General features: G+C 42.6%; 3 protein-coding genes across 6 annotated transcripts; 2 read left to right on the top strand and 1 right to left on the bottom strand.

The window, feature by feature from the left end:
• Positions 1–12,361: 12,361 nt before the first annotated feature.
• On the top strand, positions 12,362–42,570 carry atp10a (ATPase phospholipid transporting 10A). The gene is made up of 21 exons (XM_041040399.1): positions 12,362–12,993; positions 16,438–16,642; positions 17,667–17,752; positions 19,710–19,816; positions 19,911–20,042; positions 20,251–20,381; positions 21,499–21,751; positions 21,880–22,097; positions 22,179–22,373; positions 24,569–25,127; positions 28,787–28,890; positions 29,315–29,441; positions 29,579–29,763; positions 30,480–30,834; positions 33,275–33,351; positions 34,927–35,052; positions 35,192–35,392; positions 36,187–36,267; positions 36,385–36,489; positions 38,790–38,977; positions 39,159–42,570. The coding sequence occupies exons 1-21, from the start codon at positions 12,569–12,571 to the stop codon at positions 39,820–39,822; spliced, it is 4,524 nt and encodes a 1,507-aa protein (XP_040896333.1). The 5' UTR covers positions 12,362–12,568; the 3' UTR covers positions 39,823–42,570.
• A 5,963-nt stretch (positions 42,571–48,533) lies between these two features.
• ube3a (ubiquitin protein ligase E3A) lies at positions 48,534–56,996 on the top strand. 4 transcript variants are annotated; one of them, XM_041040788.1, is made up of 12 exons: positions 48,534–48,693; positions 49,414–49,492; positions 49,605–49,651; positions 49,865–50,163; positions 50,249–51,453; positions 51,557–51,701; positions 52,280–52,485; positions 52,713–52,877; positions 53,587–53,742; positions 53,819–53,892; positions 54,244–54,387; positions 55,002–56,996. In XM_041040788.1, coding segments are annotated over exons 3-12 (2,517 nt in total). In that variant the 5' UTR covers positions 48,534–48,693; positions 49,414–49,492; positions 49,605–49,649; the 3' UTR covers positions 55,123–56,996. The 4 variants fall into 4 exon arrangements, with proteins under 4 accessions (XP_040896722.1, XP_040896724.1, XP_040896723.1 ...); XM_041040790.1 differs by having other exon boundaries at positions 48,534–48,762; positions 50,061–50,163; XM_041040789.1 differs by having other exon boundaries at positions 48,534–48,762; positions 50,058–50,163.
• Positions 56,997–57,895: 899 nt separating this feature from the next.
• On the bottom strand, positions 57,896–64,740 carry cnga3a (cyclic nucleotide gated channel subunit alpha 3a). Its single transcript, XM_041040466.1, has 9 exons — positions 64,605–64,740; positions 62,517–62,641; positions 62,236–62,325; positions 61,496–61,669; positions 61,027–61,086; positions 60,279–60,479; positions 60,043–60,144; positions 59,849–59,955; positions 57,896–59,746 (listed from the first exon to the last, which is right to left on the bottom strand). Exons 2-9 carry the CDS (start codon positions 62,615–62,617, stop codon positions 58,350–58,352), a joined length of 2,232 nt encoding a protein of 743 aa, XP_040896400.1. The 5' UTR covers positions 62,618–62,641; positions 64,605–64,740; the 3' UTR covers positions 57,896–58,349.
• Positions 64,741–65,189: the final 449 nt, after the last annotated feature.

Genomic DNA, 65,189 nt, shown 5'->3' with positions numbered 1-65,189 from the left:
CCTGGATTCATCAATATAGAAGTATGGAGTATTTATTTCAGGATGTCAACCAATCAGCCACAGATACAGGGCTTTATAGACAGGACTTCTCCATACCAGTTCAATACAAGTAACTAGGTAAAGTAAAGAACTTAGAGAGTTTGCTTGTGTGAAACAATGTAGTAAAAATATGTACAGCACACTAATATAGAAGGCCCAGCATAGTTCAAGTGTGCGATCTACCTTGTCTCGTGGTCTAATTTTTGTCTGATGACTATGACTCAGAGGTCAGACGCCACCTGCACCCTGCTATGACATCAAACACTTAGCTGGGGCTTGTTCTGCCCACAGCCACATGCATGTAATCCTGGGATGACCTGGGATGGGATCCCCTACCTCTGCTTTTTCTGATTTGGAAGAGTAAACGCCACTCAGAACATCACAGATTTGTTGTCCAGTCCAAACAGTGCTCCACCCTACCTGTGTCAGCACTGAAAAAGTCAGCCAGCCAAGCAAAGTCATCCCTGTACAACACCCACCCTTAACCCCGCATGTAATGAAGCATACTGTAGATCATTGCAATATCTCTAAATAATATTAGCTCTATGATGCTCCACTTCCTTGGCATATCCCGTTGTAGCTGGCAGGACGCCCAGAAACCCTTTAAATTAATGAGATAACAGTACATATGCTGTGTTCACCTGATTTCTCTGAGCCTGCACTGATACTGCAAGCTCACACTCCTCCTGCAGCACCAGGAGAAGAGACCTCAGGGTTTCCTGTGCAGAAATCTAAGAAGAAAGTTTACATGTCAGGTATCGGGTACAGGGAAGGAGAAGGATAATATATATATATTTTTTAAAAGTGTTTTCAGTCATTTTTTTTAGAAACTGAGTATTATCTCATTTATGCAATCACAGAGGAACGAGTCTGTCTTTTTTGGGCAGTATTCCTGGCCATGTAATAAACAATGGCAATGATATGGACTGTGTGATTGGTGCGAGTTAAAGTTTAAAGATGCTGTGATGTGAAGGGAGTTGCTCATGGTCATGAATCCACAGAAAACTTTGCCCCGGTGGAGATCCCCTCAGTTACAGAGGGTTTCGCTGCTTTTCATAATGATAAGTCATTTTTCTCACATAGCTTCATGTTAGGATATCACAAGCATAAAAAGGTTGGAAATTACTGCTGTAGAGTCACCTCCCATATCAACCTCCATGTATTTACGCAGGTCCTGCTCCTTTCTGGAAGGACGTTAATGCCACCAGAGCTCAGAAAGTGCCAGATCAGCTGAATTTTAAAAGACAAAACTCTTTATTGAAATTACCACTTGTTTATGACAAATTACTGTAAGCAGAGAGGTCTGCTGCTGGCAGAGCTTCCTGTCTCCGTCCTCCTCCTCTGAGACGCGTCCAAGTCAAACCCAGTCCTTACAGAGGTCACTGTATCAGAGGCACAAAGCTTCCTCTGAGGCTGCACAAACAGCAGAGCCACAGGGTTGTTGTAAGAGGTGTGAGGGAGCTCTAAGACAGGTCTCTTATGGGGAAATAGAGTTCGCTGTGGATGCTGTTTTTCCACTTTTTTCCTATGCTGAATCGCTTGTACTGTGACTCCTCACACGAAGGACTTACAATACAGAGCTGCATCCCCCCGAGGCAAACTCCTGGCCTCTGTGTCCCCCCAGTAAAGAGAATGTCAGCAGACTGGACACTGTTGTCTGAATGATTGTATTCACAATTCAGCCCCTGGCAACCCTGTCCAGGAATGTTGAGATTTACGCTCATGGATCTGAATATTTTACTCGTGCAGCTGAAGATAAAACATTTTATTCAAGCTAATGAAATACGCCGGAATATTTTATGCATTTGTTGAACATGATTACGCTCTGGTGAACTTGCAAATTGATCTGTATCCTGCCACTACATGTGAGCCTGGCTCCTGGTACACGTTTAGTAACAAGGATTACTAGATACCCCGAGGGTCAGGACTCTCCTCAGTGTGACACTTTGTCCTCAATGTCCTTATTCATCCAGCCATGCTTTGGTTTGTGCAGGCTCTCCACATTACATGACACAACACGGCACAGAGAATAGACTGCATTTAGTAACCCATGGCTCATTTTTCTACTAATTATGTAAAAAATAATAAAATATTGTCTTTTCCTTTGCTACCTCACCTAATGTGAAATAACTTGATAGAAGTAAGGCGAGAAATAGATGAAAGGCGAGCACAGGAAGGGGTGGAAGAGTGGAAAGAGGAAGATTAATGCAGGATATGCCCTTTGGTTCATAAATGAGACATTAATTGACTTTGCACCAATAAATGTCCTGTAAAATGAGTTTTATTATAATTATTCTATGTTATAGGGCTCAGTATGTGCACTTCTGAACAGTATCCTGGATATATGGTTGGCTTTTGTACTTACACTGATTGCTATGCAGGGAACATTCCTGCAAAGTTCAAGAGAAGCTGTTTTAGCATCGTCCACAGGTTAAAAGTATCTGATCTTGTCTCTCATCATGCTTCTGGACCAAAATGTTTTATTTTTTTTATTTATTGGCAGTGCCCAGTGTGGTTACCATCTTTGTTTAGTACATTTGTTTGTTCTTTGTTGTTTATTCTAATGTACGTTGCAGCTTCTTAGTTCATTTCAGGTCTAGCTGCCTCCTGTATCGCGTACTGACGGGTCATTATGTCTTCAGACACCATGTACTCTGGTAGCAGCCGGGGGTTGTGCCTCATCACCCTCATCTAATGAAATCATCCAGCCAAAGGAAGAAAATGTTTGTCCTTTTTAAAATCAAAGACCTGTGAACTGTGGAATTCTTACAGGAGACAGTGCACGTGGTGTGGAACAGCTAACAGTACGGCTCTGGCTTCTCTGCTCTTTACCACCATCATTCAGTGAAGCTCTGATAACAGTGATCCCAGAGGACAGGGAAGCTACAGGCTGCAGAAGCTATAGGCTTATGACCTATGACCCTGTGACTCTTATGGAAGAGTAAACAAAATGATTCCTCTTCTCATTCACCATCATATTCATCATTATTTAATAATCTCTGCGTCCAGTGTTCCCTGAGGGGGAGACGTCTCCCCCCTCTCTGTGACAGCCAGCTTCTCACCCCCTCCCTTTGAGTGGAGGTATTCAGGAAAACTATAAACACTTCTAATTTCCAACATGTTTCACTGTAACTTATAGGAACTAACAGTCACGTATACCCCAGCCCTGAGAGCTTATGGTGTCTTTGAAAGACTACAGGGGTGTAAGTGCTAAATTACAATGTTGTGCACGAGGCCAGTGATTTATGGCCTCGATGGCCTGTCATAGCTGCTGCCCCTGACCAGAAGCATGGATTTTCCACTCATTACACTGACATTCAAAATGGAAAGCTTCCATCATCTATATGACTTATAGGGAGATTCTGCAATTTTATGTTAGATTAACCATAATGACATATAAAATGTCATTAAGTAAGACTGGTATTAAGGCCAAAGACTGATGACCAGAAAGACAATGTAATTACTCACTTTAGTCTGAAAACGCAGATACTGATGTGGAACACGCCGCAAGAACGGGAACCTCAGGTTCCACTCTTCTGCTTCTGTACAGCACAGCTACAACCAGTTTGGCGAATGTCTCTCTCTCCCTGGTTTTGTCAAGTCTACTCGTCAATAGTCAGCTGCTTTAAATGGAGTCAGAAAATTCACTTTGTTTGAGCTAAATGTTTTAAAATTTGGTAAAACAGCCAGCTCATCATTATAAGATCAAATGCTGACTGATGTTGGTGGACCTTCTCTGTGGCGATGGAGCACTCCTGTTCTGGTTGGATGTCTCTTGCTGTCTTGAAACAGAAAGTCTCGACACTGTCTGAATTCCTCTGTCCTGCTTACCTTCCCCAATGGCTCAGCAGCAGCAGCAGGAATTTCAAAATAATTTTTAATGATCTGTGTGTATTAACTCTTCCTTAGGTCTGTAGGATCAATGCCTACCCAAGAACAAACTGCTGTTAATTTGGAATTAAATATTGATTCAAATCACAAAGCCATGAGAGTGAACCACGCTCCTGCTTTTTTTCTTTTGAAAACAGGAATTTACCTCAGAGTAACGATTCAGTTCATCACAGTTTTACTCGTAACGTGTCGCATCGGGCGTCTAACTGCTGCTCACTGTGTGCTTCTTAGCCACATTAGCATTAGCAGAGTGCGGCTGTGACAGTGTCGCTCCGATGGTCCACCACTTTAGTCCAGACTCAAACATCTTGTCTGATGATCATGGTCCCCAGAAGGTGAAACGTCTCATTAACTATTGGATGGCCTGCGTTCATGCAGTCTAAACATCAGCACGTTAGCATCATAAAGTGATCAGTCCCCCCAGCTCTGTGCCTCTCGTATTCTAACCTTTTCTGTTTGCTGTCCTAATAATATATGTTCTCATAGCTGTGTGTCTCTTACAGTAATAAACAGAAGATGAGGCTTGTTTTAGAAAACTCACGTTTGAGAATGACAGGAGGCATCATCCATTCGCTGCTTTAATTTCCGTCCCTGACTGGCAGGTATCCACCCCTCCGTCACTGATTATCACTGATTAAAGGGTCATATTGTGGTTGTAAATTCCATTGTGCTGTAATTAAAAGTGCTTTACCCTCTGGCACAATGTGCCAGTTGTTTGTGCAAGATCTCTCTGCCTCTCTGTGATTTCCCCAGGCCCCACCAGCTGCACATTTCTGCAGACACAGCAAAAATGTCTCCATTTTGCAGGAAAATTCATCAAATCAATTATTGAGTTAATTACTTTGATTTATTTGGGCCTCTGCACAGCAAACCTCTGAGTGCATTACACAGTCAGCTAAATCCTTTGATAACCAAATCATGGATGCAGAGCAGAGAGTGACGAGTGCCATGGATCCACAGTAATAACAAAACAGAAGTGCTGAGAATAATTATCCAGAACGGCAGTGAAAACAAGACAGAGAATCTGTGGTCATGTCAGCAGCTCTGTGGGGCTCCACGTGAGTTACCTCCACTTTTAAACGTTAACACCAGCAAACCTGCAATTTTTAAGTTATTACATCAGTAATTTTAGTAACTGGAATAGGAATTAGTAAGTTGTAATAGTTTGTTGTTCCATCCTCAGTCAGTCTCTCCCACATTTTTATCTTGCTTAATTCTTTCTTGGGAAATTGTTCCCAGCTCTGTTGCCCTGTTTGTGTCACATCAGCCCACGTTCCCCCCGATGCAGGATTCAAAATGAGGATACTCAGCCGCAGCTAAGGGAGGGACTAATTTTAAAGTCATCTTCATCAAAACGGCAACATGTTTCTTTAATTAAGCAGACCAGTATCCACTCCACGAACTCTCAGGAGAAATGTTCATTCAATGAGCTTTCTCATTAAACACCAATCAGACCCTGCGTTCTTTGTACACGGGCTTTCACTTAATGCTGTGCGCTTTACTAATAAACGTGTGCTTCCACAGCTATGAACCCCAGAAGAACTCAGAAGACTCCTTTGACTTTAATTAAAGTTAATGTCCTGCTGTTAATCAGACTTTTCCAGCAGCACCTTCCAGCCCAGCCCTCCTGTTGTGTTCAGGTCAAATCTGACAGATTTACAAATATTCTGTCTGATAGATGTAGTTTATGAGAGGAGTGACTGATAAGTTTTCCTGTTCTCATTACAGGCATGTGCAGTTCAGAAAGTTTTAAGTTAATAACTTTTGTTTTCTTTTTCAGGTAATTGAAAATTGCACGTCAGCGCTGCCTGAGGAACATCGGCTTTCCTGCAGTCACCCACCACCTCTGTCTCAAGGGCTTATCGCCCACAGAGGTCCTGATTTTATCTGATCTGGCACCTCAGGCTGCTACCTCTTCACCAAGACCAAGAAGACGAAGCTCATTGGTCATCATTTTGACAGTGATGAAGGTGCCATCACTACTGTGGACCACTTCAGGTCCAAGATGCCAGGATCTGTGTGCTCCATAACTGCCGGACTGGTGTAACCGTATGAGAGGATCAGTCACTCGTCATGATTGGCAAAAGCCTTCGAGATATCCTCCACAAAACAATTGTTTTATTACATTTTGAGAGTTCTAAATTTACATTTACAACAAATCTGTTAAATTTTGACTTTCTGTTTTGTCCATGGTCACACCGGCCACAGGAATGAATGGTTGAGACATCAGAGAAAAGACATGAGAGTTTGGGAGCATGTCCTGTCTGCGTGAGGCTCCTGATCAGATCTTTGATCGTGACACTGGTGAGTAGGAGAGAGGAAGATGTTGGAGAGAGCGTGATGTTGAAATTCTTTTCTAAATGAATCAGGATCTTATTCAGAGGCACCAGCTCTTTCCTTGAAAACCAGCGTCTGCTGGACTGATGAGAGACATAGAGGACTGAGCTGTACAGCCCTCACAGACAAAAGAGACAAAGAGGAAAAGGCACACAGTGCTCCAGGAGGCATTGGAAGAAATTTCTAGAATAATGAAGGGATTCTATGCTGTTGCCAAACAAAAATGTAAATGTTGGATGATTCTGCTGAACCCTGGATTACATCCAGTACCAACATTTTCTCATGTCAGATGCAAATGTTTTTTAAATTCTTTGATTTTCAATAAAATCTGCATGTGACAACAAGTTTGGTTAAACTTAAAGATCCTGCTTATAGGAAATAAATTATTAGACAGATGCAGAGCGCCACTCTCCTACAGGATGAGCTCCGTGCCCACCCACCCACTGACCTCCACACCGTTACTTTCTGCCGCACTACTTAATGGGCACGCTGCTCCTTCCACAGGCACTGAGTGCTGGACGTAGATTGTGAGTTGGAGAATCATCCAGCATGGACTGAACGATAACGGCTTGAAGGAATAAAGGCTTAGATTGTAGCCAACACTGTCTCTTTCCAACAGCTGCTATCGTGTGGCCTTGGAACAATGTGCTGAAGGATTTTTTGTGTGTTGTCTTGTGAATCACATTTAAAACCATCCACCAATTGTTTTAAGAGTCAGGATATGTTAAACAGGCATCTGTTCCTCCTGTTACTGTTTCCCCTGCACTCATGTCTCTGTTGTACAGTTTTGCAAGTTGGTAATATAATCACTGATGAGTGTTTTAATTAACCAGCTTCGAGAAGCAAAACGGTTTACAACAAATGAACCAAATGGAAAAAAAGAAAGTCGATGTCGTACATTACATGATCTGCCTCTCTGTTAGCTGCGTCGGAACCTCGATGGCCTGCGTTGTCCTGATGTTCGAGTCATGCTGTCATAAGAACAGGAGCATAAGCAGCTCATGTGAACCAGATTGCTCAGCTTTGGCCTAATTTAAACTGTCTAAACAGGGTCTAAGCATATAGGTTAGAGGAGCTGAACACCATTTAAAGTGGCACGAACACCTGTGATGTTGTGGTGGGAGGTGGGATGCTCAGCCAATCAGAGCCAGTTCCTATAATTGTATACATGTTTGCATTAGCATGCTGTATATTTACCAGAGGTGACGAGTGAGTGGTTTTGGAGCGGGTAAGGGAAAGTGGTGGACGCACTGTACCAGAGGACAGTTCTGATGTCTCTCTGTCAGCCAGACATTGCCTCAAAGTGTTAATCCTGTGTCCAAATCGGGGGGGCTGGGACGGTCCCAGACCACTGACTATTGACTAAAATTAGAATCATCTGTCCAAATTAATTCCCTGACAAGAGGTGACATTGTCCTCTCGTCCCAGATTTAATCACTGTCCAAATGAGATTTTCTCTCTAAGTCCTAAATACATCAAAGTGCTGAAACTTTTGAAAAACAAATATCCTGACAACTGAAGTGCTGTGTGGTGGCGTTTTTCAGACAGCCGCGAGTGCTCCAGACTGTGAGAGTACTGGGACAGACGTTGGACAAAATCTGAAATTCCCAGAGAACAGAGTAGGACGAAAGTACTGTGTGATGCAGGGTTGGTGCAAACTCCTGTGGCAGCGTTCGTTGCAGTTATGGGACGTGCACTGTTAGAGGCAGATTGTAAAATGTTGGAACAAAATCTAAATCTGTAAAACACATTAGCCGGGATGTATTTGCACCGTGTGCATCATTTCATCTTCACAGCATTATCACATTGGTTGGCAAATGTTCCGAACTTGAGCAGGATTTTAATCATCCCTCTGCTGTTTTTGCCGCGCAGGTGTATATTTCCATGGTTATGGATGCCGTCTGCAGTAACTGATTACCTTTGTTACAGCAGCCTCGAGCCGCTTTACATCATCCCAACAGATTGATCTGCAGCTTCATCCGAATCAGCAGGTTTACTCCCGGCTCACCAGGAAATCAGTGAGCTCCGCAGTTATAACTTATCTGTGTGACAAACATGATATTCATCTCGTGGCTTCATAATGAAAAGAAGGTGAACAAGGTGATGTACAGCCAGTGAGATGGATCATTCACATCTTCTCACCTGCGAGTCCTCGTCTGTTGTACTGACCTGTTTTTGTTTTTTTGTTTTTTTTGTTTTTTTTAGCTGGAAACAGAAACAAAGCTGGTATGTAAGTAGTAAATAAACTTCTACTAAACTGGTATTTCCATCCTGAGATTCACACGGGACAGGAACCGGACAGAGAGCAGGATCAGGTTTACTGTCCAAAAACTTTTGTTCTGTGATCAGACATGAAAGAAGTTGGATCTGATCCTGCATCTCTCTTCTCATTTACGTTCGTGGCTTCCTCGCTCCCTCGATCACTTCAGAGGTGCCAGGCATCTCACTGTCTCTAGGCAACAGAAGTATGTTGTTTTCAGGATAGACTGTGTCTGATTTCACAGACCTTCCAGTCACATGATTCATGTCCAAAACCTGATTTGTCAAACTCAAATGTTCCGTGACTGGCTGGAGAAATGGGAGTTGCACCTGTTCAGGTAGCAGAGCTGACAGAGTGTGTTCTGAATACTCTCAGATAAAATCCTCACAGTCTTTAGTTCATCAGATAAACCTCTCACTGAGTCTGCTGAGGTTTGATGTCATACAATCTGGGAGCAAAAATATAATTAAAGAAAACACGATGGGAGATGTTACGTTTGTCATATAACACCTGCAGTATGAACATTTACAACATTCCCCTCTCTGCACTCACACACACACACAGACACACACCGTGCTCTGGGAGCAGTGAAGCACCGTACTGATTGGAGTATCATGCCCTCTTCTGGCAGGTTGCTTGCTGACTGTGACGGAGGATGAACTGCAGCTGTATCTCCGCTGACCTCCGGTTTGCTCCGTGTGATTCGTGTACAAACCTTCCCTGACACGGTCCTCGCTGTGCTTATTCAGTCTTCAAAGTTTTTCAGTTCCTGAGGGAGGTATAGTGCTTTACTTCCACATCGGAAAACACTGAAAACTGCACATTTTGGTTTTCTAGAGCTCAGTTTTGTCCAACTGTCCAAAATCAAATTCAACTAAATATAACACGAGACAAGGAAGCGCACAAAATGTTCCCATTCATGAAGGTATAGCGTGAAGGTAAATATATTCTTTTCTTATCAATTGACTAATCAAGCGATCGACTACAATTTTACAGACTTTTTCATGCACCATTAATCATCTCACACCCTCAGATTTATCTTTAGAGCCTCTGTAGGAGCCACCAGACTACACGTTATAGTCTTCATGAATGGTTATAACAAGCTGCAGTGCACTGCTGCATCTTCTCCTGACTGTACAGAAAACAGTCTGCAGAGGAAATGCTGAAACATCCATATATTTATCATTTTGTGAGCACTAAAGTTGTAAAATTTAAACATAGGCTTCTTAAAATACTGGATTCTGCTTTTAAAACACAAAATATATTTAAGTTATGTGAAAGACGTAAACTTCTCTAAATTTACTCCAAAACAAAAATGATATAAAATCGAAAAATAGATGCTGACGTCAGTACACTCAGCTGTGGATACTCATCTTTATCTGTTTTAGCTCTTTCTGTTTGCTCAGGGGAAATTACAGCAGATGTCCTGATAAACTAATAAACACGTTTGACATGCAGTCTTCATGTGATTACACGAGAGGTCTAAAAATGTCTGGTTTGGATGGTAATCTGTGTGTTAGTGTACAGCCTGATAGAGTGCTCCTCCTGCTCAGCTCTGCCTCTCTGGAGTATGTTACTTAAATATACAGTGATATGCAGTGATGTACAGTGATCCACTGAGTTGTCCTACAGGTTTATGTTAAAGGGCGACATGTCAGCTCGGGGGAGGGGGGGGGCGTACTGCTGATGACATTTTTATGTTACACTGACCGACACCAGGATGAAATCAGAGTCAACGCAGAAGGAGAGAGAGCTGATATTAAAACAGGGAAGGAAGAGTATCAGCATCTCATCACTTCATCTCGTGTCGCCATGGAGACACTGAAAGAGTTTTTAATATTCATTAAGAAAGGCATGTGTTGTGGGTACTAACTGTTTAAAATCACTTACCTTTGATGAATGTTTTGCCTTCATATTCGGAATTAGCCAAGTATTTATTCAGCATTTTAGGGCGTTTTTACAGGAAATCTATAATCCAAGGCCAACGCCATCACAGAGAGGAGGAGGAGAAAATATAAACTCCACTCAGTGACAACATGGGGAAAGAAAAGAAAAAATGTCTGCATCATTTGTGAGAGAAACCAGGGTTAAAACTTAATACATGTGCTTTAGACTTTGTCTATCATGTCCACTGTCCTAACACCAGGCAATGACAGCCTACAGGGGAGGAGACTGTGGTGTTTGACCCTCTGAAAAACAAAATCCTTATTTTCCAAAAAGGAACAAAAGCACTGGATGATTTTGTTTTCGGTTGGAAGCACAACCTGATTCAGTTTTGTTCTAATTGTTTCTTCTGTGCAGTAACTGGCTTTTTGAGGCCACAGTGGGCCTGTTGTCTCAGATCCACCTCACTTCGGTCATTCATCATTTGGAAATTGAATTGTTCTCCATGCCAAGATGCCACAGTGTGCGATCAGCCATTAGTTTTTAGCCCAGCAGCTGGATGCTCCCATAGCAAACTGCTGTAGGCTGCCGTGGGATAGGCCTTTGATTTATCCCCTCTGGGAAACCTGCTGGCCAAGTGGACAGTCAGTCTCCAGAGGTACTAATATTTCAGAGCTTTGAGGACTCGTGTCCACATTTCCATAATGTGTAGGTGACTCATAGTGTTAGAATCAAAAAAAGCTCAGCATACTTTCAAATTTTAGGGGGAAATATTTACATTACTTGTTGATTCCTGGAGAAATGGTTGTATAAAAATAAAAACAAAATGATTTTACTTTAATGAGGAGGTTCACAGCATCAGTAAAGTCTCAGTGTTTGGCTCGAAGTCGTGCAGGTTAGCTAACAAAGAAGAGTCATTTATAAGATTTATGTGGCCTTTTTAAAAACCATAGCAAACAACTGAGTCACTGATTTCAAGGTCTAAAGGAAACTGCAGTGACAAAAGAAGAAGTAAACAAAGCTTCCTAACCATTTTTCACCAGCAAGGCAAAGTTCAATCAGTTTTCTGTTTCAGTGGCACAAGGACATTATTGTCCTTTTATTAATTACTGTCCAGTCTGCTCAACAAAAGTAAATACATATATGTATGTATATAAAAACTCAACAGTCCTATAGTTTAAATCTGTTTTAGTGCAATATATTCTGAAACTATGCACTAACCACATACAGAATGTTAACCTGGACTTTCATTGTATACATACAGATTTAGACTTTAGGGTAGAGGCCTAGCTTTCAGTTTCTGGTTATGTTTTTATTATTTATTTCTTATCTGTCTCTTTGAGCTTCCTTCAGTGTTCTGTTTTGTAATTATCATGTGTTGTTTGGCTGCTTAACTTAATTATTGATAAGTAGTCTATCTATTTTTATTCTTATTATTATAATTAACTGTAGTAGCAGCAGTATGTACAACAATAATACTCAAATTCTGTGTTACATAAGGTTCTATATCACAGAATAGCACTGCTAAAAAAAAAAAGGTTTACGTGGTAAAACTTTTTTTTCTACCAATTTGTTTTACCTGTTTTAAAATTTGCATCTTTCTGACACTCTGGATATTTGTCTGTGTGTGTGTGTCTGTGTGTGTGTGTGTGTGTGTCTGCTTCCTGTGGGCCAGCACAAACTCCAATAATACCGCGTGGCACTTAGAGAGACACAAAAAAACGCAGGTTGGATCGAGGAGGGGCCTGAGGGTCAGATTTCCTGAGGAACATCCTGTCTGTGCTCAGCCTGCGCGCGTCCGCTGCTCTACACACAGCACACGGGCATGCGCCCAGCGGCGGAGGCCCCATCCACATGGTTTAGAGATCTTGTGCCGAGCGGTGGGACGTCCAAGTTATGCCTCCCTACTATCTCAGCATCCTTCCCAGCAGCAGGGGAAAAAAAGGAGAAGCCAAACAAGCAAAAGTTTTCCTCTGACTCGGGAAAAGATCAGTCGACATGGATAAAAACGAGCTGTTTGTGTGACCAAACCGGCCAGACTGACGAAAACCCCCTTCACACGGTGAAAGAATGATAACATAGGCAGTACTTTGTTTGCTTTTGTATGAGAGGACACGAAAACCTAAACTGTGGGAAAGTTTGAGGCTGGGACTGGCTATGGCGCGGGAGAGCGGAGACGCCGGGACGGCCAAAGCCTCAAAAGCCAAGAGGCAGAGAAAGAAGAAGACCAAGGAGAACAAAACCAGGACTGTCCACGCAAACATACTGTACGACCACGCCAAAGGGGAGGAAAACCCAAACCGACACTATGCAAACAACAAGATTAAGACGACCAAGTACACTGTGCTGTCTTTCCTGCCAAAGAATCTTTTCGAACAGTTCCATAGGTTTGCCAATGTTTACTTTGTTTTCATCGCTTTGCTGAATTTTGTCCCAGTTGTCAACGCTTTCCAGCCGGAACTCGCTCTGGCTCCTGTAGTTTTCATTTTGTCTGTCACTGCCATCAAAGACTTGTGGGAGGACTACAGAAGACACAGGTCGGATAAAGAAATCAATCACATGGACTGTCTGGTCTTCAGCAGGTAAGTTGGGCCTAAATGCTCGCAGCCAGCAGTGTCCAGCTGCTGCTGAAGCCTTGTGTGTGTGTGTGTGTGTGTGTGTTCGTTTTTCCAGCAGTGGTCATTGTACAAACTGTTCTCCCTTAATGCATCTCACACACACTCACATCAGCCCATGAAAGCAGTTTGTTCCAATCTGGAAAAAAAAACAAACAATCAAGACACATTTTCTTTGCTTCCTTGTCAAACCGGCCTTCATGCATGAACCCAGCTGTCAGCCTCTCAGTCAGAGAGCCGTCCTTTGTGGGTCCAGGATGGGATTTAAAGAGAAGAAGTAAATTTAAGGCTTCAGATCTAAACCTGGCTAACACATGAGGAATATATATTGGAATCCAAAAGTCCAGCAAGCCTCCATTTTCCTGCCCGCTCATCTGTCAGAGAGGTGGGGAGCTGGTTTTCTGATTGCACAGATGTTGCCCGGCTGCTGTTCTTATTAATAATGAGTCAACCTTCTACCTGGCAACCTGTTTCCACCTTTAGCTTTCTCTACTACTGCCTGTTTTCCCGGGTCTGTGTGTGCAGTGTATTTTGCTAATGAAAAGCAGCACTGTCGTCCACGTACAGAGCAGAATTCATGGTAATCAAAAGGCTCAGTGTTCAGTGGCTCCACAGTTTTAGCTAAGTCTTGACCCAAGTTGCTCTGTCAAGGTTGGACATAATTGAATTTTCCTTTGCTGTGGCAATACTGGGCAAAACATCCCCTGTCTCAGCCTGGCAGCAGCTGACCTGACTAAACCTACACGGCAGCTTTATTTCATTTCTCTCGAGGTGAAACTCAGAGTTGCTCGTGTTGTGTTTCACTTTCCTCCACTGAAGAACTTGGAGCTGCAGATGAACCATCGTCTCACAAAAACACTTTTCACGAGGCAAAGTGGAGGGATGCTGTATTTATGATAAAGGAAATTCCATTTATATCAGAAATGCTAATATTTACATGGTTTGAATGATGGAGTCAGCCATGATTTACAGCAGAGGATTCCTCCTAAAGGTCGATTTTGGAGCAGCTACACAGACGTAGACTTGTGGAGCGTAAATAGTTTGCTCTTAATCTGTTCTACAGAATCCAAACAACATCCACCGGTGCTGCCCAGAAACAATCTGGACCTCAGGTCACTGAACGTCCAGTTGGAACACAGCAGTTTATCTGGCTGTTCTCTCTAAGCCGATGTTTTCTTTCATTACTGGATGATTAATTAGTGATGTGTGTGGGCCGTCGCTTCACTGCTCTATTTACTGTAGTTATTCTGTTGTCATGCACAAAGAACGGAAGATAAATTTCACTTTTAATCAGCACTGAAGGAGCGACGGTACACTGCAGAAATAATGAATTTCCACCAGACCGTCCGGCCTTGTTTCACTTTTGTTGTTGCGTAAAAACATAAACATAAACAATGATGAAATAGTTAAATTCGTAGAAATCCCTAATACTGGAATAAGAACAGGATAGCTGGGGGATTTCCTCTGTTCAGGACTGTTGCTCTCATTTTAACAGTAAAGTGTTAGCTGTAGCTGTGACCTTTCAAACAAAGATCACCAGTAAGAAGAGCGCTCAGGGGTATTTCCATCAGACCTGGTATTCATGGATACACTCTCTTAGTATGTTATGGTTACTGTGGGCTGTGTGCATTTAATAAGGTGTCAGAAATAACAAAAACCGAACAAAACAAAAAGTTTGTCTTTGGTTTAATTCTTTTCTCCATTACGTAAAAAGTGTTCTCTGTTCTCAAAGTGATGTCCAACTGGTCCAACCAGCAGTCCAAAATCTAAACATGCTCAGTTTACAATAATGTACGACAAGAAAAGGCAGCAAATCCTCACATTACAGAAGCTTTGCCAGGAAAAATTGATGATCAAAATAGCTGCTGAAGAAAACTTGATGCTTATATATTCAGTTTTAGCTGCTGCTGAATTGCTTTGGGCTACAACTTACATTGTTTTCGTTATCAAATGTTCTTCCTCTTATTTCTTGATCAGTTGTTAACACAGGAAAATTCAGAAAATAGTAAAAAATGTCTGTTGCTGTTGTCCACAGCCCAAGGTGATGTTTTCATATTGCTGTTGTTATTCAGCCGATGTTCCAAAATCCAAAGACCTTCAGTTTACTTTGGACAGTAAATTGAAATTGCGATTGAAAAGCAGGAAATCGTCCCACTTAAGAAGCTGGCACTTGTTTTTTTTTTGCTTGAACATCGACTTAAACGTGTTAAAAATGAACTCAGCTCATCTTTGTAGCTCTACACTGCATGTAAGCTTTACCCAAACCAGCATCCGAAATGAGTGTATTTCATCATAAAGTCATTCATTGAATGAAAGACTTCAGGATACCAGTGGACCACTCACTGAGCATCATTATATCACTCAGCATATTTGGCCTCTTGCTCTTTTAGGCATTTGTATAAATGTCTCGGTCTTAGCTTCACAAATCTGGGTCACTTATCTAACACGTCTGTGCTCTAACTATATTTTCTTCTCAGGTCATTGATCTATTTTCACACAGTAGAAAACCAGACATGTTACTAACAGTTATGACCTTCAGGTTTTAGTATCTGAGCTTCTCTGTTGATATTGTTCCGTTCACCACCTGTTTGTGTTTGACAGATTTTCTTGCTGCAGTGACAAAATTAAAGGCAAAGAGAGTTTTTATATAGTCGGATGTGAGTGGTTAATGTCCGGGAGGGCGGGGGAGAGCTATGAATAAATAACTGTAAGTGTTTTTCCTTTCACTTCTGTACCGTTGTTTACAGCTGGAACATATGCATTATTAAGCATATTTACTAACAGGAATATCACACTGGTCACAAATGAACCCTGGTTACCATTAGCACTGTTTCAGAGCGGGATTATCCGTCAGTGTTTTTGTACATCAGCAGTTGAGAGTGCAGCAGATTCCTCTCAGAACTGTCACTTCATGTACAGTAACTCCACAAACTCATCTGTGGTGACAACAGTCTGCTGACCCTGACTGAAAACAGAAAACAGTGTTGTGTCAGATGAGAGGGATCCTTCCTCTCCAGTTGAGGAATAATGTTTGTTTAAACCCTTGTGAAAGTTTTTTTTTTTCCATCCACCTACATCACAAATACGTGTTCAGTCCTCTGCAGAGACAGTGTCGTATTCATGCTAAGCAACAGTTTGGATGTCCTTTGTCCTTTGATGGAAGCATTGAGGAAGAAGTTGAGAGGAATATGTGCAGCTCGGAGGAATTTAGGAGTTGGTGGCAACAGCTTTAGCATCAACAAACAGGCTGTCCTCCTTCAGGCATAACATATTTGCTGCCCCATACAGATTTATGGAAGTAGAGCTGTAGCTGGTTTCTGTTTATAGAACCACCAATTATTGAAAACAATAGCTCCACATCTTTCATCCCGCAGCTTACACCAGCCGTTTGCCCTCTCATTGTTCTGGCAGAGCACAGAGACGCTATGTGGAGAAGTACTGGAAGGAGGTGCGCGTGGGAGACTTCATCAGGCTGCGATGCAACGAGATCCTCCCGGCCGACGTCCTGCTGCTGAGCTCCAGTGACCCGGACCGCTTGTGCCACATCGAGACCGCCACGCTGGACGGAGAGACCAACCTGAAGCAGAGGCAGGTCGTCCGCAGCTTCTTTGACCTGGTGAGACAGATGCTCATCGCTTCCTGTTTCCGTGTTGTCCTAACTGGTCTGTCACACAGACTGACACAGTCTGTGCTGGGAGCAAAAGTTTATTGTTCGAAGGTTTTGAAAGTTTAATGCGTTTGTTGCAGTTTCAGCCTGTTGGTTGGTTTAGTTTGGTTAGTGGGAAAGTTTTCTGTCCAGGTAATGAAGTCTTCTATGTTCCATTGTTTTAGCTCGCGACTTTGAACCAGGCAGAAATGATCATTTATCCACAGAAAGATGCTGAAAGTTCACTTTGAGTTTTACTGCTGTTTATTTTGAAAGTTTGATTTTGAAGTCGTGTGCCTGTTGTTGCTCTCTGATAAAGGTCAGTGTTTGTTTTTCCATTCCAGGTGAAACTGGACAAAAACAGGAATTCACTCTGACTAGCAGTGAAATGATTTGTTAGTTAATCAGTTAGTTGAACATGAATAATATGAAAATAGTCATGGAAATTTTTATGATCAATTATGCAACAATTTATGAAGCGAAAATACAGAATATTCTCATGTCGCTGTGTAAACAGTAAGAGTTTTTATTAAAAAATGCTTATTACATTAATAATAAGCATTTTTTTTTTTTTATGCGGCTCTGGGCTGTTCACATGCTAACTGCCCCATGAAAGACAAAGTCCTCTCCCCTCAGGTCCAAGAGGGCTACACAATAAAATACACTAATAACACACACACACATATACATAAGATAGGCCTTTTCACAATCACTGAAATTAATTTTACTAATATATTCAGCCAAACTACATTAGTTATAAATTCACACAGTCTGATGTAACAGTGCTGCAGTGTACCTGATGGTTATGAAAGTTGTAATTGTCAGTTTTTATAGCGAAACTGTTTCGAGAGCTGCGTGTGTTTCTAATGTTTTGTTAAATATTGCAAACACCTCTCAGTATAAAGCACTGATAACTGAACAGGCCACAGGATAATCAATACTCTGATTACATGAGTCAGACGTGAGAATCCAGCTGTTTGTTCTCTGTTTGCAGGACTGTGATTTCGACCCCTTAAAGTACAACAGCGTGATTGAATGTGAAAAGCCCAACAATGACCTGAACAGGTTCCGAGGCTACATGTGAGTATTCCCCTGTTTGGTCTGTGTGTGGCTGATCGCGGTAACTTTTTAAAACAACCGTTTTGAACCCAACGTGCTCAGCTCTCTAATTTGTTCACTCACATTGAAGGTTTCAGGTTTCACTTTCGCTTCGCTGTAAATTAACGCAGTGCCATTTTGAGTAATGTCGAGCTTTAAAATGGAAATAATGTGAAACTGCGGTTTGTTGACAAGCCAGGAGCCTCTAACTTATAATTATGACTTAAACTGTTTTTCCAAATCAAGATTACAATTTGCCTTCTTGGGATGTGGTTGCAGGGATTTGCCCATTGGACCAGGCACAGTTGATGATATATGTTCTTCCTATATAACCAGAATAAAGTGAACCATCAGCTGCTCTTTGCAACCTGATGACCCAGGCTGTAGTTCCCAGTTCCTGGACATGTTGAAAAAGATCAGAAAGGAGGAAGTCTTTACTGAAGCTCACATCTGAGCTAATTACTGTTTAGCTTATGGTTATTGCACCAACCATCATGATGCAAGATGGTTGCTGATTTACATGTATTGATCTGCCAGCTTTGATTGACAGCAGTTGTAATAATAACCCTGATGATGTCTTCAGGAGACAAAAAGCTTGTATTAGAGACGGGGAGCATGGAGGCTGAAAGACACTGGCATTTTCTGGGCAGTGAGGGTCACGTGCAGATGATTGAGTTGCACCGTCAGATTTATGAAACTGCTCCTTTAACGTATTCATAGTCATGTTTATCACTGAAATGGAGCTTGTTTACGTTTCCTAGCTCCCAGCTGTTTTCAGACGTCTGAATTCATGGATTCATGCCGGGTGTGTCTTAGTGGTCTTTTCATCGTGTCTCCACACTGAGACATGTTGGGTGACACTGTGAGGCAGGAGATGAGACGCGTCCTCTGAGGTGACAGTAAACCGGCTGGGCTGACCCACACTCACATGATTATGACATGTGTTCTTTGCTCAGAAGGAGACCAGATGCTGCAGGTATTCAGTTGCCAGGCTACGGTGGAGCACAGGGCACAGCAGCGGAGGGAGTGATGGGGGGGGGGCTTGTCTCAGCAGTGTTTTATTACATTACGTCCAGTAGCGCTGAGTCTAATCTCACTACCTTTCTGGGGGAGAAAGCACTCTGCGTCTCAGAGTGTTATCAATTTCCCGAACAGCGTGAGCCATGAGCTAGGACGAGCTGTGTGTGAACATGACCGCTCGGCGCTCAGGGACACTTCTATTAATCTATAATGGTGGTGACGTGTCAGGCGGCCCACTGTCCGAGGCCAAAGGATGAACATTCCTGTTAGTAAACATGCTGACAGTTGCAGGACGTTGAAAGAAGCTACAACAGAGATGATTAAATGCTGCTCCCTGCTGAAGATAGTTTAACTAACACGCTTGTAATCCCTGATTTAGTAATGGGATTAAGGCTGACATTAAAAGCTCAGCTCAGGCACATCTGGCCCCTCACAGCTCAACATGCATCTCACGTTCAGTTAAAAAGCTTTTTCTAAGCCGGGTTTGAACTTCCTTGGTGAGCCTGCTGAGAGCTGAGTTCAGTCAGCGGCGGTCTACATGAGCCCGATGAGCCTCAAACTCAAGAGTCTGAAGTGAGATGTGAGGGTCAGCGATGAAGCAGTGAATTGGCTGATTGACTCTAAGCCCGAGGGGTTTGTGTGGAGCGGCGGCACGGTCAGTGCTTCTGTATCAGGGCAGAATTTGTGCTGAGGTAAGGGCTCTTGCTGAGGGAAGACCATGATGCTTTGGAGCGTGATCGATTGAGGTGCTCAGCGGAATAAACTGATGTTGTCTTTGGGGCTCTGGTGTAGAGAGAGATACTCTGTTTCGCCGTAAGCACCAGTATTTTTCACCTGAGTGTAAAGACATAACCACGGTCATTTCAGCTTTGTTTGATAAAACTTTGGACTGCTCACCGTCATGTTTACGCCCTGACAGAATCCATCGAAGTGGCAGGAAAGATGCACTTTACAAAGAAAACCTGCTGCTGCGAGGCTGCACCATCCGCAACACAGAGGAGGCTGTGGGAATAGTCATTTACGCAGGTCAGCCTCCAAGATAAATATGTTGTCAGCTGCCACACTCCTGTCATGTCTGACCTCTTACCAGCTGCCGCCAACATGGCGTGTGTCTCTGCAGGTCACGAGACCAAAGCCATGCTGAACAACAACGGCCCGCGCTACAAGCGCAGTAAACTGGAGAGACAGATGAATGTAGATGTGTTCTGGTGTGTCATCATCCTGCTGGTCATGTGCCTGTTTGCTGCTGTGGGTGTGTAGCTCTTTAACAGTTATGTTAACACTTGTGTTGGGAAGCCTTGGATTCCTGTTTAGAAAATTCAGTTTAAAACCTTAATTTCTTTGGATTTATTTTAAAAAAAAAACATCTGTTATGTTTTGCTTTGAGTTTACTGTGCTTTTATTTACACCTCCTCGTTCCAGTCTTCATGTGAGTTGACCTTGTAGTGTCGCTGTTCCAGGTCACGGGCTGTGGATGTTTCAGTACGGAGATAAGAGACCTGTGTTTGACGTTCTTAGTCCGGAGGGGACAGACTTATCACCCATCATGTCCGCCATTTACCTCTTCCTCACTATGATCATCGTCTTTCAGGTACGAAGCAGCTCGAAGAAGCAAAGGCACAGACAAAGATATAAACAAGACATAACGTATCACTTGAGTCTGAAATGTTTTATCCTGCTGTGCACAAACATTGCTATAAATCAAATCTTATTTCAGCTCTCTAAGGTGTGTGTGACCTCTAGATCTTTATCTTAACATTTAATCTGGAAAAGCAGTGAAAAAGTGTGTTTCATGCTGTAAAATAATCTTTGTACTACAGCACCAAAGCAGGAAAAAGTGCCGCCTGACAGCTATTGATTTTTTTTTTTCTTTTAGCTTGGATGTAAAAATGCCAGCTGAAATGTCGCCCTGTGCTGTGTCAGATGTTGCAGCCAGTTTTGAAATGAAGGAGAAGACAGTGAAGATAGCGCTTTGGGTTATGCTGTACACACAGTCACTGTTTGAGGTTGCAGACCCACAAGTGTTGCCAGACATTGCTCGATACACTTTTAAATAAACACATGACTCTGCTGGCGTCCAGGCCCCGGCGGTGTGTGCAGGCTGCGCTGCCCTCACATAAGTTATGACTCATTTCTCCGGAACCATTTTGCAGAAATGTTGACTGGAAATGTCCCAGTTGGGATTACACCAACATTTTTTTAAACAGTCAAACATGTACCATGTACACATGTGTGTCATTTCTCTCTCTGTGACCTGTAGAAACTGAACAGCTGTAATTCTCTAAAACAGTTTTCCCACCCAGTCAGAGAAACAACTTCATCAGCACCATGTTTTAACCATTTATCCATTCAGCTATTTAAACTCTTTATCTATTACTTTTAACTATTTCAACAGTTTATTATTATTATTATTATTAAGCTGTCTCCATTAACCGTTTATCCTTTAGATTTAGATTTCTATTTCAAGAATTTATTCCATCACTTTTGGGGATTTAGTTTCAGCCTGTACTGTGCAGGTGTTACAGTTGCCTTTAAACGTGGATATATATATGTATATTTTTTATTCAAATCATAATTTCAGACGGCAGAAGTAGCCCCCAGGGACACAGGAACCCCTGACCTGAAACCAGTGTTTTTGTAACGTAGGCTGGGAAAAACTGATTATGGCCTCTACCTCTTTCTTCCTTATGAACACTCTCCTCTCCCAGGTGCTGATACCCATTTCCCTTTTTGTGTCGATTGAGATTGTCAAGATCTGCCAAGTGTACTTCATCCATCAGGACATGGATCTGTACGATGAGGAGACAGACTCTCACCTGCAGTGCAGAGCTCTTAATATCACTGAGGATCTCGGCCAGATGCAATACATCTTCTCTGACAAGACAGGCACGCTGACAGAGAACAAGATGGTGTTTCGCCGCTGCACTGTGGCAGGGGTGGAGTACTCCCATGATGCAAATGGTGAGACAAGCCAGTAAACACACACACACACACACACACACACACACTCTTACAAAACCAGCTAGCTATTCTTTCCTTTATAAGTCACTCTTAATGTGGTGTGTGTGTCTGTGTGTTGTGTTATTCAGCTAGAAGACTTGCTATGTACCAGGAGATGGATTCTGAAGAAGAAGAGTGCACCTCTCACGGTGGCACCCTGCCCCGGCGGGACAGTGTGACCAGCCACCACAGCGCCCCGGTGGTGCTGCGCTCCCAGAGCACCAAGTCCCACCGCCGGACGGGCAGCAGGGCGGAGGCCAAGCGAGCCAGCATCCTGTCCAAGCACACGGCCTTCAGCAGCCCCATGGTCAGTGCACCGCTATGTCCCCGCCGTCCTCGTACTCTGTGCTGTCTGCTCTCCGCTGATAAACCCTCCTCTGTCCCGCAGGAGAAGGATATCACCCCCGACCCTCAGCTCCTGGACAAAGTCAATGAATGCAGCAGTCAGATGGACTTCATGCGCTTTCACAGTCAGCCCATATCCCAGCTGCCCTCCGACCTCTCAGACATCATTGATTTCTTCATCGCTCTCACCATCTGCAACACGGTGGTGGTATCCTCCCCCAACCAGCCCAGGCAGAAGGTAAAACTCACCTCAAGAAAATCTTGCCTGTCAAGCAAGTTAATAAGTGATTACCCTGAGGTTTGGACAGATAGTTTTTCTATATCATATTGACTTTGGTGTAAATATATACAGTTCCTGTGTGTGTGTGTGTGTGTGTGTGTGTGTGTGTGTGTGTGTGTGTGTGTGTGTGTGTGTGTGTGTGTGTGTGTGTGAGAGAGAGGCAAAGTAAATGGTCGTATCTAACAAGCAGGTAAAGCAGTTTCTGTGTTTAATTACTATAATAGACTTGTCTCTACGACTGGAGACGAAGCTAAACTTGTAATATACTCTGGACAGCTTTTAAGTGTCTCTCTCGCTGGAGTCAACACTGTGCAGCTTGCACGGCTCTGTCTGCATCAGTCCATCCTTTATCACAGAGCTTCGTTCCTCCAAAAAAGGCTTTAAGAACATTTATGTTTCATTTACAAAGGCCTTACATGTTCTTTTATTGCCTCCTGAGCACAGTAATGCTTGTAACTTCGGGCTGCCATGCTAAATGACGTGGCAGTATCGGCCATGCGGTCTGACAGGCAGAAGCTGGGTTGAGCCAGCTATAAGAAGGTGACAGGTGAGGGGACCAGCTCCTAGCATCTACATTGTAGCACTCAGCTGCTGCGGGTTCAGAAGTTGCCGCTGCTCAGCGAAAGTTATTGTGTTGCTTTAAGGAGCATCAATAGCGGATCCAGCGGAGACTAATTCCACTGATTCCCTTCCAAAGCAGAAACACAGGGGCCTCGCTAATGTCTCATTTTTTTGTGTTCTTTCTTTTTTGGGGGAATGGGAGTAGCTTTCATCCTTTGACAAAAAGAATTCCAAATATTGCATGTTCTTTTTACTGTACAAACACAGGCTCAAAGGCACAAAAACCCTGTAAAATACTCCAAGTGTCCTTTTGCACGTAGCTTTCACTGCTTTGCTGCCTGCATCTTTGATGTGCTCGGTCCAGTCGCAGCTGTGCATCCGTGTTTTGTTTGGTTTTTGTGTGAGCCTGGGTGTGGTTGTCCTGTTGAGAGGTGATATCCTCTCTTCGCCGCTCACTGTGTGCACCAGCGCGCTGTCCTGCTACTTAAAGGCACAGATCAGTTCAGATTAAGGTTTACAAAGTGACCCATTATTTATGTGCTCTGTGTTTCTGTTTGGAGCTTATCTGATACAATGAAAGGAACTGTAAATCTGCACAGGCTTTAATACAATGTTCTTTCTTTTTTTTGTCCTTTGTTTCAGTGTAGTTGTTCACATTTTATGATGTTGCCCTTCTGCCAAACCCAGCACCTGAAAGATTTACTGTATATCCACATATGTGAGAACTGTGGCTCCTCAAAGTGAGTCACTTTCTGCTGTTGTAGAGCAGCACCTGGGGACGAGGGGTTGGCTGAAGGATTACAGGCAGGAGGTGCATGTGAAGCCTTCTGTACCTCTGGAGCTGAGCCTGGTTTCTCAGATACAGAACTGTGCAAAGGTTTGAGACGCTTTAGATGTTTAGGTTCGTATCCATCACACAGGGCCATCAGGGAGGAATCTGATTGGTACCATATTCATCCTGCAGAGTCATAAAGAGCTATCTTCAGTGACAAGAACAAACAGTCCTGCAACAGATGGCCTGCCCCCCTGCAGAGACAGTAGACAGTAGAGACACTGAGATGGCCTAAATCCACAGAAGAACTGTGGCAAGTTTTCCGAGATGCCTGGAACCATCTACCTGCCAAGTGCCTCGAAAAAAAAGTGTGTGAAAGTGTGATGAGGAGAACTGGTGCTGTTTCAAAGGCAAAGGGTGGCTTCGTTTTTCTCCTCTTACAGCACTTTCATGGTGTTATTTTCTCATAATGCCATGAACAATGCCAGGAAGCTCTGAAATCTGCAGGAGGAACCGAGAACGATGTGTTTCATCAAACTCACTCAGCCACAGCGACAGCAGCTCTGTGACGGCGTGAGGTGGAGCTCACTGGATTTTATATTTGTCAGCGTTAAAGTAAAGGATCTTTCCCTACAGCCTCGTACATTCATCCGTCTCGGCTGAAATACCAAACCCTACCTGCTTTCTCACCTTCACACAGTCGACCAATCACAGCGTGAGGTGGATGCTGCTCCATCACAGTGATGTTTGCAGTTGTAAAGTTCTGAGAGTAAATTATTCTCCTTTACGTGTGTTTGAATCAGTCTCCCTTGTCCTGCAGGTCCGGATGAGGTTTGAGCTGAAGTCTCCAGTGAAGACCATCGAGGACTTCATTAAACGTTTCACCCCGAGCCGACTGACCTCAGGCTCCAACAGCAGCAGCTCCTCCAGCCTTATCACAAACCGCTCCTCCAACAAGGGATGCTCCAGCATGCTGTCCTCCCCCTCTGCAGAGAGCACGCTCACCAAGCTGGATGAGGAGCAGCCTCCCGGAGGCCTGGACCACGCCTTCAGCCCCGTCCCACCCTGCTATGATGGGAAGCCGTGGAACCTGGAGGAGGGCGAGCTGCGCTACGAGGCAGAGTCGCCTGATGAGGCTGCGCTTGTCTACGCTGCCAGGGCCTACAAATGCTCCCTCGTTGGACGCCTCCCGGACCAGGTGACTGTGGAACTGCCACACCTGGGGAAGCTGAGCTTTGAGCTGCTGCACACGCTGGGCTTCGACTCCACCAGGAAACGCATGTCTGTGGTGGTCAGGCATCCTCTGACGGATCAGATCACTGTGTACACTAAAGGAGCTGACTCTGTCATCATGGACCTCATCAAACCTCCCAACACAGGTAGGAAAACACTCATTTATGCACTCACTCCAGGCATTCTCAGATTACTGTGTCCATTTAGGACTTTATCGTAACATAAAGGTGAATTTAGCGGTGAGACGCTCCTGGTTAATGACAGCGTTGCTGTCCGCATGGCTGTGTTATGTCAGCTGACTGATCACAGCTGTGAACCAGAGATGGGCCACAAATCATTTGATGAAATCTTCACAGGGCCTTATTTTCACTTCGCTCTGGTCAGTGTGAAATACTGTGTGTTACTGGGTTGTTTTCAGCTGTAGCTGCTTCAGGTGTTGTGAGATGCAGTGATTTACACTGTGTGCTGTCTGTGGGCTAACATGCCTGCACAGGGTGGTGGTCTTTGTCTTTACAGAGCACTCGAGCTTTCACCCCCTCTGCTCCGAACCTCCACGCTTTCCACTGATGTAAACATATAAGGTAACAACGTTATGTAAGAACTAGTATTTTTAGAGCAAAACCTCAGTGCGTGTGTTCACTGTTCATTTAAAAAAAAAAAAAAAAACTTCCGGGCGCCTTTGTGTATTTTTTCCTCTGTGATTTTTAAAAGCTTGTTCCATAGTCTGCAGGTTGTTAAATGTCCTAATGGCAGAGGTGTACCAGGTTGTTAGTATTCCAGGCACACAAAGAGCCACACAGGCACTTTTCACTAATGCTTCGCACACAGTCACCAGACATCTGTCCAGGAGTGTTTCAGCCCACAGACTGAAGGCTTGACACAACACACAGGTTTGTACGGCTGCACCTGAGGATTATTTTACTTATTTGTTATTTTTGAATTAATTCATTAATCATTTAGTCTATTAAATGTCAGAAAACCGTGATAAACACATCATAATGTGAAATTCTTTATGATTTGATTATCTGTTGATTAACTGATTGTTTCAGACTGATTGACCTGATGCACTCCACTGATTTCACACACCAGATTGTCACCGGTCATGAGAAATAGCACTGAGACCTGTGGTACAGTTCTATGATCTGTCCTTTGTCTCTGGACGAGCTTTCAAAAGTCTCTACCTGGGCCCATGGAGAGTGAGGCTGCTTCCACATGTAATCTGTTCGTCATCAGTCTAAGTGAGCTCTGATGTGTTTGCCTTTTTGGTTTGGTGGTTTCACATCACTGATGTGAAAGTGAACAGGTGAACTCTGTGTGGGCTCAACAACCTTTTTCATTAGTCTGGATCAAATGAACCGAACCACAGTTGTGAAAACCCGAACTAGAGACTGCTAGAGAGTTTCTGTCCTCGTCTTTGACCATTTTTTAAAAATCTGTCTCTCACAAGCCCAACAACTTTAGGAAAGTGCAATACAGTGATTCATATTTTAGATTAAGAATTTACTTGTGGTGGTGGGTGGGTGCATACTCATCCACATTAGATGGGGAGAGTGTCGCCCAGGTGTTTTTCTATAGCTGCATTTTACAGATGTCCCCGTAAACGCCTCAGTCAAAGACAGTCAGAGCTGAGTTTGTCTTTTCTTTACTCACTCACCATGATTCAGTAAGACGTGGATGTCTCTTCAGGACGCACAGGAATGTGTTCGGCTGCTGAGTGAGTCAAAAATTTAGATTAAATTTAGTTCAACAAGAAGGTTCCGTGACTCCTTGTTTTTAAAAACCTCTGTTTATCTGTTCTTTCACACACACAGTGAAAGCGTTCCGTCACGTTGTGTGGGTAATTGATTTATTTCACATGCCTGGTTCGTGGCTCCCTCCTGTTCATTAGGGGGCAGGCAGTTCATATCAACAGCGCTGCTCAGCTTCACCGCAAAAATGGTTTCCAGCTAAATTATCGTGAAGACCTGTGAGCTGCAACACGTCGGCGGAGGACAGCAGTGTTTTCCAGCTGATGTGCAGTCCTCTTCTTTGGAGGAATTCTGAGCTACAATGTGATTGATTGTATTGATTTTCCATCGTGAGGGCCACACTCCACACTCCTCCTCTTGCATTTGGGCACATTGCTGTGCCGATGGTTCATCATTTCTATAGAGCAGTGTCTGAGCTGCCACAGTGTGCCATTATCACAAGTTTTCACACTGGAGGAGAGACACTCTGTTGGGACAGTCCTCACACACACCCCCACCCCTCCTCCAGCATGTGTCTCAGTTCAGAGCCTTTAATGGCCGACAGGGTGTGTCTTCACTCAGACAACTCACGTCTTTGTTTTACCATTGGGTAAAACCAGCCAATTGGAGCACAGTATGAGTCGGACCTCCTCATAACACAGACCTCCATAATGGCTCCATTCAGGCGAAGAGGGAGTTGTTCAGTTGTCACTCTAATAACAGTGTGCATGTAGGTGCTGGAGGTACACTGCACACCCCTGGGGCTTAGAAGTTACAGTGTGTGTGTGATGAGGTAACCCTGGTCTCACTCCTGCTGCAGGCTCCTGTTTAATAGCAAATTCCACCTTAAAACCGAATTCAGATTTTAACATTATTTAAAATATGTTTTTTCCAGGGACAGTAAATTTATAGATCTTTAGAGTTTGACGGCATAGCACACCTCTCAGCTCTAATCTGAACTTTCTGAGCTCTGAGATTTGTCTGTTCAGAAACTCTACTGAACCTAACTATAATCAGCCGACTCTTTCAGCTCATTGTTTTGGTTCACTCTCGCTGCTCTCAGACAGAAAATGGTGAAAAAGCCCTGTAAACCTGCTGTGCCTGGCTGGTGGAGCATTCAGCAGCTAAAGAGCCAGGTACCTTCCTGAGGAGTTGATGCAGAGCAGAAGAGAGCTAAAAAGGAGAGTGAATGTTGGACCTACATTCATCAGCCTTTAACATGCAGGACACAAATCCTGTTTTAGGTGGACTTTCCCATCAGGACCAGGAAAAATAAACATTGTGTGCAGTTCCACCTGTGCCTGCACAGCAGTTTGGTCCTAGCAGATATTTGCCAAAAAATGAAAATTCATTGGAACCACTTTTTTTTTCTACAACAAAAAAGGAAAGATGATTAGTGAACAAGATGAAACTGCTATTTTCCTTTTACGTGAGACAAGCAAACATCGTCTTTAGTCGTGAATAAAAACACATTTTGATTTTATCTTTTATCATCTCTTCAGATGACTGACAGTTTTGTGTTAATTTATTCCTTTCAGTAAAAATAATTTTGTGTGGCAGTGCATGTGTAGCAAAGCTGTTGTGTTATTAGTGAGATTACATGGCTGGCAGTCAGAGGGTTGGCTGGTTCATCTGTGTCTGATAAAGCCAATCTGTTTGTACACTGTCCCCATGCCAGGAAGATGGCCAACCTGCTGCGCCAGAGACACATAAGCAAGACTCTGTTACACAGCCCGAAACTTCCGAACATCTAAAATCACATGTAATATTCAGTCATATTTAAATCATTTAGAAAATTAATTCTACAATTAATTAAAAAATGTCAAATGAGATAGAAAGTATTATGACATTTTGCACAGTATAATTCAGACGCAGCTTGATGAGTTATATGAAGACTTGGTGAAATGTATTGCGGCTCAGTGTACATGGTTAATTTAGGTGTGAAGACAGATGGCTTTCATGTGGCTCTTGGAAGAAGCCTCTGGCAGTCTGGAACCAAAATGCTCAACCACTTATGCAAATTCCCTAAAAACAAGAATATTTAATCTTGATTCTTTTGTCCGTCTCTGTTTTCCAAGGTAACTCCAAAGGGAAACGCCAGAAAAAGATTGTCTGCAGGACCCAGAACTATCTGAACCAGTATGCTGCAGATGGCCTTCGCACACTGTGCATTGCAAAAAAGGTAACAGGGATTCCTAAACCTCTTAAGAAGTGCTGAACAAATGCCCTCTCTAATTAAAGTGCTTTGGAAGGTGGAGATGATGCGTCTCTGTGGCTGTTTAGCAGGTTGCGTTTGTAGCCCAGCGCAGATGATCACATAGACTGGCCCTTCCAAAAGTGACATTCTTCGTGACTCAGCTGCAATCTGTGCCACTTTCCCAGGCTGTTAATTTATGCTCTCACAAGCTGGGCTCATTATATCCCGTCACCAAAGCCATGTGATGAAACACCTTCTCAAGGTCTCACATTCTCCCGTGGATCCTCCTCTGCTGTGTGGGCAAAGGAGGAGAAACGACTTCACTGTTAAAATTTCCCCCCACTGCTTTAACCAGTAGAAATAACTGTGTGTGTATTTGTGTGTATAAACGTTTGTGTTGATGTGCCAGATCCTGAGCAAGGACGAGTATGCCTGCTGGCTGCAGCATCACCTGGAGGCTGAGACGGCCATTCAGGGAAGAGAGGAGCTGCTCTTTGAGTCGGCCCTGCGACTGGAGACAAACCTCCAGCTTTTAGGTAATTTATACTCCTTTATTTCTAAGCCTCCCCCGAGGATTTCATGTACACACCACACGTTTAGATGTAATTACATAAAGTCTAAATATAACATTATTGTTGGAGGGGTTGTCACAGTCATGCATCTTCACTTGCAGGAGCGACAGGCATTGAGGACCGTCTGCAGGATGGTGTGCCTGAAACCATAGCTTCTCTGCGGAAGGCCGGCCTGCAGATATGGGTGCTGACGGGGGACAAACAAGAAACGGCTGTAAATATAGCATATGCCTGCAAGCTGCTGGACCCCGAGGAGGAGATCCTGACGCTAAATGCTGATTCTCAGGTGAGCTACACCAACCGGGATTTCATAGACTCTGCCTCTAAAACAAACCTTTGTCATGTGCTTGGGTTTGCAAGTAAAATATTGTAAATATACAGTAAATAAAAATTTGCTACTACTTTTCTAGCTTGTTAAATATATACTTTTTTTTAAATAATAGTCCAATACTTGCTAATTTGCCGAGAGTGAGATGAGAGAACTGATACCACTTATATATCTATACAGGAAACGTGAAGCTGCAGCCAGCAACCTGTTAGCTTAGCTTAGCATAAAGGAAACTGTGAGAACCAGCATCCCGGCTCTGTCCAAAGTTAACAGTACCTGCTTAGGACTCACCTTTTAACATGTCTATTCTGTTTATATCTAGAAGAGAGACCTCTGTAGCTTGTATGACCATTTTGTTTGTTTGTTATTACAACCAGCAGACAGTGGTATCAATCTTCTCATGTAATTCTCGGCAAGAATGTGAATAATCATATTTTCCAAAAGGTTTTTTTTTTACCTGTTCCTTTTAATATACCAGTTTGTCCTTTTCCTCATTGAAAAAAAAACTACCATTATTAAATGAGGTCAGACAGTCATTTAAGGACACATGATGTTTATTCTGTGCTGCTTCACATCTGGTTGCCAGATGTGAAGCAGGTCAAACAGTTTGATATTAAACAACTCAGTGTCCTGAACCTGAAGTCCAGCCCACTCTGTGCCTGTCTCTGAACCAGGAGGCATGTGCGTTGTTGCTGGAGGAGAGTTTACACTACATCCAGGCCAAATTCCTCTGCAGCTCTACAGATCAAGCCGCCAAGGCCCTCCACGCTAACTTTGCACCCTTTGAGATCTATCCCTCTTCATCTCCGTCCTCCTCCTCCCACACTGTTCCCTTCATGGTGCACCGGCTGGGCCTGGTAATTGATGGGCGGACCTTGGCCTATGCCCTGGATAAGAATTTGGAGGATAAGTTTCTGGCTGTAGCACGGAGCTGCCGCTCAGTGCTCTGCTGCCGCTCCACGCCACTCCAGAAGAGCATGGTGGTCAAACTGGTGCGGAACAAGCTGAAGGTCATGACTCTGGCCATAGGTAAATACCAGTTCAACAATACACTATTACACATATGTAGAGTATAATATCCCTTTGTCTTTGAGCTCTTGACCAAATGTGCTTTAACTGCCAGCAAATGAAGGTAACCAGACTTTATGGTCCCCCACAAGATCACAGTTAGACCTGTGTAATTAATATGCATGTTGTGATGTCATCGGTTCCTTATTAGTCAAAAAAATGTCAACCTGTGAACAAATAACCTGTCCAAAATATGAAATCATTTCCTGTCCTGTTCAGAGGAGAAACAGGATATTTCAGGACACGCTCGTGTGCTTATGTTAGGTGGTAAATTTGGGATATGAACATTGCTACACTGATTTTAAGCTACAGTCTTGAACCTTGAGGCTATCGCCAGGTTGTGAGTCCCAGCAGCGTCCAGACAGATCAAAACACGCCTGAGCCCCTGCACACAGCCGCTGAAAGGGGAAAATATTAACTTCAAAACGCGCTCAAGTGTTTGCGCTTTGTCCTGCAGCTTCAACCTGGCTTACCTACAGTATTTCATGTTTGAAGTAGTTTATGTAATGAAACTAATTCAAAATCAAAAACATTCTCAGTAGTCTTAAAAGCTTGTGACTACTTGGAAAAGTGTGCTTCCTCTCCTAAATGCTAACTTGTTTGTCAGACCACAACTTGAACTAATGCTCAGCCTCACTGGAATCGGTGAAGTAGGTGCAGCATTCAGTTCTGCTTCCAGGGTATTTCCCGTGTCTTTGAGGAGTGGAAGGGACCAGCATCTGATTTTAATTAGCATTTCATAAAACCTCTGAGGTGTGAGTGGGATTTAAAGAGGCTGTTTGTCAAATTTTGTGCGTTAGTAACACCTAGTGGAAACTGTAAGCCACTAACAACTGACAACATGGTCTTGTTTTGTAGTGACTTTTAGTTTTAGTTTAAAGCCTGTGAACAAAGTTGCGTAATGTCTTGTGTGGCACTGGAGGGAAAAATAACCCAGATGACGTCGTCAGGAGATGAAAGCTAAGGCTACGTAGCTACCAAGCTGATGGTGGTGTAATACCTAATATGTTTCACTTGAACTTAGTTTTTTCCTTTCATTAAACCCGTTTGTATCTTTAGTCCATTACCTACAGAAACTCAGTTTTTATCATCATTTTAAAAATCTGTATTCAGATTCTGGGCGGCACGGTGGTGCAGTGGTTAGCACTGTCGCCTCCAGGTTCGAACCCCGGTCTGGGCTCTTCTGTGTGTTTGCATGTTCTCCCTGTGCCTGCGTGGGTTCTCTCCGGGTACTCCGGCTTCCTTCCACAATCCCAAAGGGGTTAGGGGTTAGGTGAATTAATCGACCAGTCCAGGGCGTACCCCGCCTCTTGCCCATAGTCAGCTGGGATAGGCTCCAGCTCCCCCGCGACCCTCTTGTTCAAGAGACAGGCCAAAAACAAAAATCTGAGCTGCTGATAATTTCAGTGTGGGAGGGTAAAATATTTTGGCCTGTTTAGCAAACGAAATATTCATAATGCAAAGTACACCTACTGTGCCTCACTGTCAAACAAACAACCCTGCAGCAGTTATTACTCATACACACACAAACTTTCACCAATTCCCCAAAGGCTCGTCTTCAAGAAACATGGAGATATACTGCTTTTTACTGTTTAATAATTAATGACATTTACTCTCACATTCTTTTAACACTGTTTTTCCTGCTGTGGTGTCAGTATGAGACTGTTATTTTAAGGAACCTTTAGTAATTATACACATAATGAGCCTGACGTGAGGATGTCAGTGTGACTTCTGATCGTCGTTTCCCTGTTTTCCGTTTATCTGTTCCTGCTGCACTCAGGAGGATCCTGGCTTTGCCTTTTCTGTCAGTGCTGTGTTAGCAGTGACACGGAGGAAAACACTGCAGCTCCAAACAGCAGATGATGCTCGTCGAAGCTCATCTACTGCTACCACATTTAGCAAGTAATTCAAAATCAGAGACCAGCTGCTGTAAATACACACGGCACAGAGACACAATAACCAACAACTCCTTTTATTTAGGTTGCTGTACAAGCTAATTAGCCAACTAACTAGCTAGCCCAGCATTAAAGTGAGCAATGTTAGCTAACGTTAGCTGATTAATTCAGGGAAATTTATCAGAGGGAGTTGCATGAAATTTTGGTGGAGATATTAAACTGTAGCTCTACGCAAATGTGAGTCCTGTTTGACCATTTGAAATCCATCGTGGTCCTGTTCACATGACAGCTAACACAGCGCTGTTGTACCAGTGTGTTTGGATAGATTTTGTTGTAGTGTATCAGCACTGCTAACGCAAACTGGTAACTTCTGTTTGAGTGCTCATCACCACCTAACTCTCATTTCCGTGCCACGCTGCCTCTCCAGCACTTCCAGGCTGCCGGCAAACTGACGGCCTGTCGATCTATTGATTACAGTTAATGTATTATCACTACATTAATCACAGGTGATGGGGCCAATGATGTCAGCATGATCCAGGTAGCAGACGTGGGTGTTGGGATCTCGGGACAGGAGGGCATGCAGGTAAGGAGAGATCTTAGCCACTTGGTGAATGACACTGACGTTAACTCTGTGTGCTTTCTCTTTTATGTTTCACACACTCTCCTCCCTGTGTGGTGCTCTTCTGTTTGACAAACCCCCAGTTTCACTCCACATTCCTCCAAACACCATTATGTCTGGTCTGGGCACAGTTTGCATTCCATTCTGGCCTTTCCGAAACTCAATTTTGTCTTTGATTCTCAGTAAAAAGATGCATATTCTCATCTTCATCTCGTTTCTTTTCTCCCCTCCTTTCCAAAAAATAAATGAGTGCCTGTTTAAAAGCAGATGAATACATGTGCACTCACTTCTCAGATACCGTTAGAACTGATTCACACAGTCATAGAATAAAAAAATAATGTTCAGCTTCATAAACATTAGTGCTTAATTACTAGCAAGATAGTGTACGTGAATATGAAAATATTTTCCAGCAGAGTGACAGAGAGGCGTGGGAGTGGGTGAAGCTGTGGGGTGAGAGAGATGGAGCACAGAGTGAGAGAAGATAAGGGAATGAGGGGAGGTGCTGGCCTTCTCTCGCATAGTTAATGGTTTTTCATTACTCTTAAGTGTGTGTTTTAGCCCACATTCATACACTTCCCCTAAATAGGATTGCCTGTGTGTTGCTGACTCAGGTAGCTTGTCCTGTGTCCTGCAGAGAATCGGTACACTTTGTAGGTGCTTTAGTCTTGACCCCATCCACGCCGGCCTCTCTTCCTGCTCCGAGGTCACGGTCGATGCCGCAGCCAAGGTGGCATCATTGAAAAACGGCAGCAGGGCGAAAGAAAAAACAACAAAAAAAACATTTGACCCACACCCCCCTCGTGCATTTTCCTGAAGCACCCTGTTCCAGAAAGGTGATCTTGCATAACTATGATGGAGATTCCCAATTAACTTCCAGGGGAGGCTTCACCGGCACGCTGCTGTGTAGCACATCTGTTAAAGTCTCAGTATCCTGTCCTTAACTGAGCCGCTAGATTAATCATGGTTAATCAAATTTGCTCTTAATGAGACAGCAGTCACTCCTCAGGATTCCACAGAGTGCTGAGACGCACACTTCTGCACTCAGGCCGGCGCACGCCGCATTATGATTAACACACCTTTCTCCTATCAGGAGCGCGCTCCCCGTGCGGTCATTACGAAGCTGATACTAGAGCACAGCAGAAACTAAATTGCTGCACAACGAGGCATCGGCTGTTTCTTGTTGACAGATAATGTTGACACTTGAGAGGTGTCATAAAGGGTTAGCAGTGTTTAAAATGCAAGTTATAAACTAGGCTTGACCCACAGGGAGGGTTTTGTTTTAGATGTTGATAGATGAGACTGGCAGATTACTAAACAGATTACCCGCCGAAAGGTGGGCAACTAGTTTAAAGGGTTATTGCTTTTGAAAGATTACACCCGCTAAAGATTCATTAAACGGAGGCAGGCGAGTGTAGCCAGATATTTCCAACAGTTATTTCCTAATAACCTCACAAGTCATGTGTGTGTTGATGGTGTGAGGGAGGGCTGAAAGTACAGGGCGGAGGAGCTTGACTGTTTGGTCCCTCTGCTGTTTTGCAGGCAGTGATGGCGAGTGATTTTGCCCTCCCACGTTTCCGGTATCTCCAGAAGCTTCTGCTGGTCCATGGACACTGGTGCTACTCCCGCCTGGCTAACATGATTCTCTATTTCTTCTACAAAAATGCTGTAAGCATCTTTTACCATACTGTATATATGAATCTGACAGGATATGTGCAGGTTCAAGTGAAAGCGAACACAGTAACAGTCTGTATGTCACTGCGGCTCCCTCATGTGAATCCATCCTTGTCATCTTTTGCTCCCACAGATGTTTGTAGCGCTCATCTTCTGGTATCAGTTCTACTGTGGATTCTCAGGTTCAGCCATGATTGACCAGTGGTATCTTATCTTCTTCAACCTGATGTTCTCCGCCTTCCCACAACTCATCACTGGCACCCTGGACAAAGACGTGTCAGCAGAGACTCTCCAACAACTACCTCAGCTTTACGTGAACGGACAGAACTCCGAGGTCCAGTCAGATTTTCTGTTTCGGACAAACCACGTATCAGAATGGTTCTCATGATCGACGTTGTTCCTTTTATTTTGGCATATTAATGTCCACATGTGGTTGACATCGTCATCATTTTGAAAATATTTCAATAAAATGTAACATTTTACAATTAGTCCAGTTCAAAACACCAAATATTTGTTGGTTCCAGACTCTCAGATTCAGGATTCACTGCTTTTCTTTGTCTGTTCTGATAGTAAATGAAATATTTTTGGGTTTTAAGCCGATGGTTTGAAGGCATTACTTTGGCCTCTGGGAAGTGGTGACGCAAATCTTTCATTACTTCTTCACATTTCACAGAGAAACCGATTAATTGAGAAAATAGTTGTCAGATTGATCAGTTATGAAAATAATTACAGTTGCCGCGCGACCCGGATGGATCAAGTGGTAAAGAAAATGGATGGATGGATGGAATTATAGTTGCAACACTAAGACTCAACCATAGAATCGCAGTCTAATTCTGCAAAAGGTTTTATGTAACTTAATTTTCATACAAGAATTTGAAAGAGTATTTTTATGTTTGTATGTATTTATTTAACAAAAATGGTCCGCTTACCAAACATCTTTCTGGAGCTTTCAGCCACATCTCATGGCCTTTATCAGCAGACAGATTTTGTCATGGTTCAGCTGACTTCATGTCTGACTTAGCTTTACTTTGAATTGCTATGTAGAGGTTAGACAGCTCAGCCTTAACTTTGTCTGATCTCAGCCTCTGCTCAGTCACATAACTGTGAATGTGTGTTCTCATGTTGCAGGAATATAAGCCATATATGTTCTGGATGAACATGATCGATGCCTTCTACCAAAGTCTGGTGTGCTTCTTCGTTCCTTACTTTGTGAGTCTGCTTTTCATTTCCATCAGCTGGTCTTCACTCAGTTTGTTGCTCTTACTTACTCATCATTTCCTCTCTTTCCGCCCTGTCTCCTCACGCTCTCCCTCTTCTTCTCCTCAGGCCTACGCTGACTCTGATGTGGATCTGTTTACATGGGGAACTCCCATCACCACCCTGGCTTTATTCACCATCCTGCTGCACTTGGGTATTGAGACCAAAACCTGGGTAAAGAACCTACTTTTAGACTCACTGATTGCGAAACTCTAGGCTGACAGACACATGGATATTTAACTGCAGCACCAGAGTCTATACATCAGCCTCACAGTATGTCTGCCTCCGTCCAGGAAAACTGCAAACTGTCTACACCACATTAAAGCACCCCACCACTTCACACTGCCGCAGAGCTTCACAACACCTGTTTATTTTTTTTCACCCCCTCCCTGGTTTTATTCTCAGGTAGCCACGTGTGGTTCTCGTAAATGGCCCAGCAGTCTTGGTCACGAGCCATTTTAAATTTATGACCCTGCACTGAATCAGAGTCTTTTCCATTATGCCGAGGCTGTAAATTTAGCCTGACAAGTTCTGTACATGAAAAATGTCCTTTTCACTAACTACCTTCCTGGACATGATGGCCCCTCACACAGAGAAGTATTCACAGTGAGCAGCACCGACCAAAGGTAAACATTTCCAAATGCTCAGCCAGCAGGTACTTTGTTCTCTGGCTGCTGGGGAACATAATGCATGCATGATTGGTGAACAGCTGTGAAAGTCAATTAAAGGTATCTGAGGTGACAGCAGGCAGCACTCTTCCTCTCCCCCCGTATAATAGCTGGAAGGCCATAATTAATTAATTGTGTGTGTGCATCAGGAGGGACAATAATCCCGTGAACCATTGTGTAGTATACACACACACTGTCAGACGTCTGTCAGCCAGCCTTTTATTAGCCCAAGAAGAAGGAAGCCAATGAATTTGAACAGAAATGTTTAACTAACTTTAATGAAAGATCCACATGAAAGAACCAGCTGCAACAAAAGTCAGTACAGCACAGGTGCCCGACCAGTCGGCAGGACAGTCAGTATAACTAACCCTGACCCAGTGTATCAGTGTTTTCCTGCACCCGTTCTCCTTTTTCACCCTGCAGCCTCTGGTGCTTCATCCTGCCAGATACACTTCAACATCAGATTCCACATACAGAAAAAAACCCTTTCACACACACTATAAATAAGACTTGGAACTAGTTGAACAACCAATCAATAACAAATCACAGTTTTAGCTGTGCATTCTGGGTACAGCAGGTTACCAGCTACTGGCCAGTTGTCGCTGGACATGTTGCACTGCTAGTGACTCGCTGTCACTAATCAAAGTCAGGGTCAAACAGGAGTCGAGTCGAGTTTGAGTAGTTAGCTTACTAAGTTGGCGAAACAGTAATACGGCAGAAGCCAAAAAATCTAAAACTTGTTTCATTCAGACTGGGAGGAGGAATTTAGTTCACTGAAAGTCCACCTGTCCTACATGCAGTGCGAGCGTCATTTCATAACAGGGCACAAAAGCTATGAGAAAGAAGCTCAGACGAGGCTGCAGATGCCCTCTTCAGTGACTTTAATAATAAAACAGGTACCACGGCTCCTGTTAAGGATGTGCAGTTATCTCAGAATACCTTTACACAGTGATACAAGGGAATGACAGAGGATGTCGAGGAGCAGCTGAATAAACATTTTATGTGAGTGGTTTCTTTCCAGCTCAATGAGTCGACCGATATGGTGGATGTGGCACAGTTGTGTGTTTTCATTAGATTTCATCAGATAGAGAAATACATTTATTTCCACTCTTACAATTAAAAGTGTAAAAGTAACTTTTACAATTTAAATTTAATTTTAATTTTAAAAAGTAATTTCGTCATTTCTGCCATTAGATTTGGGGACACCGAGACATCGACATGAGCAGTTAGACAGTCAGATGGGGAATAAACAAACAAGTTTTATAGAAAAAACCTTTTCCAACCACATCCCAGCAGTTAACTGGCTGAGTAAAGAGTTTCGGCATCATAACTGATTGTTGACACCATGAAATTAAACCCAGACTCAGAGTGGTTTGGCAGCGGTGGTGTTCATCATAACACTCATTTTGGGACCACTTTACAGCCAAATTTCAGAACGCTAATGCAGAGATATTAATTAATAATTATCAGTCTTGATGGTATACATTCCACTGTTCAGACATCACTTCATGTAGTTATTGTGATGATCACTGCCGGGTCTGTGACTTCCTGAAGTGTCAGTGGCCATATGAGTTGTTAAAGACAGAGCCCCAGTTATTCCGTATTAACTTCCATTTCTCAGTCCTTAGTCATCATAGCATCGATACAGACATGTATGTGTTCACATGTTTAGTTTGTAGATAATGTCATATATATATGCTTTTCATGATTTGGACGTTCAGTTTGTTATTTTGTTATTATTCTAAAAAACAAAGTTAATTCACTAAACAAATCCTATTATTCTTCCTTGTCTGTTTCTTCCTGTAGACGTGGATGAACTGGCTCTCTATCTCCTTCAGTATAGCCTTGTTCTTCACCGTGGCTCTGTGCTACAACGCCTCCTGTCCCACCTGCTACTCCCCCTCTAACCCGTACTGGACCATGCAGAGGCTGCTGCAGGACCCTGTCTTCTACCTGCTCTGTGTCATCACACCTGTGGCGGCGCTGCTTCCGAGGTACACCGCAGCTGATTGGTGGAGCGAACACCAGGCCTGTTTCTCAAATATTTATGACCTGTGGCATGAATTATATCCGTTATCAATTCCAGATGCCTTTCACGTTTGTGCTAAGAGCCTCACATTCATCTCTGGAATAGAGCTGAAATGTCCTGATATCTGGTTTTGCTTTTCTTTCCAGATATTTCTACAGGGCGTGTCTAGGCACGCTGTTTCCCAGCCCGGTCCAAGTTGGAAGGCAGTTGGATAAACTCCCCGCTGAAACCCGCAGGAACATCCTCAGCCTGAGCAGGGTCAAGGTGGGGTCACCGCTCAGCCCCAAGCCTCCCTTCCTGTCCCTTACCAAGCCCTCCCCTAAAGGTTGTAATAAAAAAGACCAGAGGAGCTTCTCCAGCTCTAAGACATCACAGGCCAAAAAGGGGCCCGTCGTACAAACAGATGAAGAGAAGGGCCGGAGAAGCCCGCTGGGGCCCACAGACAGCGAGAAGGGCCTCTCAGATCTCTACACATTAGTTCCTACAGATGTAGACACTCTTCCTTACACCAAAGATACTCCTCCTCCTCCTCCTCCTCTCTCAGGGGAACCACGTCCTCCCTCCACCAAAGACTCTGAGCGTCTTGATAAGACTTTGGAGCCGTCAGATCAGAGTCTGTCCAGCTGGATCACCTCCACGCCTCTGCTCTCACAGACAGACAGAGTCCAGCTGACTCTGCCCCCTGATGGAGACTCGCAGTGTGTCAAATACACAAGGACCTCAGAGGAAGGACCCAAGTCTGACCACACCGTTCATCCAGCACACAGGACAGAGCAGGTGGCACAACAGTCGCTTCACACCACCTTGTGATGCCTGACGGTCTTAAGTATGTTAACTTTGCACGATAGTTTTTTTTTAAATCTAATTTTATTGTATTTTTCAAGGAGATTCTTTTATAAAAGATCAAAATAGGTACTTTATATTTTGGATGTTTAAAGCTAAAGATATTTCTGAGATTTGGGAGATGGAAGAACTGGAATATCTCCCTTTTTTTTTTTTTTAATTCCCAGGAAAATTCTATATCACAAAGATGCATCTCAGTACTTGATCAGGTTTTAATGTAAAGAAGTAGACACATTCCACTGATGGGTTCACTGGGAGTTGGTTTTCTCTCTGAGAGGGTTCCCTGTTAAGTGCTTTAAGACCCGAATCAGATGCCACTGTGGCCTTAAATCAGTGTAGCAGAGACGTTTTGTAGGTTTTTAAGGCTCAGAAACACATTTATTTTTTGTGTGGATTTCTGTGCAGATAATCCCAGAGTTTTATTTTTACATACATCAGTAAATAGTGGCATTGGTTCAGTGCACATTCGTCTTGTTGCTGGATTTTATTGCTAAACATTAAATGCTGAAAAGTGAGTTTATAACAGTTGCGTGTTCAGTACATTCCAGTGAGAAATTATGAGAGCTGTAGTTTTTAAATATAATCACGTTACCAGCATATAGCACGAAATTTTCATTTCAGTCTTTATACAGCAAAACTACCAGAAATTATGCTTTATTTGAGTGTGTGTGTGTGTGTGTGTGTGTGTGTGTGTGTGTCCGTTGACTCGTTGGATCTGTTTTAACAGTGTCAGCCAGTTTCACTGTAAAAGAGTAGTTTAACATTTGGGGAAATAGGTTTGTCTCCTTTCTGATTTTGATGAGAAGTTCGACACCGTAGCAGGCTAGCTGTTTCCCCCGCCTCCAGTCATCATGCTAAGCTAAGTTAACCGTCACCTGCCTTTAGCTTAGCTTAGCAGGCTAGCTGTTTCCCCCGCCTCCAGTCATCATGCTAAGCTAAGCTAAGCTAACCGTTGCCTGCCTTTAGCTTCATATTTCCAGAGGGAAACTGTAAGCCCCGATAGCAGCTAGCTCTGTTCAAAGTTAACACAATCTGGCTACCAGCACCTCTTAAGCTCACTAATTAAGATTTTAGATCTTATTTGTTTAAACCATACAATAACTGGAGTCTTGTTGTCATTGTGTGTCATTGTTGCCAGGCAGCTGGTAAAAACTCCACAAAGTCACCGCACCTGGTCAAGATGTAGTCTGACCTGTAACACCTGTAAAACCACAGCATGTTGTTTTTATACTTCAGTTTTTATACCGATAAAACAGGTAACTGTTTCCCTGTTTCCAGTCTGTATGCTAAGCTAAACAAACTGTATACAAGCTGTTTTCATAGAGTAAAGATATGAGAGTGGTATCAAACTTCTCATTTAATTCTCACTAAAAAAGCAAATAAGCACATTTCCCAAAATGCCAAACTGTTCCTTTAAGCACTGTACAGTGGGTTGACAACAAACTACAATCACATTTCATAAACCAGTTTACTTGAAGGTCCTTTTTTTCATTTCATGCCTTGTTTGTCTTAACCCAGTGTCATCTTTTTTCTTTTTTTTGCTGCTGGTGTTCAGCTGTAAACCAAAAGTCTCGTTGGTGAGAGAAAGTCTTTCCCAAATATAAGAGACACGGCTTTAAGATTTAAATTTGCACTTTGAAAGCATCATTTCAGAACTACCAGTGAGTATTGTTGGTGCTGTTGACATGTTCAGTGCTCAGACACAGTATGAAGAAGATTCATTCATTCATTTTACTCTTTTGCAAACATTGTGATGTTTTTGTCATCATTAACAAGCGAGTAAAAGTATGAAAAATCAGAAATACCCAAAGTTTGTTTCATTGTTCACTTAAAGCAGCAGCACCTTTAATAGTTTATGATTGTTGTATCTCATTGCAGTACATTTTTATAAAGCGTATCATTTACCAAAGATCGTTTATATTTCAGTATTTCCTAAGCAATAGTTTGTGCATTAACACTGGATAAGAAATTACGAATCGAAGACTTTGCTTATGATGCTGAAGTTGTATTTGTTCAAAGATGACGGTGCATCTTTGTTCAGTGAGGAGCTTTTAGTGTTGGTGTAGATGTTTATGAGGCTACATGCTATGTGTTTTCTTTCCTCCTGTTTGTTGTTTTGCACACAGTGCTTTCTCCTGGCATGTTGTTCAGATTCTGACTCCGCAGTCTGTCTGCTCTGCTTTATAGGTTCTGTCTGTTCTGTGCTTTTGGCGTCGCACTTACAGCACATTTGTACCAGAGAGAAGCTCAAGCATGTTCACTGCTGCACACCCACTTTCACAAAGTCCTCACAGGAACTTCCACTCGCGCTGCACACGACCACAAATATGTCTGAACTTTTCTGTTTGTTTTTCATTTGTATTTTAGCGACAGATTTGGCCCATGTTTCGCATTCGAGGGGGAAATTATCTGCTGTGGATCCTTGAGTTCATCATTCAAGGTATTAATCTAAGTATTTATTAGACTCAAAACCATTAAAGTTCTGGTTCGGTCGAGCTTCTCTACATTAACAGGTTGTAGCAAACTGGAAAACCTGCCCAGTTCCCGCCCACAGCAGCAACCTACACATCATCACCTCACACACATCAACAATTTGGAAAACTATAGTTTAAGTTTTGTTCAGTTTTCATAAGTTCAGTCATAAGTTTTTATTATACTTCTTTGCCCTTTGAGTAATTGGAAATGACTTGTATCATGGCTACTTGTGAACAAAATAAAAATTATGATATGAAAATTCATCTTTATGATGGTTCTGGGAATTTATGTGAGATTTCTGCTTGTTCTGTCACAGACATTTTAGACTTATTATTGTGAAAGCACAGGTGTTACCAATAATGTCAGTGATGGCTCCAGAAACCAAAGCAGCTTAATAACATTCAGTGACGATTGGTTATAACTGTGCTTTTCCTACTGTGACATGTCAAATTATCTATTGTAAAACATATATAAGTAATAAGTAAAAGACAGAGAGGTGAAAGAGAAAGACCTGTTGTGAAATGAAAACAGAGTTCATGTTACATTAACATGATCCGATAAAGAATCCCCCTCCTGTGTTAATACTCTGAGGAACCACATTTTGCTTTAATTACAACCTCACGTCAGTTTGGATATTTCTCTACCAGCATTGCAAACGTAGACTGAGCAATATTTGCCAACTGTTCAAGCTCAGTGGAATTGGATGGTGACTGCAGGTGGACTGCAGTCCTCCAGTCATTCCACAGATTCTCAACAGGATTTAAGTCTGGGCTCTGACTGGGTCACACGAGGACATTCAGTCACTGTTTGCTCATTAGCTCCTGACTGTGCGCTTCGGGTCATTGTTGAGTTCAAAGGTGAATCTTCTTCCCATCTTTTAGTTTCCTCCAGAATTTGACAGTATTTTTTTCCCGTCCATTTTACCTTCTGAAATGACAAGCGCCCCAGTTCCTGCTGAAAAGAAACAGGACGCTACCACCACCACCATTGCTTTCACGTTACTCAGATGTTTGAACCAATGTTAATATTAAAGTGTTGGCCAAAGCAGCTTTAAAGCAACTGCTCAACAAAAATTATGTACATGTCGTCTCAGTTCAACGTTTCCTGTCGTTGTTAGTGGAACAGCTTCGAAGAGAAAGTGATTTTTAAATAACTGTTGTCTAAAGTGTGTGACCTCTGATACATACTGTCTATAATAATACACTGTATATTATTGACTATAATGGGCACTTCCACCAGAATAACAGGGAAGAACACCTTCAGATTAGTTTCAAAGTCAACATTACAGTTGTGTGTAGCCCATTGGGTAGATCATGACACTAACGGTACCAAGGTTAGCAGCTTTATTCCCACAAGGTCCAACACACATGCTAAAAATGTAACCTCATGATGTTCAAATGTGCCTCAGACAAAAACAAACACCAGTTTGCAACTGCAGACTGACTTAACTATTGACATGCTTGACATAGTAACACATAGCTTGACCCCGACCTCATTTTTTCAAAGCAGCTTGGGGTCCTCTGTGTCAGTAACATACATTACATGTGCATAAATTCAGCCCTCTTCAGTCTCTCAGCTGCACAGAGGTGTGAGATGAGAGTCCCTCAGTAGATGGATGGTCTTTGGCCTGGTGTGGCAGCGGTTTGTCTTTGCCAGGTGTGCAAAACATCTCTGGTGTGGTGGTTATTAATGTTTCTTTTAAGGTGCGATGAGGGAAAAGGGACAGACGGGGCTCTGCTGATGCTGCCTTTAGTGAGGCACTGCAATTACTGACTGCCGCTGCACTTTGTAAGAGCAGGTTCCTCATCTCAACACAGAGATAATGATGACTCCTGTATCCTTGCAGCGCTGCTCTCTCCATCTCTTTGAAAGCCCAAGTGTAAACCAGCCAGATTGATCAGCTGTTTTTTCTGCACACTGTGTGTGGAACTTCTGTGCCATTGTGCAAAGCTTTAGTGTCCACACAACAATATTTTTGTGTGGCTTGTCTGCTCTCAGTGACATTAGCTAAGCAGCACGTGCCATGAAAGGGACTTTAGTCACACGTGTAACATATTGTGTTATGAGAATTCATGTAAAAGATTGATAGTATAATTAAACAGGCTCCAATCCGGAGATAAAGGATTCCTTACAGTCTTCTTTCATTTTCTCTAATCACCTTTTTTGATGACCTGCAGCCTGCAGGAGACTAATTCTGCAGAAGCTCATGGAGTTTGATTTGCGTTTTATCATCGAAGAGCTTCGTTGATTCGAGTCATTAAAGTGGCCTTGACCTGCTTCATGACCCAGCTTGTTTTAACAAGCTTAAATCAGGGCATTTCCAATTTCCTAAGCTGCCTTGTAAATAACTTGGTCCAATGAAGCTGTCAGAGAACTGGATTATGGGAATTGTTTATGTTTCAGAAGCCCTGCAGCCTCTCTGCTCCACTCTTCCAAGTGTAGAGTTTTGCTGAGAAGACTTGAAGACTTGTTCATCTACACCAGTGAAGATATGCACTGCACCACTTTTGATTCCAAGTAACAAATGAAGGCTTTCTGCGAGCCCGGGCCATCTGTCCTCCAGTTGGTGGAGGCATTGTAAGGCTCCATCCTGCACCATCACGTAGGAGTGGCTTAGCCAAAGCATTATTGCTCTTTTTCAGAAGAACTTCCCACTGATACGGGAATCCATCCAACAGAAATGGCAGGGACGCACACAAAGACAGACAAACACCTACAGTAATTTACTGTCTCCGCTTCCTCTGACTTGTGCATCTGTGGGCGGGAAAAGGATCCTGTTACCCCGGGAAAAAAAAACGCACTGAGAATAATTCTCATGTTTATGTGATGATTTAAAGAGGAGCTAGTGTCACACTACCGTATCTGGCTGAATATTTCTGTTGCACCTGATGGGTGTGGTCAGAAGTTGCACCTACAGCCACACCCAGCAGTGATGTCACGATGTCCTGGAGTACACCTCTGCATCACTGCAGCAAGGTGAGAAGTTAAAGGAAAAGAAGTCAGCAAAAACAAGACTTTCAGGAGATGTTACGTTACTCTTTCATAGTAGTGTATAATCTTTAAAAACACACTGTTGTTCACCATGTTCTCTGTCTTAGTTTGTTAATTTTTGCTAATTAGCACAACGCTCAGGTTTATACTTCTTCCCCTCCTTGTTAAAAGTTTGTGAAAGACACAGAAACAATCATAATCTCGTAAATCACTGACGTACCCTCATGTACAGGCTGGTTTTGTACTTTACTGAACGTGACAGCCTGAAGAATCAACAACAAACATCGGAGCCATTGAACAGCTGTGAGTTCATCTTCTGATGTACACCCTGAAGTACCTTTAAAAAGTGATCTGACCACATAGTTTGGGGAAAAATTAACATATTACACGTTCTTTAGGCACTTTAATCTACTTTACTGTGAGCCAGAAATGAGGAGGTTGATCAGACGTGGCCTTCATGTCTCAACAAGACAAGTATCCAGATCACAGGAGACTACACTCCTCGCTGCAGACCTGTCCTACACGCAACCTTCAGCGTCCTCGCATGAACTCTGTGCCACCCTGCAGTCACATCCCCAAACGACCAACAGTACAGTTCAGGTTAATTGATATGTTCCAGGAAAAGAGTCGTTCCATGATGATGTCAGTTTTAGGCACTCTTAATCCATATCAAAAGGCTGGGAGGGAAATGATATAACCATTTATTTTATCACGCATTCAGTGGAAAGCAATGGCCACTAGTATCAGCTAATGTTCAGTGTTAGATCTCAGGCTGATAACCCTTTAATTTCCTCCATTTGAAACATTAAACATAACAACCTAAGGAGAAAGGTTCCCTGGAAACCATGAAACGTGTTTCTAGGTGTCCTGCAGTGTAAAGCTCAGGCTGCAGTGCAGACTAATGGAGTTGTCTCCTTTTCCTTTTCCTGCATGCAGCTGTGATGGAGGGAAAAATGCATCGGACTGTAGACTGTATACTCTATATAGACCACTATAGACTCCTCATGTTAAGATGAAGAGAATCAGGTTCATGAAACAGTCTAAGGATGAACTGATGACATTGTACAACCTATGATGAGTGGTCACGAGTCAAAACTCATTGTTCAGTCACTGTTCTGTCTAAACCATGTGAAGCTGATTTTAACTCTACTATATGTCTGTTTTTCTTTATTTCCTCCTGCAGAACAATGGGCCAAAAATAATCGAAGAACTAAGAAAGAGAAAGAAAGAAAGGAAGAAAGAAAGAAAATATGCCTGGTGCTTTGTGTGCCTACAGTGTCTCCCAGTGTTCATGTGCATTACTGCAGCCATGTTCTGCAGTAATGTCAGATCTATGAGCTCAAAGAGACTAAAGGATGGTAATCAATGCTGCGCGTCACATCCTTTTTTTCAGTATGACATATTTGTTTGGAATCTCCCTCAGTCAATAACAGAGCTGATTTTAGCATGCATCTATTTATAGGTCTGATAAGTTGCCTGGCAGCTTTCAGGAACATGCTCCTGACAACATATGAATGGACTCAGTTATTATTTCCATTTCAGGCTCTGCTGTATTCTCAGGTGTATCTCCTGTATTTACTTTATTTCGTGTTTGTGTTTGAGGTGAAATTTTCTCAGTATGCAGCGTGACACACTGATGGCTACAGAAACTACATGTCACACTAAGTGCAACACTCTATGTCGAGCTTGAATGCTGACAGAATAACAAACATCTCAGCACCATGAGAGCAATGCACATGGATTAGATAATGCATTATTTACAAGGCCCTGCTGCAGAATGACATGGCGGGGATTTGACTACTTGCTACATACGTCAGTTTTGATTTATGCTTTATGAATATGATTTAGAGGTTATGAATGAGATTGCACTGTGTGTTGGCCTCCATCAACACAGCTAGCAAACATGATTTGTGGTTTTCCAACACGCTTTACTTCTGTCTGACCTCTGTGACATATGTGTTTCTTTTCAGTAAAATGTAGGTTGTTTGCTCTAATTTTGCCCAGATCATACTGAATACAAACTATACAGTTATGAACAAACACACAGCAGTTAGAGATAGGAACTAATCAATGTACGTTATAAAGGATTTGCTCACTTTAGCCAATAGTTGGCCTTTGTCAAGGTAACACACTTTTCACTATTTGCATGAATTCCTGTAACACATGCACATAGTAAGTGCTGGAATGTAACTAAACAGATTATATGTTTACACACATAACATGTCAACATCTTGTAAAATATGATGTATCAAATTACCTCAGTTTATAAAGTACAGAACATGAGCTGCATTGTGTCCTAGACATCTGATCATATGGCTGGTGGTCAGAAAATGTCCACCTCTATCAGGAGAGGAATTCAGATGTGAGTCATCGAGAGCAGATGTCTGTTCTGTAAGTCTTGACAAAACAGCAGAGATAAAGGAACACTTCTTGGGGTTTCTTGTAGCTCCTGAATGTACAGGTCAAGGCTTGTTTGAACTAATTCTTCAGAAGCTTTAAGAATTGAACATCCCCTTTGAGGACTGTAGGGGACAATCATATGACAACGATGCAAACATGAAAGGTGCAAATAAAGGCGTGCAGGCTAGGCTTTAAAAAAAAAATACACATCTCTGTTACTTTGTTCCGGGTGCCCCTGTTCATTTACATCATTATTCCAGTATTTCCTTGATATTTATTAATTTATTTTATTTAACTTAAAACTGTGTTTTTGTACGTAAAAAAGTCAAATGTTTGGATTGCTGTAGTTTATTTACAGTTTTTTTTTTCTGCCTAGTTTTTTTTTTCCAACCTCAAAGAAGAGCAGCCCTGCATGTTCTCTGTGTGGCCAATAGGGGGAGATGCTGACTTTGCCAAATATTAATTGAAAGATTTTTCTGCAAGTTTGCAAATGTGATGTCTGGTTCCCTGGCATTAATCACTGTGGATTACAGTCTAACTACAAGAAAAAGCTCTCACATTTACTTTTACTTCTTGTGTATTCATATTGACAGAGTACAATAAGAAGTATTGTAATCTTATTGGCATTATTGGCAGTAATGAAGGGCCCCAAAATCTGATTTTGTTTAGGGCTCCACGGAGGCTTGGGCCGGCCCTGATTGTTTGTTTGTTGTGTTTCTGTGTTTATGTGGCTCGTGCTTGCAGAGGTGGAGGGGGGGGGCATGATGTTTGACAGCCTCGCGCTGCATGCTGGGATACATGGCGCTCTTGTTTACACGATGACAGAGGGGAATATTTTTGCTCCTACTTTCTGCAGAAACCGTTCTGACCTCCTGACGCTGTCACGATAAAAAGCCTCGTTAGCGAAGCGAATCCGTGAAAGTGAGTGCGTGTGTGGGAAACAGCTGCTCTCACACTGACCGAGAGGCTGGGGTGGGTGTTTTTTTTTTTTTGCACTGTCACGGACACACACACTCAGGAGGACTGTCATTTAAATCACAGGTCGGTACACGGAGCTGTGTCACTCCCTCTGCTCGTTCCGTTAGCTTGGTTAGCTTAGTTAGCTTATTTACTTATGTTTATTAAAGTTTTATTCTGTCGTGTTTCAGCTGTGGTTGAATATTTATGAGCAGGACTTAAACCACCTTCAGTGCAGGGCTGTTTCTGGGAGTTGACCTCCACTCATTTACTTTACTTCATTTCCATATTTATAGTTTTATTTTAAATGGATTTACCTCAGACCGTCCTTCATTTTCTGGGCTAATAAATAATGAAGTTAAATGAATCAGTGTCAGTTAGCTTCTCCAGTGTCACTGTGCCTCTGCACAGGAATGTACTGAAGGAGGACAGTGCTTATTGAAGACACACAGAGCCCAGCTGGTAAAGCGACCAGGTCTATATACTGACTGATATTATAGCAGCATGTGTCGCTCAGTAAGTCAGAGAAATACAGAAAGAAGATAAGATTCAGGTAAATTAGAAACTGTCACCCTGACATGGTTTATCCATTCAAGAAAACTGATTTTTCAACTGCAAAATATCAGAGTCGAGTCTTTGTCACAGCTCTTTTTTTAAGTTTCTAAAAATGTTTGTTTCTGTTGCGTTTATGTTTAAAAAAAAATAAAAAATAACCTATATGTTTATTTTTAACAGATATCAACACCCCAAATACTGATATTATTATCAGCCTCAATCATCCTCCTGGTCAGACTTCACACTCTACATATGTAAGGTATGTAATATGACTGAATAAAAACAAATCAGTTGACTGAAAGTGGCAGCCCACTTTTATTACAGGCTGAACTATAAACCCAGTAAACATCACAGTTAAACTGTTCTTTCAGAGGACCGTCCTTTGGACCTGCAGGACGATACCTGAATCCAGCCGAATGTAAGTCACTCTATTAGGACTTATACTCAGGTGGTTAGACTAGTAGCTAAACTAATTTACATGCAATTAGTTAAACTAATATTTCTTTTAGCCTTTTAAAACAGAAATAGTTTTTTTTTATTACTTCCATTGCAAGTATGTGTTTATGCTTCTTGCTAAGCATTGATGACACTGAATCATCAGTCTGACTTCCTGTTTGAATGTCTTATACAGGAACAGAGCCACTGCAAAGCATCTAATTGAGCGCTACTTTCGGCAGTTAACTGAAGGCTGTGGAAATGGCAACTGCACGAATGAGTTTTGCGCATCATGTTGTGATTTTCAACCTTTGGATAAGAATTCAGCAGCTGCCAAAGCGCTCGAGCTGTTTAAGACTAATGCCAAACTCTGTCCTCACCCCTCCAAGAAGGAATCTGACGCCTCGCATCCAGACTCCGGCACTGACGAGAACACTCAGTCAGACAGTAAGATGAGTGATAAGGAACTTTGTCCCACCAAAGAGGACTTCTCAGGTACTGTAAAGTTGTCTCTGATTCTTAAAGACCCTGACTTTGATTCAGTTCACGCTACAGTTTTCAATTCGCTGTTTCGTTGCAGATGTTCATTACCTCACAGAGAACACTGTGTGCATGATACTGAGTTTCTGCGAGGAGGAAGGGGACTACTCTGCTCTCATCCGCGTCATTGGCAGGGTTTTCTCTAATGCAGAAGCCCTGGTGAAGAGTTTTAGGAAGGATGAGCCAAAAGCTGCTGAAAACCTGGACTCTTTTACACCAACAGATGTGGACAAGCATGAGAAGCAGAGTGAGCAACCCTTGGAGAAGATGGGTGCTTCCTCTGCAGCTGCTTTACCAGACGAGTCTCCTACGTTCGGCCCCTGTGAGGTCAGTGTTGACATCGATGCCGTGAGGAGAGTCTATGACAGACTTCTAACCATCGACCAGGTGGAGGCAGCTCTTGTGAATGCACTCGTTTACCTCACCCCAAATATCGAACTTGACCTGGAATACCTCGATGTGTACGAAACAAACCCGGATTACCTGAATATCTTCATCATCGTGATGGAGAACAGTAACCTGCACAGTCCAGAGTACCTTGAAGTGGTGTTGCCACAATTCTGCAAGGCAATGAGCAAACTGCCGGTGACTGCGCTTGCAAGACTGTCAAAGCTCTGGTCAATGTACGACCTCCCACACATCCGCCGTATGATGGAGACCTTCCAACAGCTCATCACTTTCACGGTCATCAGCAATGAGTACGACGCTGAAAATCTGGTTAATGACGACGAAACTGTGGTGGCTGCAACCCAGTGTTTAAAGGTTGTCTTCTATGCAAGTATCCTGGGTGGAGACGTGGATGTCGAGCACAATGAGGAGGATGAGGACGACTCAGAGTCCGATGAGCTCACACTACATGAGCTGCTGGGTGAGGAGCGGCTCTATAAGAAGGGCCCTCGGATTGATCCCCTGGAGAAAGAACTCGGGGTCCGGCCTGTTGACAGCATAAGACCCCTCATCCCCTTTGAGGATTTTGTCAACGAGTCACTGAACGACGTAGTGGAGATGGACAAAGATTTCACCTTCTTCAAGGTCAATGCCGAAACGAAGTTTTCTTTTCAGAGCTGCCCCTTCATCCTCAGTGTCATCACCAAGAACCAAGGACTTTACTATGACAACAGGATCAGGATGTACAGCGAGCGGCGCCTCACCGCCCTCTACAGCATGGTCCAGGGCCAGCAGCCCAACCCGTATCTCAAGCTCAAAGTTCGCAGAGATCACATCATCGATGACGCCCTCGTCAGAGTGAGTCACAGCATCACGTGTTTCGTTACTGTCGCGTTGGAATGGAGTGGAAGTGACTTAGTCCCTCTGTGTTTGTCAGTTAATTTAACCCCCTGTGTTGCAGCTGGAGATGATCTCCATGGAGAACCCGTCTGACCTGAAGAAGCAGCTGTTTGTTGAGTTTGAGGGGGAGCAAGGTGTAGACGAGGGCGGGGTTTCAAAGGAGTTCTTTCAGTTGGTCTTGGAGGAGATTTTCAATCTTGACATAGGTGAGAAAATTTTAAAGTGTTTTCCATTTGCTTCCTGTGCATTTTACATCATACTCTTTGCTTTCTTGAGTAAGATGAGAGGACTGATACCACCGTCGTATCGCTCTGTTAGATATGAAGCTACAGCAAGGAAACACTTAGCTTAGTCAAAAGACTGGAAACAGTGGGAAACAGCTGGCCTGGCTCTGTCCAGAGGTGACAAAATACATCTACCATCACCTCTAAAGCTCACTGATGAACGCGTTATATCTCAATCGTTAAATCCGTACAGAAACTAAAGTGTAAGAATGACAACTGCTGGTTTTACGAGACAGTATTTGCTGGAACATTTCCTGGCCAGGAGCAGTAACTCCCTGGAGTCTCGGCTGGTTGCCTGAAACAAAATTCTGTATACCATCGTGATCAGAGAACTTAAGACATGCAGGTAGGTGTCAGAGCCAGGGCTAGCTATTCACCCGTTTCCAGTCTTTATGCTAAGCTAACCGTCTGCTTGCTCCATCTTCATAGACTGAATAAGTGTATTTCTGAAAACATCTTACCTTTCCCTTTTTTCTCCTACTCTTTGATTTTCTGAGCAGGAATGTTCACCTATGATAACGACACAAAGCTCTTCTGGTTTAATTCGTCGTCGCTTGAGAATGAAGCACAGTACACTCTTATTGGAATCGTCCTGGGACTCGCCATTTACAACAACTGCATCCTGGATGTCCATTTCCCGATGGTTGTCTACAGGAAACTCTTGGGCAAGAAAGGGACCTACTTGGACCTGTCAGACTCGCATCCAGTATAGTAACTTTCTCCTAAGTTAATACACAGTGAAAGACTATACATTAGTCCTGTATTTCCAAAACAGTGTGCATGTATATTATATATTTTACTGGTAAAGTCTCCACAGCCATGCAGCAGGTTTTAGGGTTGTTGGAAAGAAACAAAAATTATAAAAATCCAAGTCTTCTATTGCTGTAACTCCGTCGCTGTAACGTGTGACAGCAGACGTTTCTCCTGTCTTAGGTTCTCTACCAAAGTCTGAAGGGATTGCTTGAATATACTGGCAATGTGGAGGAAGACATGACACTCACCTTTCAGATCTCACAAACCGACCTGTTCGGGAACCCAGTATTATATGACCTGAAGGAGCACGGAGACGAGATCCCTGTTACTGAGGAGAATAGACAGGTGATGTGTTTAAAATCCACTGTGGTGTTTAATGTGAGTCTGTGTATTTTTTTGCAGCTGGTTTGGCCAAAAGTGACAATTACAAGATAATGGTATAAAAGCTAAATTGTAGTGTAACAGTAGCACATAGAGAAATCTGTTAACAGGCTTAGTAACTTACGTTATAGAGCAATTTCTACACAAAGGTAACTAGATAACATTTGCCACAAGCTACTGGTCATACTGGACCGAATGTAGTCGAGCAGCAAAATCCCTGAGTAGACTGATTTGAGTAATGGTGCAGTTTATTGCTAATAAAAACAACTTTTCATCTGCAAAAGAGCAAGAATGTGTCGACCTTCTCCTTTCAGAAGTTACGTAGTTTTGCTGTAAACCAAACAGTTCTCGCTGTGAAGGCTGATTATGTTTCAACAGTTTTTCATGTGAAGTTCAGTCAAATCGTTCCTGACCACATTTTTATAAAAAACTAGAGAAGAAATAACTGACGCGTTGTTCCTCTTTTGATTGAAATGTACATTTCACAGCTCAGTTTATGAAATAGCTGAAAATGATGTAATACACCCATCATTTCTTTCACAGTACCTTTATCTTCCTCACTGAAAAACAGTATTGAGTCAGTCACTGTTTAAAAAAATTAAAAGCTATTGATGAGAAATTGCTTTGCTGTATATTTAAGGTTGTTTTTGCTTTTTACTTGTATAATTCACAGGAGTTTGTGGCTCTGTATGCTGAATATGTACTGAACAAGAGCGTGGAGAGACAATTCAGAGCCTTCAAAAAAGGTTTCCTGATGGTCACCAATGAGTCCCCACTGAAGTATTTGTTTAGACCAGAGGAGGTGGAGCTGCTAATCTGTGGAAGCAGGGTGAGGAAGCTAACGCTAATTTAGATTTTTGTTGCAGTTGTTGTGACTTACACGGCAATCTCTTGTGATTTCACAGAAACTTGACTTTGAAGCACTTGAAAAGACGACAGAATACGATGGAGGTTATAGCAAAGAGAGTCAAATCATCAAGTAAGTCTGGCTTTTACAGGGGCAGATGTAAGGGTGTTTTTTTTGTGATGATGATTTTCAGTTCATAAGTTTTTTTATTTATTGAATTTGTTTTTTAAAAAAATGTTGATGAACATGAGGTCAAAGGCAGTCATTTTCAATAAAAGCCAAATATTTAAGCTCACAAATGGTTTTTATTTTAATGTTTCTGAGTTTTTCAGAAAACCCTCAGGTGTCAGACAGTGCTTCGGTCTAAATGGGTTAATTATTATCTGAGAGCATGTTTTAAGCAGCAGCTCATATTCTCTGATCTCAAAATTAAAATCAGAGATCATTGCTGTTTAAAGGTTCTCTTTGTTTTTCTGTCTACAGAGACTTCTGGGAAATAATTCACTCGTTCGGAGAGGAGCAGAAGAGGCTGTTTCTTCAGTTTACCACCGGCACAGACAGAGCACCAGTCGGCGGGCTCGGCAAATTAAAAATGATCATCGCCAAGAACGGCTCAGACACAGACAGGTACAGAACAGCGTGGTGCATGAGTGTTGGCACTGTGTTTGAAAATCTCTTCAGTACAGACATCTTTAATTTAAGGTTTTATTCATACCTGATCACAATAGACGATCAGGTGGATTCAAGCAGGGTTTTATTTCTGCGTTGTATCATCCAACATCCCTAAAAATATACTTTAAGTTACAGTTTGCTGCTTCTTTGTTTTTGCGTCCTTCTGTCTGTCAAAAGATAAATTTCACTGAAGCTTCATTTCATTCCTTTCTTACTGTGAGATTCTGAGGGATCTGAGCTGCAGGTTGACAGTCATGAGAGAAATGTGATTAAAATCTGTGGTCTTCAGTCCGAAACGTGAGACAGATCCACAGAGTCCCCAACATTTAGGGCCAAATTCTCACCTTGTAAGGGCAGCTGTGGGCAAGGTTTGCTGGGGTAAGACACAGAACACAGAACTGTTCCTAGTTGTTAGGCCAGTACCGCACTTCATCTGTGTGTGAATCGGTGTCTGAGAAGCAAAGTGTAAAGCATTTTGGATTAAAGCACTTTATAAATGCAGCTATTTCCCATTTAGTGCAAAGCACGGGCAGCGTTTTTAAGTTTTTAACTTTCATCCTTTCTTGCAGGCTGCCAACCTCTCACACCTGCTTCAACGCACTGCTGCTCCCAGAATACTCCTCCAAAGAGAAACTGAAAGAAAGACTCCTCAAGGCCATCACTTACGCCAAAGGATTTGGGATGCTGTGACAGATCTGCAAGGAACATTTTTCTCACTGCATTTTAACAAAAAGGGAGTATTTCACACATACAGAAGGAAAAACCGTGAAACAAAATGCTGCTGTAACCCTGTGCCTAACCAGCCTCTGCCAGTCAAGCTGCACTGTCAGCCTTTCATCCTGAGGCCTCGCTTCGTTTGAGAGTCCGTTTCATATACGACAGGTTTCCCAAAGAGTTTAACACAGCACTTAAATCAGTTTTTCAATCTTTTTTTCCCACGTGTGTTTTGTTTCTGAGCAAACATTAAAAAAAAAAAAACTTTTAAAACTGTGAAAGTGCACTTATACACAGAGTTTTAGTGAATGCCAGTACATACATTATATTTCTTGATTTAGTTTTGTCATATTTTTGCAGTTGTGTAGCACAGTGGTTCTCAAACTTTTTACATCAGGTACCACCTAAGAAAACATTTGGCTCTCCAAGTACCACCACTATGGCTGATGTTAAAATACAGTAGTGTGGGCCTACACTATTCAGCTCAAAATACACAGAGAGAGGGAAATTAATTCCTTAAAAACAGCACTTTGGCAACTACTCTTACAGGCCTAATGGTTAGAGTGTGCCTGCTTCTGTACACCTGCACCATCAGCAGTCTCGTCCAGTTGGATGGAATAATAGCGACTGTTTTTAATGCGTTAAATCAGTGTCTTTCTAACATCATCTGCCATGGCTCCTATTCACCGCGACCACATACCACACACTGTGGCACTGGCCCTTCCTCCGTCCCGCTCCAGCTGAATCCATGTTTGATAGAACTCGGGTCATATTTCCGTACTGTGCTGCGCTTTCGGCAGCCGGCTACCGGTGCTACTGATGTAGCTGCTAACGCTAACACTGTCGTCCAGGCTGCGTGAAATCTCCTCCTCCTGATCCACAGACCTTTTCGTTCCCCTCTCGAGCAACGACTTTAGTAATATTTAGACCGCTCATAACCTATTTTTACTATCTCGGCTTAACCAACTTGCCATCACAGTTAAGTTCAGCCGCTAGCTGACAGCTAATCGCAGCTAATAGCTGACGTTTGCGGGCAGCGCTGCTATTGGCGGTAGCGCTTAGTAGCGTGGCCTGTGAAAACATTTATAAAAGGCTAGTTCCTATTATTTTTCTTATTTTAAGACGCATTTCAATTATATCATGGTTCAGATATTTTATTTGTAGAAGTATTTTTTTGACATTTTAATCAATTGATAATTAATTTTACAAAATACAAAACAAGATTCCTCCGCGTACCACTAGAGGGAGTGGTACATGTACCACAGTTTGAGAACCAATGGTGTAGCAGCGCTCAGGCCTGTGGCCGTCTTCCCACAGCTGAGCGGACTGGGCATAATGGTGCTTCTTGGTTATGATTGTCATTTTGGTAAACTGAGGTGAAGCCTTTTATAATACTCCAAATCCAAATGGCCTCACTTACAAGCTTATATTCAAACTATTTTCTGTCAGTGTGAGAAGAAACTCACCTCTAACCTGAAGGTTATTTTAAAGTATCTCTGTGTTGTGCCTCTTGTGTTATATTTCAGATGAATAGTGTGTGTTGTCAGTGACCCTGAGCAGATGGTTTGGTTTCAGTAGTTTTCAGACAGCGTATCCACTGGCTGGTCGGTTCAGATTTTCACATCCTGAAAGAGGTTTTCTCTTCTCTTGGTTTGTTTGCCGCCAAATGTTACCGATCGCACGTTAGTAAGAGCGGTCACCAAATGTGCAATGCCTGTGTGAGGAAAAGAGACACATGAAATGTTTTATTTGGCCAAATATCTCAGGTACATAAAGAATGTGCTGATAATGTGAAACTCTTACGTAAAGCAACAGTTATGCAAAGTGAATAAAGGTGAAAAAACTATAAACTTTGTCTCAGATATGCACTGAAAGAACTTCTACTAACATGTGCCACAGCTAACCCACAGCTGCTGCAGTCAGTATGTTTATATTAGCAATGCATCAAATGACTGTGTAATGTGAAAGGGGTCTATCTTAGTGACAAACCCACAGAAAATTATCATCGGACACTGAAAGTCCTCCGAGCTTTACAGAGCACAAAGTTTATAGTTTGTGGATTCACTCTCAGAGAGTAGTTTTCAGCAGCATCAGGCAGCAAAAAATCTGTGAAAGCTCACAGTGCGCTACCTGCTCAGCACCAAAGACAGACAAACACGATTAACAGCCGGCCGGTGAACGTGGTGGAGAGTTCAAACAGACAGATATTTCCCCAGAGGTGCTGGAAACCAAACAGCTAAAAGGAAAAGGATGCTGGACTTACATTCCTCAGGTGGCCGGAGTCCCAACGTCTCCAAATGCTAATGCTAATTTTGCTTTATATCTATTGGATATCTAAATAGGCAACTGCTCGCTAACAAGTTCGGCATATCAACTTAAAAAGAGGATAATGTGTCAGTGTTGTGTTTACGGCATTTGGTGGTTGGTTTGGTCGAATGTGATCAAACCACATCCACACAGTCCGAAAGAAGACTGAGTTTTTAACTATTCATAGATAATGAACTGTTGTTTTATTTTGTTTTTTACTTTGATTGAAACGTATTTAGTTTTGTATTTGAAGCCAGTTTAAAGTTTTCATGGACTTTAAAGTCAGTAAAGGTCGTTTAATAAACCTTTCTGCGAAGCAAAAACCTTAATGCTCACACTGCTGCAGAAAAGATCTTAGATAATAATATAAACACCTACAGTATGTCATATATGTTATATGAACATTTTAATGTTTATTCACATTTAACATTTACAACTGAGAGTGTGTGCTGATAACTTATAAACAGAGCTGGCATTCGGGTTTGTACACTCGTATACAGTACGAAACAGATACTGCAGTTGCAATATTGTGTAAGAGTTTGATTCATACTTCAGAAGCAGAAGATATTTTCTGGGAAACATGTCAATACTGATCAGGAAAAGAAAACATTCTTCATTATTCTAAGGCTATGCAAAGCCAGTTTTTTTTGCATACACACATGCTTCTGATCGACATACTCAAGTCGTTCCATGACAATGTGAAATTGGCAGTCAATCACAGCATGCACACAAAAATATATAATTTCTGTATACACTGTACACAATTTGACACATTAGGAGGATGAGGATAAACATGATGTATAAATAGATATAAACATGTATTTAAAAAGTGTCACTGTACTATTCTAAATGAAAAATCCCTTCATTTACTGTTAAGTCCTTGGGTATTTCTCACATTACTGGACTTTTTTGTCCTTGTCGGCCACCACCTCAGACAGGTCCTCTGGTTGTATGGATTTCACTTTGGTCTCCATCTCAGTGATCCTCTGCTTCATCCTTGTCTGGCTGGAGGTGAACTGCGCCATTAGCTGGGCAAACTTGGTCTGCATTACATCCAGGTTGCTCTGCAGTTTGCTGATCTTTTCCTCCAGGTCTTTGGGGTCAGCACCAGCGTTTGCCACTGCCTCGTCAATCAGGTTGTCCTTCATCAGGATGGCTTTCCCCTTCTCCTCCAGAGCCTTCTTGGCTTCTGGATACTCAGTGAGCGCTTCCATCAAGTCGTCTTTGGACAGGGCAAAGAGATCAGAGTAACCAACGCTTCTAATGTTGGCCGTTCTCCTGTTGCCTGCCTTACTGCCCTTGATTCCTAAGATACTAATTTCCCCAAAGTATGCGCCATCACTGAGTACTACAAACTGAGTGACCCCATCATCGGCCACCACAGCTAGCTTCCCTTCCTTGATGATGTACATCTCCCTGCCAATATCTCCTTTCTTACAGATGTAATCTCCAGGACTGAACACCTGTGGCTGCAGCTTGAGCACCAGTTCGATTAGGAGACCGGCTTCACAATCCTGGAAAATACGCACTTTTTTCAGTGTATCCAGATGAACGTTGATGGCAATCTCCGCCTTGAGCTTGTCCGGGAGGTTCTTCAACACTTCCTTCTCGTCACAGGTCTTCTTCTCAGTCCAGAGGTAGTCAAACCACTTGATGACCCTGGCCTCCAGGTCTTTGGTGACCTTTCGAAACTGCATGTACTGCTTTATAGAGTCAATCTTGGCCTGGAACTCAGCACGAGAGGCGTTCATGTTGGAGATCATGGCACCAACGTTACCGACGATACTAGCAAAAATCAGGACACCAGTGAGGAAGTCAGCAATAACGAAGAGGTATTCAATATCCCTGACTGGTGGAGGGGTCTCTCCGATGGTAGTGAGGGTCAGCGTGGACCAGTACAAGGAATAGATGTACTTTCTGGCCAAGCGGCCGTGTTCTGGGTGGCTGATATTGGGATACACCCAAGTGTCAGTTCCAAAACCAATGGTTTTTGAAATGGCAAAGAACATGCAAGCATTCCAGTGGATAATAATGAGGATATAAAGTACGAGATTGCTGATTCGAAACATGTTTGGGAAGCTGGTTCTGGTTTCAGTCCGCTCGAAGAACTCAAACAGCCTCGATATTTTGCAAAGACGGTTGAATCTGAATTCTGGGTTGTTGAATCCAAATTTCAGAAACAGCAGATCGGTGGGTATCATTGAAATCATGTCGTATTTGAACTGAGATGTTGTTCTGTATTTACTTCTCAGTTTCTTGGCGTCTTTTACCAGCAGGCCTTGTTCCAAGTAACCTGAGGGACAAACATGAAATTAGGAGTCAAATCTGCAAAGAACAATGGACACAAATTGGTCCATGTATAAATTCTGCCTTCAACTATTTTCGAGAATCCAACCTGTTCTGGATCTGACGAATGTGTCAGCGTAGTAGATGATGTCTGACGTGTAGTCCAAGACTATCCAGAGATTTGTATACGAGTTCTGGAGTTCATTAAAGCAGGCTCTGGAAGGCAAGGAAAATGCTTTTAAAATTTTGTGAACATCCCACTGAGTGAAGAATAAGTCTTACTGCATGTTATATGGACAATACCTTGTTACAATCATCATCAGGTTATAAAATACTGGGCCTGCGATGACAGTCAGCCATTTGTAGTATTGGTCTGCAGCTGGATCCATAATCCAGATTTCTTTCCTTCAAAAACAATTCAGAATTATTTGATTGTTGGAAGACTTTGTTAATATTTTTACACAACGGTGAAACAACAGACATGTTTTCTGTTATTCATTTTCCCAGTCGCAATAAACTTTATCTACTGGTATACTTACGGGGGCTCCTCTTTCTTTTTATCATCCTTCTTATCATCCTTCTTATCATCCTTCTTCTCATCTTTCTTCTCATCCTTTTTCTCATCCTTCTTCTCGTCCTTCTTTTCCTCTTCCTTCTTGTCCCCGTCTTTTTTCTCATCTTTTTTTTCCTCCTCCTTTTTCTCATCTTTTTTAATCTCCTCTTTTTTGTCCTCTTTTTTGCTATGGATCACAAGTTTAGTGTTTATGGTGGTGAAAAAGGACGGGGGAGGTCTACGAGGGACTGTCTACCAGACTACGTGGAGGGAGTCCACTGGAGGTGTCACAGTTTTGGATTCGAGACATTGTTGGAAGATCTGGTGCAGGTCATACATTTGTCCAGCAGATGGCATCATGACACAGGCAAGTCGCCATGTCTTCTTTTAGTTTACCACTTAATAACTCCTATTTAGACAAATGTTTCAATCTGCCTGTACAGTTCATATCTGATTATCTCACCGAGGCTAAATCAGTACAACCCACATCATAACTTGCAACAAAAAAAATCTCTCAAGTCCTTAAATGGACAGGGTTTTTTCTGTCTAGCACAGGGGTGACAGCCAAAATGGAGAACTGGAAGATGCAGGTTTAAGGATTTCTGTGCTATTAGCTATGCTATGTACTGCAGGACACATTAACTACAACAAAATATACTAATAATGTCCAGCAAGACTCATGACTCATTTTTCTAAGTATCTCTATTTTCTAACACAGATATGCACACACTTACTCATCTGTGTTGTTGCAGTTATTCATGTTGTAAGTAGCCAGTGGCCACTTACAGGCAAGACTTTGGAGAGAAATAAAGGACACAGTGAACACTCTCACGTTAAGCCCATCACTCATAGATAACTGCTAGGAGAGCAATATCACAGGAGGTGTGAGGCTGATTTCCAAAGAATCCAGCTGATGTCTGATTTATTCACTTCACCCTTATCCTCCTTCTTATGATCTAATAACACGTTAGGGAGGTTTGTGTGGAGGCCAAAGGGAAATATGTCATATTTACTGAAGCTAAAGACACTAACTTCTGTTTCCAGCCCTGTGTGACTCATCAAAGCTTTGACAGACCCATTGTTACTCATGTGCTGCGGATTCATTGTTCTGACTGGTGTCTATAGTCACTGTGAGTTCAGAAAGAACTTTCAAACTTTTTGGCACTGACTATCACCAGTGTCGCTACACAGTCCAGTACTTACTTTCTCTTATGTAGTGTGTCGTTGTGACCCACAGACTGGGCATTGCTCCCTCGACTGGCAACGTCTTTGAGCTCAGGGCCTCTGAAGCGATCCAGGAAGGAGTCATGCCTCTCTGCTTCAGGGTTCATTCTGTGAGATGCCCAGTTCCGCAGCATGAAGAAGAAGTAAGAGAGCCTAGAGGGTCAGCGGGAGGTCAAAGGTACAAAGTGACTACGCTAGGAATGAACTATTAGTCATACCATCTCACAGAATATGTACCGTAAATGCTGGTGGTGGAGGAAGTATTCAGATCCTATACTTATAATAATAAAAGTACCAGTACATCAGTTTGAAAATACAACGTAAAAACTAAAATGAAGTGACCAAAATGTTGTGTTCAACTTTTGAACCTTTGACTGAATCTTTGCTTGTTATCTGTGAAATATTGGAAATTTTATCTCTGAATTGGACCTTGAACAGTTAGAAACAAACTTAGAGGACACAGTTTTTTGTAATGGGTTACAAGCCAAATAGGCTTGTGACCTTCATCTTTAACAGTGTACTGTGTAATAATCTGAAGTACAACTAATAACTAGAGCTGCCATTTGACAATATTTCACTCTGAGTTACAGCAGAGTGGAAACATAAAGTAGCATCAAAGTTCTCAAAGTAACTCAAAATTGCACTTTAGTACAGAGAAAACTGACTTGGTTACTTATCACCACTGGTCAGTACCAGTAAGTATTACCACATCAGTTTACCTGGCCATTGCCCCAGCACCTGTGAAGGAGTCTCTGTGGGACTCTGAGGATAGTGCCCTCTCAGAGTTGTCGTCACAAAGAGAGTGAGCTCTGAAAAACAGCAGGTTGATAAAATAGTGACGTGCTGAACATCGTGCTATGCAAACTGCATGAGGCAACTTTCTAACACTCTGTCAAACATCCAGAAAACGTGTCGTCAGTTGTCAATCATGGTGAAAGTCCATGGACAACAATGCAAAAGGCACTGATATGGTAGAAAGAATTTTATGGTGACATCAGACCTGCTGTCCCCATTTTCAATGACCGCGAGCTCGTCCTCAGGTGTGTTGGTGGACAGCCGCTGTCTGGTTGAAAAGGACTTTTCACTGCAGACTTCTGCCATGTTGTCGTGTCTGGCTTCGTTAGCCTGGAGCAGGTACAGAGAAAAACACACTGTCAGACTGAACCATTGCAGCACACACAACAGATTTTACAAGCCTGAAATCATACATCAGCATCGTCAGTGTGGCTCGTGAGAGCTGTGCTGTTGATGTGTTTTCTGAATACCACTTTTCACCGCCTGTCTGAGAGTAGCACCTAAAAATACATCCTCATTATGTCCTTAACACTAAACAGGATCAGAGCCTTCTCTCTGTGAACGATCAGCTGGTTTTTAAAATAACTAAGCTATGGCTTACAGGTAGACTGTAGTTGCTATGTTCGGTCATATGTACGGCAGGGTAAGTCCATTAGGGCGCCACTTAAAGAACAGGTGCAGCAGTACGTGGCTGAGGGCAGTGACTCTTCACTTCGGTCTGCAGAAACCACATCAGCCATGTTAGCTGCTGTGAAGTTCACAAGAACTGAATTTAAAATAAAAACAAAATAGTGTTTTAAATGTTTTGATACAGTTCAGTTCAGGTTCTTGTAGAAGTTTCTGCAAGAAGTTGTAGAAGTTGTAGAAGTTTCTGCCTAATTAAAACCCAAAAAATATAACGTGAAGTGAGGTCTGATTCTTTTTTTTCACTTTATATAATTTTAAGATTTTATTTTATTTATTTTTTTGTCTGCAGGTAAATAATGACTCACTGATCTCTGGGGAACACCAATGGTTGTAACACGTGCACACATGTAGATTAGTGCTAATACCAGGGAGTTAACCAACCCCCACTAAATTAAATCACACTGACAGAATCACCAAGAAGCTGAGTGCTTGAAGGGTGACGAAAGGTAAAGCCCACAGTGTGTCTGTACACACAATGTGAGTTACATCATCATTACTGAGCCACACAGCGGTTTGGTTGTTACACACTACAGTGCACTGCGTGAAGAGTGAGAGTTATTAGAAATCAGTGTGACTGTGATGTGATTTACGTACGTAACCACACCTGAACTCCGTCACAGTCTCGTTGATGATGGTGCGATTGTTCTGCGAGTATTGAAAAGCACAGCAGCTCGTTCATGTTGTGGTGGACATTTTTAGTTTGATCCTACCAGGACAAAACAGCCTGCACCATGCGTCTGAACTGAATACAGTGAAATCTGATGCCAATATTATTTCCAAGGAAAATGAAGCAGTCTGTGGATTATCCCCTGCTGATGAGAGCGTCTCGAACGATATTTAAAACAGATGAATCCCCTGTTTGCATATCCTCTGAGGATGTGTAATAAAAATCAAAATCAGTCTTTAACTGAAATGATTCCTTTGATGCCATTTTCATTATTATAATACACTAAGAGGCTCCAGCACAAACTGTTTTTGTTCCTGGAGATTTTCTGCAGCACCCATGGGTCAAGACCCACTAAGAAGCTTGTGACTTGAGGTGAGATTGTGGTGAGATTGTGTACTCATCAAGACATCGCCTTCCCTAACGTACATTCATCAATATACATATTTGTGACAAATATATTGGAAATTAACTTGGTGATTTGATAGTTTCTTCATAATCTCCCACAAATACACACATTTTAAATAACCTGCACTGTGTGGAGTGCATTATACTTTTATTTACTGGAAACATTGCATCTGATATAGACTTATTATAACCCAATGATTCACACTGCATTGTAATATATTGATTTTCCTGTCACTAAAGACACACTTTGTGTTGCTCTGAGTGTAAACTGATAAGAAATGATTCCCACTGCAAAAAAAAGATAAACCCTTGATAATGATAAACCATTGGTGGGAATATGTTGGAGCATCTTCCACAGTTTATTTGTTGCAGCGACAAAACTGACTGTAGATGCAGATTTTCTGCTGTTACATAAAGAATATTCATCTTTTTTTTTTCATTTTTTCTAAGGCAAATAGTAGGAAAACGAAATAAAAACAATAACTATCACGAATAACTTACAAAGCGTCTGAAGGCAGAGTACATGCAACTCACCTGTCTGAAGCCTTTTCACTCCGACTTGTCCAAGCTGACCGAACAAGCAGTTTGATCGATCCCTGATAAATCCATCTTCAAAACGGAAATGTAAAATATTTCTGAGATATTTCCAATCGCTTCGTCCGAGCGCAAATGTCACCAAAAACATCGATGGCGGCAGTTCATCATCGGTACCAGCGGCTTTGGACGGATGAGGAGAGTAGAGACTGAGCTGGCAGGTCCCAGATCAGACAAGGGGAGGAGTCCTGTCCATCACTGTCCACGACAGTGGACAATCAAAACAACGCCTGTCAATCCAACGTCTCAAACATGAGATAAAAACAAACCTCACATTAAAGAAACGAGCTCACCTCTACCTCTGCACGTGGGATTTTTATAGACTCAACTCCCCAACAGTGAAAATAGTATATACATATATAGTAATATAAAAATTTGGGGGAGGGGGCAGTCTGCACAATGAGAGATCTTTTATACATTTATTTGAAAACATTTTTTAATTACATTACAGTATTTCTACTTTTACTTGTAAAAAGGATCAGAGTACTTCTTCCACCACTGTTGAGTGACTCTGTCATGCATTTA

Source organism: Toxotes jaculatrix, chromosome 6 (assembly GCF_017976425.1).
Source record: "Toxotes jaculatrix isolate fToxJac2 chromosome 6, fToxJac2.pri, whole genome shotgun sequence".
Lineage (NCBI taxonomy): Eukaryota > Metazoa > Chordata > Actinopteri > Toxotidae > Toxotes > Toxotes jaculatrix.
Note: the sequence above shows the minus strand (reverse complement) of the source record. Positions and strands in the feature narration are given on the sequence as shown.

What these genes read in the sequence shown, in the direction of transcription:
- atp10a (XM_041040399.1), top strand. Translation starts at nt 12,569, where the DNA reads ATGGCGCGGGAGAGCGGAGACGCCGGGACGGCCAAAGCCTCAAAAGCC. An exon ending in CGGCCTTCAGCAGCCCCATG is followed by an intron (nt 22,098 to 22,178) that starts GTCAGTGCACCG and finishes TCTGTCCCGCAG; the next exon opens with GAGAAGGATATCACCCCCGA. An exon ending in GTATTGAGACCAAAACCTGG is followed by an intron (nt 36,490 to 38,789) that starts GTAAAGAACCTA and finishes TTCTTCCTGTAG; the next exon opens with ACGTGGATGAACTGGCTCTC.
- ube3a (XM_041040788.1), top strand. An exon ending in GATTTTCAATCTTGACATAG is followed by an intron (nt 51,702 to 52,279) that starts GTGAGAAAATTT and finishes TTTTCTGAGCAG; the next exon opens with GAATGTTCACCTATGATAAC. An exon ending in TGCTAATCTGTGGAAGCAGG is followed by an intron (nt 53,743 to 53,818) that starts GTGAGGAAGCTA and finishes GTGATTTCACAG; the next exon opens with AAACTTGACTTTGAAGCACT.
- cnga3a (XM_041040466.1), bottom strand. Translation starts at nt 62,617, where the DNA reads ATGGCAGAAGTCTGCAGTGAAAAGTCCTTTTCAACCAGACAGCGGCTG. An exon ending in GGTGCTGGGGCAATGGCCAG is followed by an intron (nt 61,670 to 62,235) that starts GTAAACTGATGT and finishes CTGACCCTCTAG; the next exon opens with GCTCTCTTACTTCTTCTTCA. An exon ending in AACTGCAACAACACAGATGA is followed by an intron (nt 60,480 to 61,026) that starts GTAAGTGTGTGC and finishes TGTGATCCATAG; the next exon opens with CAAAAAAGAGGACAAAAAAG.